Genomic DNA, 70,299 nt, shown 5'->3' with positions numbered 1-70,299 from the left:
ACACAGCACGCTTGGTGACGTTAAGGATTTTAAAACTGGACGACTTTATCTGTTCCATCTGTCTCGTAACTGTCAGTGTTTGTCAGTAGATCTGAAATGACTCGGTTAGCTACGTTAGCTAGCTAGCTTACAGCAGATCTGCAGTGACACCAGAAGGAGTCATGTGACCACTTTGTTCAAATAAGACCATCAAACATTTTAGGTAAGTTTCCAACAAGAGAGACAGTTGTTCAGCTTTATCATCCTGAACGTCACCAAGCGCTCCGTCCCAGCTGTGTGCGTCACTCTTTAGTGTCCCCTGGTCTCCCAGCTGTGTGCGTCACTCTTTAGTGTCCCCTGGTCTCCCAGCTGTGTGCGTCACTCTTTAGTGTCCCCTGGTCTCCCAGCTGTGTGCATCACTCTTTAGTGTCCCCTGGTCTCCCAGCTGTGTGCGTCACTCTTTAGTGTCCCCTGGTCTCCCAGCGTGCTGTGCGTCACTCTTTAGTGTCCCCTGGTCTCCCAGCTGTGTGCGTCACTCTTTAGTGTCTCCTAGCTGTGTGCGTCACTTTTTAGTGTCCCCTGGTCTCCCAGCTGTGTGCGTCACTTTTTAGTGTCCCCTGGTCTCCCAGCTGTGTGCGTCACTCTTTAGTGTCCCCTGGCCTCCCAGCTGTGTGCCTCACTCTTTAGTGTCCCCTGGCCTCCCAGCTGTGTGCGTCACTCTTTAGTGTCCCCTGGCCTCCCAGCTGTGTGCGTCACTCTTTAGTGTCCCCTGGCCTCCCAGCTGTGTGCGTCACTCTTTAGTGTCCCCTGGTCTCCCAGCTGTGTGCGTCACTCTTTAGTGTCTCCTAGCTGTGTGCGTCACTTTTTAGTGTCCCCTGGTCTCCCAGCTGTGTGCGTCACTTTTTAGTGTCCCCTGGTCTCCCAGCTGTGTGCGTCACTCTTTAGTGTCCCCTGGCCTCCCAGCTGTGTGCCTCACTCTTTAGTGTCCCCTGGCCTCCCAGCTGTGTGCCTCACTCTTTAGTGTCCCCTGGCCTCCCAGCTGTGTGCGTCACTCTTTAGTGTCCCCTGGCCTCCCAGCTGTGTGCGTCACTCTTTAGTGTCCCCTGGTCTCCCAGCTGTGTTTTGAGCTTCTTGCAGCGTTTCGTCAAGTTGGTGACATGTGCGTTTCTGTATTTGCATCGTTGCTGAAGCCGCAGCGCGTTTCTCCTGATGTTCAGGGCTGTGGTTAAATCATTTTCAACACGCTCGCCATTTAGTTATTTCTCATTCTGCAACTGGTGGATGTAATGAGTTCTTTAATTTCACGGTGATATTGTTGCATTAAAAAAGCAATCGCATGTTAATTATTTTTCAAAGGCGTTGACCTTTATGCGACTACAAACAGGTTGGATTTGCCGCTGCGGAAAAAACCCGCCAGGATTTTTTTTTTTAATATATTTTCAAACATATTTGTTTTGTGGAATTAATTTAAATTTCATAACCGTATCATAAAGCAAAGCTGTAGGAATAAGATAAAGCGTGTTGAAGATAAACACATTTGACCTTCCTTCTGACGACGCCATCAACACAAAGACAGATCTGTGCAGATATGAGCGGGACGTGTTTTTATCACGCCATCGACTCATTAGAGCGAGCGGCAGGTAGTGTTTGCCCTCCTGTCTTCGTATGAGATAAATGGCTCAGTGTGATTCTGCAGAAACAGCTCCTCGCTGAGCCGTTCAGCATCAGCGGGGAAATTAGACGAGACAATGCGAAACTTGCAGTGTGGCGCACGCTGAGGGAGCTCATTAAGCTCTGCACAGGATGCTCTGCTGTTGAGAGTGCTATTACGCAAACATCATTTCAGGTCTTGTGCACAATTACTTCATATTGAGAGCACGGCGAGAAAGAAGCGTTGGAGGGAAATCTATGATGCCGTTTTAAAGGGGCCACATTCTGCTGATGTTCAGGTGTATATCAGTATGTAGTGTCTCTACTTTAAAGAGTCCTCTCCTGCTGATGTTCAGGTGTATATCAGTATGTAGTGTCTCTACTTTAAAGAGTCCTCTCCTGCTGATGTTCAGGTGTATATCAGTATGTAGTGTCTCTACTTTAAAGAGTCCTCTCCTGCTGATGTTCAGGTGTATATCAGTATGTAGTGTCTCTACTTTAAAGAGTCCTCTCCTGCTGATGTTCAGGTGTATATCAGTATGTAGTGTCTCTACTTTAAAGAGTCCTCTCCTGCTGATGTTCAGGTGTATATCAGTATGTAGTGTCTCTACTTTAAAGAGTCCTCTCCTGCTGATGTTCAGGTGTATATCAGTATGTAGTGTCTCTACTTTAACACACTACAGAAGTCTTCAACAGGGGGTACTGCAGGGGGGGTCGCAAAATCTTTGGTTGATTAGACCATTTTTTATATTTCTTAAAAAAAAAGAAAATTCCAAAAAAAAAATCCCCACAAATTGAAATGTCTTTAAATGCACATTAGCATGAATCCGACATATTGTAGCGAACGAAATGGAGGCAGAAGACGTTATCTTTCAGTCAGCAATGCACGCATTCAGCTACACACAGAAGCTATATCAAGCTAGGCGCAGCTTCACTCACAGCAGGAGACTACCCCGGACCTGTCCCACCGGGCCACCTGTACACAAAGGGGAGGACACGCCCCTATCGCTGCTGTGCCAATCACGAGGCCGCATGACACACGCTGGCTCTGTCAGGTTCCCCGTGATTGGCCGAGAGCCTATTCAGTCCCCAGACACAAGGACGCACGCTGCCATATTTTTGAGAAGACCATACCTTTATATATATATGAAAATGGATCGTTTTGTAACTCGACCAAAAAAATCCACAAGCACAAGAGAGATACCATCCACCTCAGAACCCACCAGTGAACATGCAAGTGGCGAGGCGGGACCTGCTGCTGATGGAGCAGCTAATAAGCGCAAACGAGAGAAGACCCGAAAATATGCAGATAATTATCTGAAGTTTGGTTTTGCCTTTAAGACAGGTGGCATTGCATTTCCGATGTGTGTCATTTGCTCTACTGTTCTCTCAAATGAATCTATGAAGCCGTCAAAGCTGCAGCGTCACTTGGAGACAACACACAGCCACTTAAAAGACAAACCTGTTGAGTACTTCCAAGCTAGCCTCAAATCCCTCCAAGGTCAACAGATATTGATCAGAAAATCAGCCAAAGTTGGTGAGCTAGCTTTGAAACGCTCTCATCAAATTGCTCTTCGGATTGCCCAGAAGAAACAGCCGTACCCACCTGCAGAGGATTTGATATTGCCTTCAGCAACCGATATGTGTAAAGCAATGGGAATGATATTGACATTAACATTGCAGACGGTGCCGAAAATCGCCCAACGCATCATCGGTGTCCCACTCCCTGCCAACGAGGACATCCAGGGGATACGGTGTTTGCAGAGGGCGCACAACATCTTCAAAGACACCTCTCATCCTGCAAACTATCTGTTTGTCCTCCTACCCTCGGGGAGGCGCCTCGGGAGCCTCCGGGCCAAGACCAGCAGGTTCAGGGTCAGCTTCTTCCCCAGTTACCCTGCTGACCTCTGCCCGCTGATAGACTCAAGCCCATACCCACCACCCACCTGTTTATATATGTTACTGTCAATGCCGTTTACACTGTATATATTCATCTGTTTATGGCCTATTTATAATTATTCTATTTATAATAATTCCATGTATAATTATTCTCATTATGTAGACTCCTGCACTTCTGGTCAGATGCCTAAACTTACATTTCGTCACTAGTACATGTACTACGTAATGACAATAAAGTTGAATCTGAATCTGAATCTGAATCTGAAAACCATTCCAGTGTCGCACACAACTAGGGATGCCAGCGATTATTCGAATATTCGTTACAGTCTCCATAATAGAATATTATTTTTAATAATCGATTATTATTCGCCAGGGCTGCCGAATAATCGATTTTGATCATGGTCAGTTTCTGGAAACCCTAGACACAACCATAGCTCGCCGTATAGACGAGGTGGCATCTGATGTGAGATAGAGAGAGAGAAGCTGAGGCTGGCAGATGCAATTAGACGAGTCAACAGATGTGTCTCAGGACGCCCAGCTTCTGGCGTTCGTGCGCTTTGTCGATGATAAGGAAATGCAGGAGGACTTTTTGTTTTGTAAGTGCCTCCCTCAACCCACAACTTGCTCTGAAATCTTCAAAGTGATTGATATTCCGTGGACAAAATGTGTTGCGCTGTGCACCGACAAGGGCAAAAGCCATGGCTGGTTTAAAAAGTGGACTAATCGCGCTTGTAAGGGATGTGTCTCCGCGAGTGATTTGGACGCACTGCATGCTACACAGGGAGTCGCTTGTTGCCAAAGATATGAGCGCTGAATTGGCAGATGTCATGGACTCGGTAGTTAAAGTAGTCAATCGAGTCAAGAAGAGCGCATTGCAAACGCGTCTCTAATCTCTGAGGGAGAAGAACGCACTGCGCTACTTCCGAGGTTCGATGGCTTTCACGTGGAACAGTGTTGTCACTTGTGTTGGAATTGCACAAGTCTATTCGGGAGTTTTTACTTCTCCTGGCTGCACGTTTCAGTGACAATGTTTGGGTCACCAGACTTGCCTATCTTGCTGATGTTTTCGCCGAGCTGAACAAACTGAACAGTTCAATGCAAGGCCCCAATACACGTGCCATTCACCTGTATGACAAAAGGGAAGGCTTTCTAAAAAAAATCAAAAGATGGAGGGAGCGCATCGGGGGGAAATATCTTCCATGTTTCCATCAGTGGATGAGCTGGGAGATTCTGCTGGGCTCTCGCCCCCGTAACACACGCAGTTCAATTGGGCAATTTGGGCACTACTTTTCTGAGGCTGACTCCTGGCGCAGGGACAAGACATGGATACCGTTTCCAATCACAGACGACGCAGCAGACGGCACACGCCTGACAGTGACAGAGGAGGATCAGCTAATCGAACTATCCACGGACGGTACGTTCAGACACAAAACCACTCACCCAGCTCTGGATCTCGTGCCAGAAAGACTTTCCGCAATTGGCAGGAAAAGCTATGATGAGCCTTTTGCCCTTTGCAACGACCTATCTTTGCGAAAGTGGATTTCCCTCACTCACTCACTTGAAAAACAAATACAGGTCAAGGCTGAGGCTGATACGACCCTCTGCCTGACAACTTCCATCCGTCCAAGGTTAGATAAGCTGTGTGCTACTCACCAGGGTCAGACATCTCACCAATGTGGGAGCACGTGTGCCATCCACAGAGGATTGAGGATCCACCGTCCCTTCTACGTGTGTTTAAAGTTACAATCTGGGAATTATTGTAATAGTGTTGTATGCAAGATGTATGTTTATAAATGGCACCCTTGCACATGTTTAAAATAAAAACATAAATATATGAACCTGTGTATTATTTGAATAGCTTAGTATTGGATGTACAATAACAGAGTAGCTATGTGTATACACGGCACTCGGCCCCGTTTAATATAACACACAATTGTATGCCATACGTATAGTAGGGGGGTCCCTGCTCCAGCTCTCCATCAGTTTGGGGGTGGCCTGAGACCCCTGACAGTACAGGGCAATCCCCAAAAAGCAAAGCAGGGCCTCTTTAATATGTTAGAGACGATTAGACTGATGAGGAAAGCTGCTCAGAGTATCTCTCACCAGCATCAGTTTCCCTTCTTGCCATCCTCTTGACGCCAGGCGGGAGGAATTGAACAGCGAGCGGCACAGCTGACACTCGATCAGCATTCAGAGAGCAGCCCCCTGAGAACATTAACGACACGCGCATTACGGAAACGACTGCAACTGCTGAAATATATCAGAATCATTAACACACACATTCGCAAACGAGCTCCGTACAGCTCTGCACACGACAGTCATTAGTTTCAGAACACAACACGGAGAAACGGAGCGAGATGGGAAATAGCTGGGGTTGAATTGCGGTGTTTTTTCTTTATTACTGACAACGCGTGGATTGATTTGTGTCCCGGTGTTTCAGTCCGCAGAGAAACACATCTCTGCTTTGATCTCACACACAAAAGCTTCTGTATCAACACTCATTTATTATCTCTTTTAAATTGGAGACAAATTGAATTTGTCGGCTGGATGCATGAAGATAGACACACCGCCTTTTAACAGTGGGTCATGATAGCAGTCATTGGGTTATTCAAACATATTTGCCGTATTTGTTTCACTGTTTCTGTGTCTTTTTGTTTCACGTCTTCATGCCCCAGCACAGCTTTGGCCTTTACACACGTTTAAGCTGATGAAGCATTCCGTTTATTTATTTAGTTATTGTGACCGCAGCACTTCTCTCTAACTACTACACATTAAGATCCTTTAAACTGGACAGGAGGACCACAGGACAAATGTTTGGAGAAACCAGCTCGAGATCGCTAGAATTTGAAAATACACAGCCGGAACAAATCTGCGCCTTCCTTACAGAGCCCCTCCTCCAACACACACGAACGCGCACATGACCAATGAGGGCACGAGATCAGTTTGTGCCCAGATGGGAGGCTGACAGGCAGGTAGGCCATCCAATTACTTTAGCCGGGCCGAAGCAGATGATTGGTCGTACTTTTTGAAGTGCCACGGCTTCCACAAAGCACTTCAGATATTCATTGCTATCGGGATGTTCAGAGCATTCCATTGAATATAACAAGAAGCGTATCTCGAGCCGGTTTCTCAAACTTACCGACCCCACCTTTAATGTAGAAGCTGTGAACAATGTGATCAATTGTTGCTGGCATGTGACTTTTTTGTTATATTGTCGTATTGTATTTACATTTCAAATTTCATCTTGTACCCTTATTATCTTTCTCCCTCTGCTACTTCGCTGTAATATCTTCCACCGTGAAGTCTGCCTATTGTCTTCACTGCCTGTAATACCATGTCCTTGCCACAGGATGGCACTGTGGCTTCACGTGTGCACCACCTTTCCTCTGATCAGCAGTAAAAACTTTGAAGAAGTCTCAGATTGCCTGCAGGGAAAACCATGAAAGACAAAGTTGTGAGAGCTGCAGCCGAGGCGATTAGGCAAAAGAAAGACGGCGTGACGGTAAAAAGAGCTGCTGTTGTGATCTTGTTCCCTGTGATCCATATATATTGAGCAAAGGGAGAGTGATGGCACCTCGGCGGCCCTGCAGATGAATGAAGATGCAAATATAGGCAGGGAGAAGTTAAAGCCTTCAGTGATACTGAGCACACCCAGGAGGCCGCATCGCATCCCGGCCATCGACAGCTTCATCCAGACAAACACTTGACTCCTTTTTGCTGAGCTGAGCCAATGACGAGAGACAGATGTTCCCCTCCACAATGTTCCCCTCCACAGACAATCCAGTTTGATAAGCTGCCGCTCCACAAACCACCAGATAACCCAAAAAGAAAGAAACCACCGGGATAAAAGAAAGGACATTTTTACATGAGAATGCCTGCAAACCGTCTCCTCACACGTCGGCCTCGCCTCGCCTGTTAAATGTCAATTTCATGTCAGATTCTCTCTCTATTCATCCGTGACGCCAGTGATTGCTTCATCCCTTTGCATGAGAATGGCTCGAAATTCTCTGTGCCCAGTAAATGAAAAGCACCGTAAAGAGCCGGGCAGCAGACGATCACATGACCGCTCTGTGGAACATGGAATTGTGTGTTTCTAGAGTATGCAGTGTGCCAGCTGGAGGTGTTGATGCAGGTGGGGAGAAATACTTCGTTACTGTACTCAAGTACATTTTTCTGGTATCAGTACTTTACTCCACTACTTATTTTTCTGACGACTTTTTACTTTCTACTTCTTACATGTTGAACTCAAATTCCTGTAGGCCTACTTTCTACTTCTTACATGTTGAACTCAAATACCTGTACTTTCTACTTCTTACATGTTGAACTAAAATACCTGTACTTTCTACTTCTCACACGTTGAACACAAATACCTGTACTTTCTACTTATCACATGTTGAACTCAAATACCTGTACTTTCTACTTCTTACATGTTGAACTCAAATACCTGTACTTTCTACTTCTTACATGTTGAACTCAAATACCTGTACTTTCTACTTCTTACATGTTGAACACAAATACCTGTACTTTCTACTTCTTACATGTTGAACTCAAATACCTGTACTTTCTACTTCTTACATGTTGAACTCAAATACCTGTACTTTCTACTTCTTACATGTTGAACACAAATACCTGTACTTTCTACTTCTTACATGTTGAACTCAAATACCTGTACTTTCTACTTCTTACATGTTGAACTCAAATACCTGTACTTTCTACTTCTTACATGTTGAACTCAAATACCTGTACTTTCTACTTCTTACATGTTGAACTCAAATACCTAAACTTTCTACAACATTAACCTTTCTGTTGGTCGCTTAGACCCTTCACGCGATGGCAGAGCGAACAGGTACAGGCAGGGCCCATAATGATAGCCCTATAGTTTAAATCTTCTAACCACACATGAACATATGGAAATGGGTTACTATTTAAAAAAATAAATGTATTTAGGAACCTATCCATGTGATTTTTAGTGGGGGTCGACCTGAAATCCTCTATGGGGTCCAGGGGCATGCCCCCCCCGGTAAGATTTTATTTTGGAGTTAAATGCATCAATCTGGTGCATTTTGAGGGGGAAATAAAGAGACTAGATCTATGGAAACACCTATATTAAACAGAACTGTATACATATCAATAATCATAAAATCATGGCCATAACCAATAACATACCATTTCCAATATGAAAAAAACACTGAAACTTGTTTATTAATTTATGTTTGGTTCATTTATAGTTGCGAGTGTGTCTGTGCTCCTGAATCAGCCTCTCCTGTCTCCCTCCTCTCCCCCTGCTCCTCTTTGAGGCAGCAGCAAAGACTAGTTTTCTCTCAACAAGTTTTAAAAGTGTATCTTACCTTTTTTCACCCAGTTAACTTTTTATTTATTTATTCATGCATATTTTACTAATCACATTACATTTCATTTAGCTGATGCTTTTATCCAAAGCGACTTATAATGACCGATTACAGGGACATTCTCCCTGGAGTAACTAAGGGCTACGTGCCTTACTCAAGGGCACACTAGTGGTGGTGTTCCTGGCGGGATTTGAACTCACAGCCTTCCGATCTTCAGCCCACCTCACTATCCATTAGACCAATCACTACCCTCTCAAATGGAAATATGTGTTTACATAAATGGTGACCACACCGTTTGAGACCCACTGAGAACTTAGACTAAGTTAACTATCTAAACACTCAGAGTCCTTTACCTCACCTGAGCTGAGCTTATCCCGAGCTGGAATGACACACAGAGACCAATCAAGGGCTTTGATTCATGATCTGTATGACAGTGGCCATGTCGGCAGGCCACATCATGTGGACAGCCAGTCACCCTGTGTGAGGCAGGCCACTTAACAGGCCAGAAGGAGGCGAGATCAGTGCAAGGGAGCGAGGGATCATTGTCCACAAGTTAATCAATCGCAGATGGCGTCGTGGTCACGGACGAAAACAAAAAAATTATAAAAAAAAAAAAACCTAAATGGGTCGCGAAATATACTTGGGCGGCCCGCCCAAGTATAGTGTGGGAAACCCTGATTAATATAAAGGGAGGTCAGGTACTCTTTAAAACAGCTGCTAGTTATGGGTACTTTTTACTGAAGTACACTTCAAAGCCTCTTTACTTTGACTTGAGTAAAGAAGTTTAGTCAGTACTTCTACTTTCACCAGAGTATTTTTAAACACAAGTATCTGTACTTCTACTTGAGTAAAGGATGTGTGCACTTTGCCATCTCTGGTCTTATAGTTTTCCTTCTCCACTAAGAGCGGTCTCCCAGTGGGATCTTGGCGATGCTAAGGAGTTTCACAACCCATGATGCAGGCCCCGCGGTGCAGGTCCCACGGTGCAGGCCCCACAGTGCAGGTTGTTTCTGGGACTCACTCAGGCATGCAGTGCTTTCCTCTCCACTGCTTCCAGACACACAGGTGAGCCCACAGCAGGTGAACCTGTCATAGTCAGCAGCAGAGGGATGCTAACAGCCAGCGGAGGAAGTTGAGTTGGGAAGAGTTCTGCTGCACCGCTGGGGAGGAGGGTTCAAGCTTCAAGGTTTCATTTGCACATTAGCTACAGTGTGAATAACTTGAGTAACAGGGTCCTCCCACAGTGCAACATTTAGGACATAGACAAAGTGTCATCACTATCTTTCACGTTTATGATTATTTTAAGGCTTATATTGAAGAATATGTTACAATTTACAGTTTAAAGATTTGTACTCACAGGCTGCATATTCCCATCTAAAGAATGAAGGCTTTTCGCACCTGCTTTAATGTTCATAGCTCTCTCGGTTTACGGTTGTTAATTTATCTGTATAGTTTCATCCTCTTTAGTTGTCACTGTCTGAGAAAGTATTTGCACTTCTTTCAAGGTCGTTTGCACAGGCTGTACATAATAATCTACAGAAATAATAGCTCTTTGTTTTTGGTTGATCATCTGTACATGTTGTCCTCTTAGGTGGTTCATTATCTTAAGGTTGTACTTGGGGAAGTTGTGGTTGGGTTGTCTGACAGGCTGCATGCAGTATTTCCATCTACAGAAGTAACGCTTGTTGCACCTGCTGCAGTGTTCATATAGCTCTCGATAGATAATGTATCGGCCCTTTCTTAGTTGTGTCTTCTTTGGTGGTTACGTTTTTATGGCTGTACTCCGGAAATTAGTGGTTTATTTGATATTTATAAAGATCTGTACGAACAGGCTTCATATGTCCAACTGTAGAAGTAGTGCTTGTTGCACCTGCTGCAGTGTTCAGCTCTCTTTGTCTTCGTTTGACTATTTATCTGTAATTCCTTAATCTCCTCATTTTGTTTTGTACTGAGGACAGCTGTATTTCGTTTGGAATTTATAAAGAGTTGTCTGCACGATTTGGGGAACTATCGAATTGTGATTTTTCTGACAGATATTGCGATTCTGGATATCTGTGTTTAAGCGACCCAACGGAAGTTTATTGTAAAAGGCGGCCATATCTCCGGCTAGGAGGGTCGCATCAACGTGCTCCCGTCTCTAGCGCCCCGCAGCCCGAGCTACGAGTGAAAGAACTAAACTTACATGAATCTTCCGTTGGGTTGCTTTAAAGTCGAGCTTCAGTTTCAGATTCACCCTGTGATAGAAACATGTGATGGAGCATCACTAACCTGACTCAGACGGTTCACCAAACCATCTGAAGCTCCACTGGAAGCCATTTGGAACGGGCCGGCACTTTCAGAAGCACTTGGATCAATCTGTCCATCACCTTCTATCATGGGCCACTTCTGATTGGTTAACAATGGCTGGTACATGTGGAGCACAGCACTTCTGATTGGTGTGGATGACTGACACACAAGAAGAAAAAATTAAGTAAAAATAATTCGCAGGCTTTGCGATTTGATAATTGCATCATTTAAAATCGCGATTTCGATTTCAAATCGATGAATCGTTCAGCCCTAACGCACAGGCTGCATATTAACTATATAAATACTGCTTGTTGCACCCGTCATGGCTTTTGCTAAACGTGTGCAAAGTCAAATCAAGTAAGCATTAATTATAAGCACTTATATTATAATATTATAAAACAGTGTCAGATTAAGGATGTCACCGTAAAGAGGAAACCGAAACCCACGACGGCCTCTCGCAGCGCGGCTCACTCTGCTCTGCCTGGCACTATAATTTGTTTAAAAGTTGATTTATGAACTAATTGTCTGTAATTGCCGCTTAGTGCCACCGTTAATCCAAGCTGTCTGCCTCCTGAAGCACATTAGGCCAGAATTGTATAATGGAGTAATTAGATCATTGACGAAGAAGAAAGTAGGGTTAGAAACTGGAAAGAAATATCTAGAAAGCACCGAGAGTGTCCTCCGTCCTGCGACTGTGACACATGCTCAGCAGAGTATGAGGAGATAGCCTCGCTGTGAGCTAATGATTCCCTTAATTAAAGCTTCCACGAGTCCATTTGAATCTACTTATACGGACATTTCCATTCTGTTTTGTTCACGATGCCAGTTTTTGGAATCGACACAACGGCGGCATCTCGCGTATCACGTTATTCCAGCTTGCTAACAACCCTCAGCTGCTTGACGCTTTGGAAACTATATAGCTCTGTGTTTTTGTATTCGGCTTCTGTCCGCCGCCAGAAGCTGCCATCGCAACCAGGAGCGGCCCGTTGTCTTCTCGCATTGTCATTGTTATTAGTCTGTTGGATTGCCCGCGGGGAAGCGAGCGCCAGGCTGGGTAATTAGTTGTTCCTCGATGCCAGACGGGCACGCTGCCGTCACTCGGAGGGGAAATGGAAAGTGGCATCGCTATCACAGCAACACCGGAACAACCTTTGGTGTGAGGCTCCAGCGCATCTGTCACACCGCTAGCAATCGCCCATGGCAACACAACGGCGCTGACACCAGCCTACACAACGCAGCATGGATAATGACTTTATCTGAGACGGCATTACACTTGTCGTATTTGTCATGATTAGTTGCGGTGTGTGGGGGAATCGATACTCAGTATGTCTGTTGCCGCCGCTGCTGATCATCGTGGACAAATGGGTTTTGGCGTTTCTAATCTTCCATAAAAGAGACATCAGACGAGCAAATAGAAGCTTTTATTTATATACTGTGTTCTAGTTGTACGAAGCACATAGTGGACTCTTTAAAGCCACTATTTTTGCAGCGTCTGACCTCCTCGTGGCTGCATCTTTCAGCGTTAAATCTCCAACTCTGACCTTGCTGCTGGCGGGCCCGGTGGTTTTACGTGAGATGTTTAAGATGATGAGGAGTATGGTGAAACCCAGGAGGAAGGTGCCTCCGAAGCCCAGCAGGAGGCCGTATAAGAGGGGCAGAGCCGAGTCCAGAGGCCCCTTCTGGTACAGAGGGACCGGAGCCCGTTGCACAATCAGATCCAGGTCGCTCCATTTCAGATCCCTCACTAACACAAACACAAACGGGACAAATCAAGTCAGATTGCATAGAAGACAATTACCCTTATTCTCTTTGATATATTACCTCAGATTGTATCGAAGTCTACGAGAAAATAAGGCTTCTTCTCTCTTGAGTTAATACCTCAGATTGTATCGAAGTCTACGAGAAAATAAGACTGCTTCTCTCTTGAGTTAATACCTCAGATTGTATCGAAGTCTACGAGAAAATGTCCCTACTCCTCTCTTAATTGATCACCTCAGATTGTATAGACGTTTATGAAAAGTGAGGTTGCTTCCCCCTGATTTACTTCCTCAGATTGTATAGAAGTCTATGAGAAAATAAGGCTGCTTCTCTCTTGAGTTAATACCTCAGATTGTATCGAAGTCTACGAGAAAATAAGACTGCTTCTCTCTTGAGTTAATACCTCAGATTGTATCGAAGTCTACGAGAAAATGTCCCTACTCCTCTCTTAATTGATCACCTCAGATTGTATAGACGTTTATGAAAAGTGAGGTTGCTTCCCCCTGATTTACTTCCTCAGATTGTATAGAAGTCTATGAGAAAATAAGGCTGCTTCTCTCTTGAGTTAATACCTCAGATTGTATCGAAGTCTACGAGAAAATGTCCCTACTCCTCTCTTGATTGATCGCCTCAGATTGTATAGACGTTTATGAAAAGTGAGGTTGCTTCCCCCTGATTTACTTCCTCAGATTGTATAGAAGTCTATAAAAAAATGAGGCTGCTTCTCTCTTGATTTATTACCTCGGATTAAATAGAAGTCTATGAGAGAATTACCCTCTTAAAGTATTGCCTTATTGCCTCATATTGTATAGAAGTCTACGAGAAAATGCTTCTTGATATACTCCCTCAGATTGAATTATTCCCATTAAAAGGCTAAACCAACATTTAATTTTCTATCAAACAATTATTGCCCGTGTTTCCAAAGTCCGTCGCCTAAAAATGTGATTATTCCGTATTTAGTTGTCCTTTTCTACCGTTTTGTGTAAAAAAAGAAAAGAAAGAACGACGGCCAAAAACCCCAAAACTCAAGACCAGTAAACTATCGTCCCCTAAAAGTCTACGGGGCAGATCCACGATGGCCATCTCAGAGGACTGTGGGAGTGTTCACTTGACAATGAAGCACCCGGGAGAACAAACAATTAAAATAGACAGGTGATAATTACATTTTTGAATTTTGAGGAGTCCTGGGAAATACTCCTCCGCGTAGAGAGAGTGTTGGGAAGTAATGAGTTGGAATAATGCCCACGGCCACCACGGAATCTAATCGGGCATCTCATCTCAACACGTAATGGATTCAGGGTTCAGAGGAACAGTATATTGTTTATCATCCAGACATTATCTCCAGGTGGATAACCGCAAAACCTCCTCTTGACATCAACATATTTCGGTTAGGGGTTAGGACTCCATCTCCGTGTTGTAGAAGGTGGGAAGTAGTGGAGTACAAATACTTCGTTACTGTACTTAAGTACATTTTTCTGGTATCAGTACTTTACTCCACTACTTATTTTTCTGTCGACTTTTTCCTTCTACTTCTTACATGTTGAACTCAAATACCTGAACTTTCTACTTCTTACATGTTGAACTCAAATACCTGTACTTTCTACTTCTCACATGTTGAACACAAATACCTGTACTTTCTACTTCTTACATGTTGAACTCAAATACCTGTACTTTCTACTTCTCACATGTTGAACACAAATACCTGTACTTTCTACTTCTTACATGTTGAACTCAAATACCTGTACTTTCTACTTCTTACATGTTGAACTCAAATACCTGTACTTTCTACTTCTTACATGTTGAACTCAAATACCTGTACTTTCTACTTCTTACATGTTGAACTCAAATACCTGTACTTTCTACTTCTTACATGTTGAACTCAAATACCTGTACTTTCTACTTCTTACATGTTGAACTCAAATACCTGTACTTTCTACTTCTTACATGTTGAACCCAAATACCTGTACTTTCTACTTCTCACATGTTGAACACAAATACCTGTACTTTCTACTTCTTACATGTTTAATACAAATACCTGTACTTTCTACTTCTCACATGTTGAACTCAAATACCTGTACTTTCTTCTTCTTACATGTTGAACCCAAATACCTGTACTTTCTACTTCTCACATGTTGAACACAAATACCTGTACTTTCTACTTCTTACATGTTTAATACAAATACCTGTACTTTCTACTTCTTACATGTTGAACACAAATACCTGTACTTTCTACTTCTTAGATGTTTATTACAAATACCTGTACTTTCTACTTCTTACATGTTTAATACAAATACCTGTACTTTCTACTTCTTAGATGTTTATTACAAATACCTGTACTTTCTACTTCTTACATGTTTAATACAAATACCTGTACTTTCTACTTCTTAGATGTTTATTACAAATACCTGTACTTTCTACTTCTTACATGTTTAATACAAATACCTGTACTTTCTACTTCTTAGATGTTTAATACAAATACCTGTACTTTCTACTTCTTAGATGTTTAATACAAATACCTGTACTTTCTACTTCTTAGATGTTTAATACAAATACCTGTACTTTCTACTTCTTACATGTTGAACACAAATACCTGTACTTTCTACTTCTTACATGTTGAACACAAATACCTGTACTTTCTACTTCTCACATGTTGAACTCAAATACCTGTACTTTCTACTTCTTACATGTTGAACTCAAATACCTGTACTTTCTACTTCTTACATGTTGAACACAAATACTTGTACTTTCTACTTCTCTCATACTTTCACCAGAGTATGTTTAAACGCATATCTGTACTTCTACTTGAGTAAAGGATGTGTGTACTTTCACATCTCTGAGGATGAATACCTTTTCTCTTTCTGACCCTCTGGCCCGTCTTCAGCTTCTGGCCCTTTGTGTCAGATTGCCTCTCTGGGGGGTTGAGAGATTGCACATATATGTGATAGCCTTCGACGTAGCGCTTCAGGCTCAAGGCTTTGTCCTGGTTGATGTTCTTCCCAACTTCTGTGGAAACAAAAAAAACACAGGGCTAAGCATTTCTGTGGCTTCAAATGCTAACCCTGTATGCATTTCGTCCTTGAACATAATGGTTGTTTTCTCGCCATGGACATAACTAGTTCTGGCAGGAGAGCAACGCGCCGGTTCACTATCAAACACTCACGTTCCTACGTATGAGTACATCTCTTCAGAACTGCAATCAAGTGTATGATAACTGCCGCATCGACAGTCTTCCTCATCAAAGCCATGTCTTATAACTCCTCTAAAGCCGCTGATGAAAGGAGCAGATGGTTTGTTCCGCGCTTGGTGTCAGCTCCACTGAGTCCTCTGTCAGATCATTTACACCTCCTTCCCTCCAAACGCCACACTGCGGAGCACGCTGGTCTGCAACACATGCCACAGACTGGCAGCGTGCAGACATGTGCCACTTTCGAGGCTCCAATTAAAACAAACCTCAAAGTAATGAAGCAATTACGACCTGTTGTTCAAGTCCTGAGGGCCAAAAATAAACCAAAATTGAAAATGCTGCGTTCATGTGTTTCTGTCGAAGGCAGCTTTTCCTATAAATACAATACTTTTTTATCCTACAATACAAAAACTCGAAATCTTGCCAAGTGTATTCGTCTAATATCTCGTCAGAATATGTCTTTACACCTGCTATAAGACATAGAGCGGTGCAGTGACGAGTCCTAAAACCAGGAGGTGAGTCAGCATTTCTCCACTTCCTGTTCCCTCGTCTTGGAGCCAATGGGATCTCTCCGTAGGGTTTAGGAAAATATCTGGAATAAGGTCTGTGGTTGAGACGCATTGAAGAGACGGATCACGTTTTGTTCCACGACATTAAATCCATCCGCAGCAAAAGTAGGGCAGACACGTGGAGATGATCCGGCTGAACAAAACGTGCATTTATCAAACAGGTTCGTTTCCACAGATCTTATTTCGAGCTATTTTCCAAAATCCTCTGGAGAAATCCCGTTGCTTTTTTGTCGAGGGAACCAGCAGCTTCCTTCCGGGTAAATACGTCCTCCCTGCACCGCTCTATAACTTCAGAACTAATACTGCAGTGAGATATCGGGTCTTGCTTTTAGACAATCTTGTTCAGTCAAAAAATCTTATTTTGAGACGTATTTCAGATGAAATTGTTTGTTTTTTGCACATATTTATTAGAAAATCTCCAACTAACGTCAGAAAACAAACACTTTTGTGCATTCGCGGCTTATATTGTAACATTTCCTGATTCTGGTGAAATATAGTTCAAAATGTGTTCTCCCAGCTAATTACAAGTCCGGTTTATCTAAATATCCCTTAAAAAAAATGCACTTGTTCTATTGGCTGATTTTTATACGTAAGTGAAAACATCTTGTTGTTTTTGGAGCAGCATTTTTTCCAGTGTAAATATCTTGGTTTCTTCTTTCCGAAGGTGACATTGTTCTGTTGTCTGACTTATTGCACCTCAGTCAGTATCATTTCCTTTCATTTATTTATTTCCACCTCTCTTCCCTCGCTTACCAGTCAGTCTGACCTATGTCATACCTATGTGTATGCTTTCACTGTCTGTCCATAGCCTTTATGTGCCTTGTATTTATTCTTATGTGTGCTTTTTTTATGTATTCGTGTAATATTATATTTTATTATAATGTTATGTTCATTGTGAAGCACTTTGGCAAACCCTCTGTTTTTAAACTGTGCTATATAAATAAAGTGGATTTGCATTGAATTTGATATTGAGTGAATCCAAAAGTAACAGAAGGTAATCAGATTGCTTTCACAGTGTGATACTAAGATGACTGCTTGCCGGTAACTAGTCATTACTAAGCAGGATAATGTCTCGCCCTGAGATGAAGTGTGCAAAAGGTGCCACTTCTGAGGCTCCAATTAAAACAAATCTCAAAGTACTGACGCAATTACGGCCTGTTGTTCAAGCGGTGAGGTCCAAAAATGAATTTGAAAATGTATCCCGACACGTACCCACATGAGGCTTTGTTCCAATTTCCTGTTGTCAAGGGACGCGCTGAGAAAACACTGTTCCACTAACTCTTTTAATTTGCTGCACCACACAGGATTATTTTATTAAAACGTGATGTTATGCAAAACTAATGTATTTTATATCGAGGTTTTTCCAATGTAAAAAAAGTCAACTTTATTGTCAATCTCAAAATATGTTTTCGAAAGATCGAAATACTGTTTCCCACGGTCCCGAGGTATAAAAAACTCAACACAAAATAACAGTTTACTTGAGCAGGATATATATATATATATATATATATAAAAAAGATGATGTGCAAAAAGTGTCCATAGCAGCGTAAAAGTACGTTTGACTGTATATGTTTTGGGGAAAAACGAGTGACTGATTCTACTGGGACCATGATCTGTGAGAGGTGAATAACACAATTGCACTAAATATTGATTTCATTGATAGTAATAAAATGTACAAACTATAAAAATCAGGATTTGGGGGTTTCTGACCATTTTGGGATGATTACACACGCACTGGGTCACATCGTATATTACTGTAACTAAGTCATATACAATGTTTGTTTTTAATCTGTAAAGCCCACTGAGATGAACGTGTTTTGTGATATTGGGCTATACAAATAAAGTTTGATTTGATTGACCCAGGAATATTATTGCTGCAACATAAACACGAATATGACAGGAGGGTTAAATAAATGATCCAGGAGTCTCTGTTTCTGTTAAACAACTGAACTTTTGGAAGAACATCCATAACATGTATCTGTTTTTGGTGTGAAAATACTGAGTGTCCTCTTCCAACATGAGAGCAACATGCTACAAAGGTATCAACTGTAGCTGTGAACATGACAGGATGTGTGATGACCTGGAAGAGCATCAGGACTGTTTGAGGCAGACGATAGCTATGTGATTAACATGATGACTCAGCCTCTATGGAGAGAGACATCAAGCATGCTCATTTCTGACGTGGAGCAAATCTGAAGTAAACATTGAATACTGCTTTCTACTCCTCCATCTTGTGACTGTGTGACTCCCTCTCTTGGATATCAGCATGTGAAGGACACTGCTCAGGAACTAGCTGATGCTCTGTATGTGATGACTACTTCCATTCTGGAGAGGATCACAGACACATGGATCCTGAGGCTGAAGCTCAAGCCGGGGACGAGGGATTATTAAAAATGTTAAGTATTCAGAAAGTAATATTTTTGAGAAAAATTCATATTTTCTAGATTTTTGTGAAAAAGTCTGAATTTTTATTTATTTTTAGAAAAAAAGTCCGATTTTTGAGAAAGTCAGAATGTTTCCGATTTTTGAGAAAAAATCCGATTTGAGGAAAAGTCATATCTTTGTGAAAAAGTCCGAATTTTGAAATGTTTCGAGAAAGTCAGAATTTTGAGATTTGAGAAAAATGTCAGAATTTATTTTTAAATTCAGATTTGAGGAAAAGTCATAGTTTTGTAAAAACAGTCCGAATTTTGAAATGTTTTGAGAAAAAGTCCGAATTTCGAGAAAAAAAGTCAGATCTCTGAGGAAAAAGTCAGGATTTTGGGAAAAATACCAACAAATTCTCTTTTTGTTCTGACTACTTCCATTCTGGATCACAGACACATGGATCCTGAGACTGAAGCTCAAGACGTTGACCAGGGATATTTTCCAACAGTTTGCAACTTACAAATGATCTAATATATCATATTCCAATTACTTGTATATAGACTCTCCTTACACTAATTATATTCTATTTTATTTGTATTACTTGTACTATTTTAACTATTTTATCTGTTGTATTGTGTTGCATTGTTGGAGGAGGCTGTGACCTCAGATTTTCATTGACATATCTACACTGTAGCTATCTCTGCACACGTGACAAGAAAAGCCTTGAGTGTTGGTTGCTTCTCACCGATGGCGACGTCTGTCCTCCCGATGTGATGCAGGGCTCGAGTCAGCCTGTCTTGGTACGTCTGCTCTCCGTTCCTCAGCAGCCAGTCAGTCAGCGCCGCCCGGCACTCTGCCTCCAGATCTGAGAAACACAAAGCATCTGGCCGTCAGGCAGGAAGGGTTCTGACAGATAGACTGCTGCAAGAAGCTCCTGCAGCTGAGGAGGAGCAGAGAGAGAAGTACACACATCCTTTACTCAAGTAGAAGTACAGATACTCATGTTTAAAAATACTCTGGTGAAAGTAGAAGTACTGACTAAACTTCTTTACTCAAGTAGAAGTACAGATACTAACAATACTCTGGTAAAAGCAGAAGTAGCCTACTGACTAAACTTCTTAAGTAAAAGTAAAGAGGGCTTCTAAATGTACTTATAGGTAGGTAAGTTTCAGAAACCGGCTCGAGATACACTTGTTATATTCCATGGAATTCTCTTAACATCCCGATAGCAATGAATATCTGAAGTGCTTTGACAACAAATCCATGACAACATTTCATCTGTGGAAGCTGTGGCGCTGTAAAAAGCACGACCAATCATCTGAGCCGGCTAAAGTAACTGGATGGCCTACCTGCCTGTCAGCCTTCCATCTGGGCACAAACTTATCTCGTGCCCTCATTGGTCATGTGCGCGTTCCTGTGTGTTGGAGGAGGGGCTCTGTGAGGAAGTGGCAGATTTTTTCCGGCTGTGTATTTTCACATTCTAGCGATCTCGAGCCGGTTTCTCCAAAATTACCTACCCCACCTTTAAGTAAAAAGTACCCATAACTAGCAGCTGTTTTAAAGAGTACCTGACCTCCCTTTATATCAATAGAACAATAATGTCATTGTTAGCTAATGAATGTTTCCATGCTGAACAACGGCAACATGACAACGTTTCCATTGGTCCCTCTTCTTTAGAGAAGACCAGGAAGTGATGGATACACGGATCGTGTTCCAATCAATAGGCACGCAATGACTCTAAAGAATAATGATCACGCACCAAACACACATTCAGACTAAAGGAACCAGCTGTTTGGGAAATGAGAGAAGTAGAAAGTACAGGTATTTGTGTTCAACATGTAAGAAGTAGAAAGTACAGGTATTTGTGTTCAACATGTAAGAAGTAGAAAGTACAGGTATTTGTGTTCAACATGTTAGAAGTAGAAAGTACAGGTATTTGAGTTCAACATGTAAGAAGTAGAAAGTACAGGTATTTGAGTTCAACATGTAAGAAGTAGAAAGTACAGGTATTTGTGTTCAACATGTAAGAAGTAGAAAGTACAGGTATTTGTGTTCAACATGTAAGAAGTAGAAAGTGCAGGTATTTGTGTTCAACATGTAAGAAGTAGAAAGTACAGGTATTTGAGTTCAACATGTAAGAAGTAGAAAGTACAGGTATTTGTGTTCAACATGTAAGAAGTAGAAAGTACAGGTATTTGTGTTCAACATGTTAGAAGTAGAAAGTGCAGGTATTTGAGTTCAACATGTAAGAAGTAGAAAGTACAGGTATTTGAGTTCAACATGTTAGAAGTAGAAAGTACAGGTATTTGTGTTCAACATGAGAGAAGTAGAAAGTACAGGTATTTGAGTTCAACATGTAAGAAGTAGAAAGTGCAGGTATTTGAGTTCAACATGTAAGAAGTAGAAAGTACAGGTATTTGTGTTCAACATGTAAGAAGTAGAAAGTACAGGTATTTGTGTTCAACATGTTAGAAGTAGAAAGTGCAGGTATTTGAGTTCAACATGTAAGAAGTAGAAAGTACAGGTATTTGAGTTCAACATGTTAGAAGTAGAAAGTACAGGTATTTGTGTTCAACATGAGAGAAGTAGAAAGTACAGGTATTTGAGTTCAACATGTAAGAAGTAGAAAGTGCAGGTATTTGAGTTCAACATGTAAGAAGTAGAAAGTACAGGTATTTGAGTTCAACATGTTAGAAGTAGAAAGTGCAGGTATTTGAGTTCAACATGTAAGAAGTAGAAAGTACAGGTATTTGAGTTCAACATGTTAGAAGTAGAAAGTACAGGTATTTGTGTTCAACATGAGAGAAGTAGAAAGTACAGGTATTTGAGTTCAACATGTAAGAAGTAGAAAGTACATGTATTTGAGTTCAACATGTAAGAAGTAGAAAGTGCAGGTATTTGAGTTCAACATGTAAGAAGTAGAAAGTACAGGTATTTGAGTTCAACATGTAAGAAGTAGAAAGTACAGGTATTTGAGTTCAACATGTAAGAAGTAGAAAGTGCAGGTATTTGAGTTCAACATGTTAGAAGTAGAAAGTACAGGTATTTGAGTTCAACATGTAAGAAGTAGAAAGTACAGGTATTTGTGTTCAACATGTAAGAAGTAGAAAGTACAGGTATTTGTGTTCAACATGTAAGAAGTAGAAAGTGCAGGTATTTGAGTTCAACATGTAAGAAGTAGAAAGTACAGGTATTTGAGTTCAACATGTAAGAAGTAGAAAGTACAGGTATTTGTGTTCAACATGTAAGAAGTAGAAAGTACAGGTATTTGTGTTCAACATGTAAGAAGTAGAAAGTGCAGGTATTTGAGTTCAACATGTTAGAAGTAGAAAGTACAGGTATTTGTGTTCAACATGTGAGAAGTAGAAACTACAGGTATTTGTGTTCAACATGTAAGAAGTCAAAGTAAAAAGTCGTCAGAAAAATAAGTAGTGGAGTAAAGTACTGATACCAGACAAATGTACTTAAGTACATTAACAAAGTATTTATACTCAACGTTTTTTTAACCTGCTTTGTTGGCAACTTGGACTGGAGTTGGAGCCATGGATCTTTTGAAATTCCTAATGTCATGATTGTAACGTACATGAAATGAATTGTATTTGTTGAAGACCTTTTTGCGTGCTTAAAAGCCAGAGTTTGTTGGCAGAACATGTAATGTTTGTATGTAATGGATCACATGTGCAAAATGGTTCAAGAGCACCGCCTAAAACAAGGCCCCTATATTTGGAAATGTACCAGACATATGAAATTTGATGGGCATTTGTATCACATGGAGACGACCGAAAAAGTCTCTCAGAGCGAGACCGTGGGTGTTTCTCAATGTCGAGGACGCTTGTTTGGTAGGACATGTACCTCCGAGTCACTTGCTTCAGAAGCGAGGCAAGAATCTTCCCTAGCCTTGGAAAACAAAGAATTGTGGAACAGGCTAACAGGTGTGCGTCCTATGCGAGGCCCCGCCTTAAATGTAGCTCGATTTCCGCCAAAGATTTGGAAATTGGTCCGTGTGCAAAGCATTGTGGGGATTTTAAGACCGCAGAGTCTACACATGTGCAGCCTCGAAATGTCTCGCTACGAGGTACGCCGACCTCGGTAGAATTCCAAGTATGCTGGACATTGGAACAGTCCTTCGGCGGCACTTGATGACCTAGTATACTTGAAATAGTGGCTCTGGAGCAGCCTTCCTAGACAACCGGAAACACCCCCTAAACCCAACAGGAAGTCAGCCATTTTGAATTGTGTGTGTTATTTTTAATGTATTTGGGCTATTTTCAGGCCCCGTAACTCAACACAGACTCCTCCAACAGATTTAATTTAGATAGACTTCACATTTGGTCACTTTTACTATGTGATGAAGACTTTAATGCATCAACAATTATAATATAATAATGTTAAATATACTGTATGGTACTTAAACGTGCCATTTTGCATAATAAGTACTTTTACTTTTGGTTCTTAAAGTATATTTTGATACTCATACTTTGGTACTTTTGCTCACAATTTTGAATGCAGGACTTTTACTTATAACTGTGTATTTTTAGACTGTAGTTTTCCTACTTTATTTGGGCACTTCTTGCACCCCTGGTCAATCTCTATCTCCTCCAGTCAGTCTCTACAGTCACAGTATGGTTATATAGTGCTCTTTCCATTCCTTCCTATACTGCTTATTTAGTAGATGAGGAGGAGTACTGACCCTGAGATGAAGAGGCGTCTCTCTTGGCTCGAGGTTTCATATCAAGTTGATTATTTTCCGGTGCGAGGCGTTCAAGGTGCTGGAAGATGTTCTCCTCGGGGTGAGACATGGTCCTCAGAAGATCCTCACACTCTCTAGACGTCAACATCTCCACTAACCTCTGCAGCTGATGGACGCCGATGTCCTCTGCCACTGATAACACATTACAAACAAGTGATATCAGTTTAGCCCACAGGACAGAGGCTTGTGTGAACTGTCACAAGAAGGCATGACCATCAGTAAACTGTGAAATGCAGTTAATGGGGCTGACACTTCACAACACTCTGCAGCATGCTTTCAATTAGCAAGTGTGTGGCGTGAAGCTGTCATGTTCATCTGCTCAGAATAGAAACTGAAATATCACAAACAGAGGAATCAGCGTTTCTGTGTGCTGATGCAACAGGACAGGCTCGGGAAGTAATGGATTACATGCAAGGGGTAATAAAGGTAACCCCTTACGACCAGGATTACAGTGTCAGTAAAAACCTAAACATATATAGTGTTTGTTATACAAAGGATTAGATGTTATCTCTAGTTTTTCAGATTCCTGACTGGTTCATTGTTTTAACATATTTTTCAAAATTCTCCAAGATTTCACTTTTGGGAAATAATTCAGATTTAAAAAAAAAAATCTGACATTTTTAACCAAATTTCGATTTTGTTCATCAATCCAAATCCCCCCCCCCCCCATAAATCCCACATTTTCCCAAAAAATCTCACTTTTTTCTTATTCCTGACTTTTTTTTCCACATAATTCTCACTTTTCTTAATTTTTAAAAAAAATTTCATTCTTTTCTTTTCAAATTCCAATTTTTTTCTCTCAAATTCTCGCTTTTTCCCTAAAATCTCCCTTATCTCAAATTCCTGAGCTTCTACATAATTCTAATTTATTTTGCAAAATTCTCGCGATTACATGTAAAGTCAAAGTAGAGACGGATGCGAATTCTCTCCGACGGCACGCAGCGGTTGATGCGAATGCCGCGGCGCGATTGAAGGGGTCCGCGACTACCGCTCGAGTTCGCATGACGCGTAACCAATCAGCGGTGAGGATCTCCGCCTGCCGTCACTGACGTTGAAAAAGAAAACATCAGCCGTTAGCTGTTAGCACTCAGAGCTCACAGCTCCTCATATCTGTTCAGAAACTAGACAAAAGTTAAACAAGTACAAACCACAGACTGCCTGTGTCATGGAGAATACAGTCGCTGCTTTATTTATGTCTGTATAGGCCGTTGCTGTGAGTGTGGACGGTCGGAGCATATATAACGTTAGCTTAGCCAGGCTACATTTAGAAAACACACATTTTAAAAGGTGTTTCGCCTGCCGTCTGTCTGCAGACTTGTCAAAGCATTAATTCATGGTTTTTACTAACCGGTATCAGTATGTTGTTACTTCGGCATCATTTAGAAACGTGTATTACAATTAAATCACAGTCAAATATGTTCATTGTGTTGTAGTTGTAGCTCCCTAGCCAGCGCGTCTTGTTTGAATGATGCGAGTAAACACAGCTGACAGCCACGGTGAAAGTGGAGCGTTTAGAGCGATCACGTCCGGTGTGAACGCACCTTACATCTTACTTTTTATAAAAAGTTCATTTGTTCTGTTTTTAATTCAGCAGGTGAACCTATATGTTCCTAAAATAGTGTGTGTGAGCTTAACTGTGTGTATTACACTAAAACGGAGCATTGTCTGTCAGCTCAGATTTCTGCTTTTTTAAACTGCATGTGCTCATGATGTGTTTCAGTGTTGGTGGATATGATTAATTTCTGATCCTAAATATTGTTGGTTTCTTCTTTTCTAAGGTCACATTGTTCTGTTGTCTTACATTGAACACTTCAGTAAGAAACATCTTTTTGATATTTCCTTTTATTTATTTGCATTGGATTTGAGATTGAGGTCATCCAAAAGTAACAGAAAGTAATCAGGTTACTTTCACATTGTGATACTCAGATTACAGGTTGCATTATGTGTACAGGTACACGGATCATTTCTCTCACCTGTGTCCTCGCCCTGAGAAGAACTCAGTTTGAGAAGGACGAAGAAGAGCCAGAGGTCCCAGTCTTTCATTTCAGATGAAGTTTAAAATAAATCCACACTGAACGTAAACAATGAAAGATAATGATGGTGGAGTTTATTTTCAAATATGGATCTAGAATGCGTCTTTTTTTTAAACAGCCAATCACCACGTCCAGAACATAGTGACATCACTACAGAACACTCACGCTCCTATTGCTATCCAACACATTGCACGTGATAGGCTAAAGGGGCGGGACATCTCTAAGCGGTTGACCTGAACATCAGCAGGAGAGGACTCTTTAAAGTAGAGACACTACATACTGATATACACCTGAACATCAGCAGGAGAGGACTCTTTAAAGTGGAGACACTACATACTGATATACACCTGAATATCAGCAGGAGAGGACTCTTTAAAGTAGAGACACTACATACTGATATACACCTGAACATCAGCAGGAGGGGACTCTTTAAAGTAGAGACACTACATACTGATATACACCTGAACATCAGCAGGAGAGAACTCTTTAAAGTAGAGACACTACATACTGATATACACCTGAACATCAGCAGGAGAGGACTCTTTAAAGTAGAGACACTAGATACTGATATACACCTGAACATCAGCAGGAGGGGACTCTTTAAAGTAGAGACACAACATACTGATATACACCTGAATATCAGCAGGAGAGGACTCTTTAAAGTAGAGACACTACATACTAATATACACCTGAACATCAGCAGGAGAGGACTCTTTAAAGTAGAGACACTACATACTGATATACACCTGAACATCAGCAGGAGAGGACTCTTTAAAGACATGTCAGTAGCATTTATTATTATAATTTAGATGTATTTTTGCAATAGGTTACTTTACTCCTAAGACTTATACTCAAGTACAATTCTTTATGCAGTATTTGTAGTGGAGTATTTGTACATTGCAGTATTAGCTCTTATTAGTAGGATCTGATAGCTTTTATCAGGAAATGAAGTTTATTTTTTTCTGAGAATCACCAGACTTTCTGTTAAATGTTTTTTTTATTCATAAAGTATTTCTAGTCTTTAAAAGTTCCATACATTATAACAAAATCACATTAAAACCCAACAACTGCTTATTTAGGCTATATACATGTTAAAATGTTCATTCAATGTTAATTAAATCTCCACATGCAACGCTCTGTTTTTATTTTATTTAAACGACAAAGCCTTTATTTAGAATCTGTATCATTGCAATGCAAAGTGTAAAACAGAAAACACTTGTCTTCCTCTCTGATGTGCACTTGCTTGAGATGCAGAGAGAAAACATCGCTGGGCTACAGCGAGGACATGTTTTCAATTGTTATTAAGCTCCATTTGCCAAACAGTAAAGGTTGTGTGTGTGGGCTGAGGCTCAAATTCTCAGTGTTTGCTAATGAAAAAATAATAATAATCAAGCTCTGGGGCCGAGCGGCGCAGCAAGTTGAGTGTGGGCGGAGGAATGGGTGCCGGTGGTGAAGAAAAAAGAAACCGGGCACGAGGTCAGGGATATTTATTCATATTGGACAGATGCTCAGTACAGTATTGATGAGAATACATAATGCAGCAGATATACGAGCAGTTTCCAACATGCACAACGTAACTTCGAAATGCCTCCTGGTTGTGTGAGGGTTGTTTGTGCAGCAGTGTCCCCCATGTCTCTTACACTTCACACCACTGAAATCTGGTTGGATGCAGATACAGACTCCGGTGGAATGAAGGATAGAACACATGGGATAGTCTTGCAGAAAAAAGTGTCTGGACATACAAACATCCATCCCCGACAAAGTGAAGATTCTGCTTTCTTTATTGACTTTTTCAAAACTGGAGAAAATAGAGTCGACGTGGAGAATATGTAAAGAAAACACGGTTAATATGAACACATCATCTTATTAAGTCAGTTCCAGCCTCCCATACCTGCAGACATGGCCTCGATTTGGCCATAACATCAGAAACAAAGAGACACGATTATGCAAAAGTGTAAATCAGACATATGTTGTGTGTAAGCATTCATCGGAAACACGTAGGAGGAACACCTGTGAGTGAGTTCTTGCTGGAGTTGGATGTCGGCCTCTCCCTTTTTTCTCGCCTGCAAGTCTAAACGAGACCAAGGCCACATGGGATCGTCTTGCAGAAAAGTCTCTGGGAATGAAGGACACAAACAACATTATTTATTGACTTTTTCTCGAACAAAACGTGGAGATAATCTAGTGGACACACGTATATTATCAGTCCCACCCTCTCATACCTGCACACATGGCCTCGATTTAGAATCAGAAACAAAGAGACATTAAGTTGCACGCGGTTATGCAAACGAGTGAATCAGATGTTGTGCCCAGTGAGTTGGATTTCGGCCTCTCCCTTTTTCTTGACTTCAAGTCTTAACGTGCTCTGTGGCTTCAGGCTGGAATCCTGGCGCGTTATCACAGGCCTGAGCTGAGAAAATGCATCCCCCCCCCCCCCAAACCCCCCCGCCACCAGACACCTACTATCTCCCCACCTCAGAGTCCTGCTCCTGGGGAACACAACACACACCTGAAGCTCTCAGATAGTCACACTTCTCCCTCTTTTATGCACACTTTCTCACTACCTTCTACGCCCCAAAAGTCTGCTGAATCCTGACACAGACGCTGCCTAAAAGCATGCAATTCCTCCAGGTCATTTTTTATAAATTAACTCCAGGTAAAGTAGACACATCTGCTCTGTCTCACCACGCTTTTAAATGCATTACTCACCGAAGTTTCTGCTTTAGTTCCCCTGTGAATAAAAAGCGAATCTAAAGACAAAAAGCTTGCAGGCGTCTTCAGAGGACTGACGCCTCGGTGTCCTGTCTCCTCTCTGGCTTTTTTCTCTACCTGATTCAGGTACTAGTGTTTTAGAAGCCTGCGTCGACCAATCAGATTCGAGCACCTGAGTTAAGCCCCACCCTCTTTTTTACAGCCGTAAAAAAAAAAAAAACGCCACACCCTGCCATGTGGGATAGAGAAAAGAAGAAGCAATAAACACAGAAATCAAAGTAAAGGTTTAATAAAGTCATCGGTAACACTTTATATTAAGGTGCACATCAACTAGTTCATTAACATGCATATTAGCAGGCTCTTTATTAGCCAGAATAAAACACGCCTTATTCTACATGACCATAAACTACAAGTACTAGGCCATTAGTTAAGAGTTTGTCCTCAATAACCCTCTAATTAGTGCTTATTTATTGTAAGTAAGGACGTTGTTGTGCATGAGCTTTGGTTTTAAAGGGGACCTATCATGCAAAATGCACTTTGTGATGTCTTGTATACATCAACATGTGTCCCCGGTGAGTCAGGGAACTCACGCAGCGTCAGAAAATAAAACCCTCTCTCTTTTCCCCCGTACCCAAATCTCTAAAAACGGGGAACAACGGAGCTGATCCAGATTTGCGTCCGATATGACGTCATATCTGAAATGTGGACCCACGGGCCAATCAGAAACGTTGCTATCAGAAACAATGCCCGACTGTTTGGGACGTAATGTGGTCGGTGTTTACATTAGCATCGCTAGCACTCAGAGCTAACCTGTACTGGAGAGCATGTGTGTGAAGAAGCAGGAAGTAGAAAGGAACTCACCTTGTGGTATAACCGGAAAGAGAGAAAGCCTTTGAGCTCCAGACTGTTTCAGAGCCTTGATAATCCATGATATGGCGTTTCATCACGGCAGCATTTAGTTTAGACGGTAGCTGCCGGGTCCCGCATGAGCTCAGACCCCTCCCCTTTTATTTTGTATCTAACTAAAAGTGTTAATTGTGTCAAAATAACTCAAGATGAGGTTTTTCTAACTCAGAATAAGTTCCCTATTTTAAAGTGAAATCTTGTTCAAAACCAATAAGCTAGTAGTTTGACTCTAATGTGTAAATGAATGACCAGATGACGGTGAGTATGTGTAGCCTAATCTAAAGTGTTACCAAATCTTCTTTTATCTTTTATTATCATAACACGCATCTTGCATCCATCAAGGCTTTAATTTGCTCGTTGCTGTCTTCCTCTCCAGAGTGAAGCACACTCTTTATCAGACTCTCTGAAGCCCTTCAAACCTCTTCATCAACATATTTAAATGATCTTCTTCAAGTGCGAGAAGAAATACAATGAAGATTAGTTTTGCTGTTAAAGAGCTGACTGTTCGAGCTGCGGAGCATCCTTCAATCCACACTGAAATATATCCAGATTACTTTGTTCATTATCAATCAAACTTTATTTATGTAGCATTTTACATACAAAGGAAGGTGACTCAAAGTTCTTCACACACCAGAAACAATAACAATAACAACATTACATTAAAGAACAAACTGAAAATAAACAAAAATAACATCAAAATAAAATAAAAATGGAACTAAATTAAGATCAAAATAAAACAATGTTAAAAAATAAGAATGCTATCTTCTACACAAAATGAAAATATTAATCTGTGATTCAATTAGATGAGAAACCAGTCCAACTGAATATTGTAGTTTTCAGGCAGGAAACGTAAACATATTTGATTAAGGAGACACTTGTCTCCTCTGTCCTCGTGCTGCAAACACGTCTCCTCCTTCAGCTTTGAGGGAGAAAAGGGGCGACACCCGACATCCCTCAGTGTGAAAGGCCCCACTTTCTGAAAGGCATTCCTCCCTCTCACAATGGCAGGCTGAGGATTTGGGGGGGGGGGGGGGGGGGGGGGGGTGCATTCCTGAGCTGCAGCGAGCCTCACCTGACGAGATATTTCTCTGCAGAGCCCCACTGGACTTAAACTCACACTGTACACTTTTCATTTATATTCAGATAGCTAACGTAGCTAACCGAGTCATTTCAGATATCCTGACAAACACTTTCAGTTATGAAGCAGACTGACTCTGACACTGTGTGCGTCACTCTTTAGTGTCCCCTGGTCTCCCAGCTGTGTGCGTCACTCTTTAGTGTCCCCTGGTCTCCCAGCTGTGTGCGTCAACTTTTTAGTGTCCCCTGGTTTCCCAGCTGTGTGCGTCACTTTTTAGTGTCCCCTGGTCTCCCAGCTGTGTGTGTCACTCTTTAGTGTCCCCTGGTCTCCCAGCTGTGTGCGTCACTCTTTAGTGTCCCCTGGTTTCCCAGCTGTGTGCGTCACTTTTTAGTGTCCCCTGGTCTCCCAGCTGTGTGTGTCACTCTTTAGTGTCCCCTGGTATCCCAGCTGTGTGCGTCACTCTTTAGTGTCCCCTGGTTTCCCAGCTGTGTGCGTCACTCTTTAGTGTCCCCTGGTTTCCCAGCTGTGTGCGTCACTCTTTAGTGTCCCCTGGTCTCCCAGCTGTGTGCGTCACTCTTTAGTGTTCCCTGTGTGCGTCACTTTTTATAAATAGGACACGTCTGCCACTACTGCATTAAGAGCCCCCTCAAACAATACATACATATACCCATATTCATGCTTATAATATTTATTTTCTCAAAGTGTACACTTCTTAGTATGCGCTATTTTCAGAACATATTAACAAATTATCCTGATGCAAAGTAGTGGGGACAGTGGCGGTTCTAGACCAGTGTTACGGGGGCACGGGCCCCTGTTGGCCCCCCCTAGAACCGCCCCTGGGGACATGTCCCTATCGTCCCAAGGATAAATGACGCCTATTAGTGATGGGAATGGCGGCTCTTTGAAGGCAGCCGGATCTTATGGCTCCGTTCCTTTCCGAGAGCCGTTCAAAAGAACCGGTTTTTGTAAGGGGGCGGGGTTAGTAGGTTTATCTGCGAAATAATCACCCGGATAACGATTGACTGTATTGCCAGAAATCTACTTTTACTCACAGAAACATTTAGAACTTGCTACATCTCTCAGCCAGCCAAACTACTACTCAAGCAACATGCGTTATGCCATCATCTACGGAACATTTGCATTCAGGAAAGCAAGTTCCCGTAAAGGCGAGTGGATCTATGGCAGGCAGTGAACCAACCATAAAAAGAATCCGTTCAAAAGAATCGGATCGTTTGCGAACGTAACATCACTAACGCCTATGCAAACAAGAATGCGGTTTAACCAACTCAAAAAATGCTTATTTCAGCAAAGTAACAGAATAATAAATGGCAGACATAATGACCGACACTTGAGAATCTATACGGTTACTTTGCTCAAACCTAGAAAAATTAGGCATCAGTTTCCAAAGCCCTTTTTAAAAGATGGTTGAACTTCTGCTTATTTCAAAGTGTGTTAAACGTCTTTGGTTCCCTTGTTTAGCTTTAAACTGATGTTCTTCAGAGCTGAAACATATGTCCGTCCCAGTGGGGGAAGTTGAAGGTCGGTCACCTTGCATCCAGTTTCTAAAATAACGTCATGTGTCTTGGTGTTTAGTGACGGAGGGGTTTGTTGAATGAGGCGGTGCTGTGTTTCAGCACCACGTTCCCTGAAGGCAGCATGGAGAGAGCGCTGCGTTCAAACACGTCACACATGGGAGGAATGTGGGCCTCCAGACATTACTCACATTTGTAGATTCACACCCATGTTGTTGTTGGTGTGAATTACAGATCGCTCTGCTCCACAGATGGATGAAGCACTGAGCTACTGTTTTTTTTATTTTATCATAGATCTGTGATCGGTACATTCTCTAGAAATAGAGGCATAAAAGTGCATTGCATGTTTTTCCCCAAAAAATAATGAATACCTGAAAAATAACCATCGAGAACAGCTTTGTGGTTCCCTCCCAAGTCACATTTCAAAATAAAAGCGCTATACACGATATATAAGATAGTTGAAAGGCGTTAATTTCCCGCAAAATGATTTATAAAATACTTTAATCCAGGATAAAAATACTAGATGCCTTTTTTATTTTTATTAAATTCACCGTAGCTTAATTCCAAAAAAAAATTCAAATCAACTCATTGTCACGAACTTGGAAACACAAGGTGCAAGACTCAAATGCACGACCTGGGAGACAAAGGTAAAGTATGCGAATAGTACTTTATTCCAAAAGTAGGATGTACAAATAAGGATTGACATTCTTGACGAGGTGAACAAGGTTTTCAAAAAAGGCAAAAGTGAGGAACAAAATACTTCTGGAGCATAAATTAGGCTTGCGACAAAATAACTAGTCGCTGGTACGCGGACTACTGGCATGGAGACAGGGCAAGACGAACTGACACAGGACAAGGGGAGACAGGGGAATATAAGCAAGAGGTAACTGGGCCCAGGTGGAAACAGTCAGGGGCGGGGCTGACGCTGAGGAGAGCAGAAACATGAAACATGACGAGACTCAACATTTTTGACGGGACACAACATTCATAGGGCGTTTCTCAATCTCGAGTAAAGCTGCTCCAGAGCCACTATTTCAAGTATACTACGTCATCGAGTGCCGCCGAAGGACTGTTCCAATGTCCAGCATGCATGGAATTCTACCGAGGCCGGCGTACTTCGTTTGGAGAAATTTCGAGGCTGCACATGCGGTATTAAAATCCCCACAATGCTTTGCACACGGACCAATTTCCCCAAATCTGTGGTGGAAAATGTAAGGCGGGGCTTCTCATGTGACCACTCTTCGTTTTCCGAATGCCAGGGAGTATTCTTGCCTCGCTGCCAAGCAAGCGTACTCGAGATTGAGAAACACCCACAGTCTGTACTACTTGTGCAATTAATAAAAGTAAAACTTAAACGACCAAAAAAAGTTATTTCATAATAAAAGCATCTGCAAAATATTTCAAGGTTGCTAGCTCTACTCCTTGTGCCTTTAATACAAAAATAAATAATTTAGTAAGCCTTAATCTGAAATATTCATAGTTTAATAACAAGGTAAATTTCAAAAATAAAATAGTTGCAACTACTGTTCTACTTGTGCCGTTAAAAAGGTGACTTTAACTCACAAAACAGATCGTTATAATGTAGATTTAATAACATATACATCAAGCGGCATTCAAATGCAAACCTCAGCATGTCAGGCTGGAACTCTAATCCAGAACCTTGCTCACTAAGGACACACGTGCACATCCCAGCTGCTTATGGTTTATTCATGCACGGCAGGAAACATTATCATATCATTGCTTAATATTGATGTTGTGCATCTTGTCCACGCTCCGATGCAGAGAACAAACTCTCCCCTTCATCTGAATAATGAAACAAGCTTTCTGTTAGAGAAACATCCCTGGTCCCCGGCTTGAGCTTCAGTCTCAGGATCCATGTGTTTCTGATCCTCTCCAGAAAGGAAGGAGTCATCACATCAGCATCAGCTAGTCCCTGAGCAGTGTCCTTCACATGCTGACATCCAAGAGAGGGAGTCACACAGTCACAAGATGGAGGAATGCCGGTTCTTCTAGGAAATCATACATCCTGTTATGAAGAAAATACAGATTTCTTTTCTCAAAATGTTGGGTTTTTTCTGAAAATCTGAAAATTATGACTTTCTCTCAAAATTATGACTTTTTTCTCAAAAATCATGACTTTTTCCTGAAAATCTGAAAATTATTACTTTTTTTCTGAAAATTATGACTTTTTTTCCTCAAAATTATGACTTTTTTCTCAAAATCACGACTTTTTCCTGAAAATCTGAAAATCACTCTCAAAATCTCAAAATTCAGATTTTCTCTCAAAATCTCAAAATGTTGACTTTCTCCAAAATTCTGACTTATTCTCAAAATTCTGAATTTCTCAAAAAATTCTGACTTTTTCTAAAAATCTTAAAAATATGATTTTTTTCTCAAACATCAAAACATTCTGACTTTCTCTCACAGGCTGATATCCAAGAGAGGGAGTCACACAGTCACAAGATGGAGGAATAGAAAGCAGTACTCAATGTTTACTTCAGATTAGCTCCACGTCAGAAATGAGCATGCTTGTCATATTTTCCCAACACATTTTTTAAATCTCGTTGTTTGCTTCTTGTGATGTGTGTGTGAGAGGTTGCCGGGTGTCGGCTTGTCTTTAGAGCCCGGGGTCCTCTTTCCTCCCCCATCCCCCTGTGTCTGACGCCTGCCTCTGTCCTGACTCGCCCCTGCAGGAATGCACCTTCCCTCCCTCTTTAATGCACTTCTGTCTCGGAGCAAAGTGACAATGAGTAGTAGCGTAATTTTTGCAGCATAAATATTTCATTCTCTATTTGGAGGCGGATTGCAGAGCGACACCCAGAATACAGATGTGCGTCCCTCCGTCCCTCTCTCTGGGATTTGAGAGAGCGCTACATCTGCTGCAATGTGATTATTGAGAATCACTGTCATTGTAGAAAAAACCCCAAATGATATTACAGCCTTAGTCCTAATCACATCTGCAGATATTGGCAGCAGCGAGGAGATGCAATTACCGGACGGGCCAATATTTCTGTTTTCTGAAATCACTTTTCAGACGTCGGTTTCTCTTCAGCGTTCTTCAGAGGAGACGAAACGCTGAGTGATGAGAGCGAGACGTTTGAGGAAGTTTCAGGGAACTCTTTATTAGAGAGCTCCTCTGCAGGTCTTTGCTTCTACTCCTCTACAGGTCAGAGGTACATGGTGTACTTCTACTGCACTACAGTTCAGAGGTACATGGTGTACTTCTACTCCACTGCAGTTCAGAGGTACATGGTGTACTTCTACTCCTCTACAGGTCAGAGGTACATGGTGTACTTCTCCTCCTCTACAGGTCAGAGGTACATGGTGTACTTCTACTGCACTACAGTTCAGAGGTACATGGTGTACTTCTACTCCACTGCAGTTCAGAGGTACATGGTGTACTTCTACTGCACTACAGGTCAGAGGTACATGGTGTACTTCTACTCCACTACAGTTCAGAGGTACATGGTGTACTTCTACTCCACTACAGTTCAGAGGTACATGGTGTACTTCTACTGCACTACAGTTCAGAGGTACATGGTGTACTTCTACTCCTCTACAGGTCAGAGGTACATGGTGTACTTCTACTCCTCTACAGGTCAGAGGTACATGGTCTACTTCTACTCCACTACAGGTCAGAGGTACATGGTGTACTTCTACTCCACTACAGGTCAGAGGTACATGTGTACTTCTACTCCACTACAGTTCAGAGGTACATGGTGTACTTCTACTTTTACTCAAGTACAAGACCTGAGTACTTCTACTTTTACTCAAGAACAAGATCTGAGTACTTCTACTTTTACTCAAGAACAAGATCTGAGTACTTCTACTTTTACTCAAGTACAAGATCTGAGTACTTCTACTCAAGTACAAGATCTGAGTACTGCTACTTTTACTCAAGTACAATATCTGAGTACTTCTACTTTTACTCAAGTACAATACCTGAGTACTTCTACTTGTACTAAAGTACAAGACCTGAGTACTTCTACTTTTACTCAAGAACAAGATCTGAGTACTTCTACTTGTACTCAAGGACAAGATCTGAGTACTTCTACTTTTACTCAAGAACAAGATCTGAGTACTTCTACATTTACTCAAGCACAAGATCTGAGTACTTCTACTTTTACTCAAGTACAACATCTGAGTACTTCTACTTTTACTGAAGTACAAGATCTGAGTACTTCTACTTTTACTCAAGTACAAGATCTGAGTACTTCTACTTTTACTCAAGTACAAGACCTGAGTACTTCTACTTTTACTCAAGTACAAGATCTGAGTACTTCTACTTTTACTCGAGTACGAGATCTGAGTACTTCTGCTTTTACTCAAGAACAAGATCTGAGTACTTCTACTTTAACTCAAGCACAAGATCTGAATACTTCTACTTTTACTCAAGTACAAGATCTGAGTACTTCTCCCCCCCCTGGTACTTATAATGTAAATGAATATGCATTTTTTTATAGTACAGCTTACTTTGTGTGTACTATGTGAATCCACAACTATAAAGTACAAAGTACAACTTCACTCAAGGACTTTACTTCTAGTTTTTCTAGACTTGTTGTTGTTGTTGTTGTTGTTGTTGTTGTTGTTGTTGTTGTTCTTCTTCTTCTTCTTCTTCTTCTTCTTCTTCTTCTTCTTCTTCTTCTTCTTCTTCTTCTTCTTCTTCTTCTTCTTCTTCTTCTTCTTCTTCTTCTTCGTAACTTTCACTAGATCTGTGTATACTTCTTCCACACTTGATTCAAATTACAGAGTTCTCTGGGTTTTGTTGAAAACATTTATGCTCGTGTCAGTGCTCAACAGAATACACATCGGTCTTCATGCTGTACGTATTGTGAACTAGTACCCCATTACTTTTTCAATAATAACTATAAACTGTATTTTGGGCGTCTTTCACAACACCCAAGGACTCCCTTTAAATCATAAACTATTCAAAGAAAGGGTTAACGCAGAGGCAGAGTAGGCAGACCCAGACCTCTCCGACACCTCCTTCTTCGACCTCACCACATGTCAGAGGAACATCTTGTACAGTTGACTCCATGCTTTGATAAAACCCTCCCATGTTCTCCAGAGGTTTCCGTAGCAACAGAGATGAGCCTGGACTTGTCGGCATGCCTTTCTGTTTCTCTGTAATCCAGCACCTCTTTAGACACGGGACATTCCCTTTCATTATACCTGGTTTGTTGTGAATTCGAGTGTAGGGGCTTCTGTTGGGCGGGGGGGGTATAGTTGAGAGGTCACTATTGACACAAGGTGAGATGAGCAGCAGCGTTTGATTAGCAGGTGTGTGTGTGTGTGTGTGTGTGTGTGTGTGTAGACTAGCATTACTATACTTGTGGGGACCTACATCTGTTTACATATTCACGTGTGGGGACTGGCCTCCCTTATGGGGACAAAATGGAGGTGTGAAGACTTGGTTAGGGTTAGGCATGTGTTGGTTATGGTTAAGGTTAGGATAAGTCTCCAGGAAATGCATGTAAGTCAATGTAATGTCCCCTGAAGTGACGTATACATGGTGTGTGTGTGTGTGTGTGTGTGTGTGTGTGTGTGTGTGTGTGTGTGTGTGTGTGTGTGTGTGTGTGTGTGTGTGTGTGTGTGTGTGTGTGTGTGTGTGTGTGTTGAGGAAAACATTGGACAATTGGGTTTTTGGACAGTTACTCCATTTGAATTAAAATAGAAGAATATTAATATATATATAACAAATTATCTGAATATAAACATAAGGGGGAAAAGTTAAAATGTGCAACAAAGGTTAAAATATGAGTGTATTTAAAATAAGACATCAAACTAAAAATGGGGAAAATGTTTTTTTTTTTTGTTTTTTTACAGTTGCTCCAATTCAAAAAAAAGAAAAAACCATAAAAGATTAAATTGAACAAAAAAAAACAACATAAAAACATAAGCTGGTTAATTGAAGTGTGCGATAAAAGATTAAATAAAACCAAATATAATAAAAAAAATCATATAAACAGTAAAAATGTCCAATTAATGATGAAAAACGAGACATTTAGAGTTAAATTGGGCAAAGGTCAAAAACATACAATACATACTTTCTGTAACATTTTCAATTCAGGCTTTTTGAAGTATTTCAACACCATAGTATTTCTACTTTTGCTAAAGTAAAGGCCCAAAGTACTTCTTCTTCTCCCACCTCTGCGTGCTGTCTTTAACTCGGCTGCAGCTTGTTTTCAGGAAGCACAGATTCACAGCTGGATTGATTTTGCCGCTCACCTCGGAGCGCAGAAAGTCGATACTGAAGTCTACGGGGACTGAGAGGGGTCAGTTGGATGCTTCAGCTGGACAGTCAGACATTAATCCAGAGACAACACAAGCTGCAGACACACCGAGGGAGGTGTGACCGTGTCTCTTTGTTAAAGGGTAGCGGTTCAAGACCTGCAGGGGGAAGGGAGAGAGAACTCACAGAGAAAGTGCCCGTGGTGTTTCTGCTGAAAGGAGGATTATAAACTGGGTTCCAACCAATCAGAGAGCTACATTAGAGTTAAAAAACAATCTTTAAAGAGGCCTTATTCTGCTTGTTGCGGTGTTCCCTTTTCTGTAGTGTGTTATATTGATTTTTGTGCATGTCAATGGTCTGCAGAGGCTAAAATCCCAAAGTTCTGCTCCTATTGGTTAGCGCTCAAACACATTGTACGTGATAGGCTAAGGGGGCGGGACATCTCTAAGCGACTGACCAATCACGGCTCTGTTGTGATGTTGACGTACCACAAAAACATATTTTTAATGAATGTAAGGGTGAGTTAGTCATGGGATAAACTAAACAGGACTTCCATTAGATGTTCATGTAAATAGTTGTACTTATGTCCCTTAATTATGTATTTAAAGCCAAACAATTAAAGTCGTTTTGTTGCATTTTTTTCCTTTTAATTCACATTGTTAACCTGCAATCCAAGAGAAATCTTAATTTGTCTTTGAAACATAGCTGCAGGTTGGTCGTGTGGTGATGCATGTTTGGAGGAGGCAGAGTCGCGGGGTGTATTTCCATATCTAAAAATTGTAAAAATTAAAAAGATGGGATTTAACTTCTACGTCACAAAAACTGCAAAACTACTTGCAGCATGTTGATGAAATACTCCCTCTTGATGTACACAAGGAGTTAAATATACTTATATGCAGTGATGGATACTCCTTTCTTAATTGAATCAACACGCAGCGCTGGTGTGAAGTGTGTAGGAGGTGTGATTCAGCTTCCTCATGAAGCCGCGGGGAAATGTCGCGTGAGAAGGTGTGATGGTGGGCGGGCTATGGGTGTAAAAACAACAATTACAATAACTAATGTGGGTACTCTGCACAGCTCCACAATATGCTTCATTACAATCCTCCGCAGCAACAACAGGCTTCTGGTTTTATATTCTCAAACAAAATAAACCAGTGCAAAGGTTTTAAATATTCATGTGAGGACAGTAAAGACGTGCTGCGATGCTAAATGATGCAGGGGGAAGCTTCCTGTACAACACAGCAACGTAACGCTGTCAGACATGATTGATTCATTAGACATCTGGTCCGCCTTTAAAGGATGTCAGCAGATCAAATGGCCGACATCCATTTCCATAGTTTAAAGGAGGTGTGACCAAGTGCCCAGGAAGTGCGCCGGAGTCTGGTGAGAATATTCGTGGTGGCCAAACGGCGGTACTACACTTCCGTTCGGTCGCTGGGCCCGGAAACACTTTTTCCCATTGACTTACATGGGGAAAGAGACGTCTGTAACTCGTTGGATAATTTTTTTTAAACTAAATAAACTACCCTGTATGAACACTTGTATAGCCCTTATTAAAAACATCCGTTCCTCAAGTTGTAAAAATGTGCTAATAACGTTATTCTCAGAGTTATTTCCCTCGGCATTATGAACGCGCATCTAACCCACGGGACAGCGCTGCCCTGCACGTTCATGTTACGTGTTCAGCACTACATGCGTTTACCTTTACCCATGGATGCACAATAACAACGGACCCATATCGCCTTACTGCCCACGGAGCTGTAATAATGGATATATTGCACATGTTTGCTGTAATTCATCATTTGTAAAATATTATACTACATGGGCTGTATGATGTAAATCTTGTACCGTAAATGTTGTATTAAATAAAGTTAATATTACCGACGTTAGATTAACGTTCCTGTAGCTTCTTATTGCACTTGCAATTGTTTTAGTTACTTGTGGGCTACTTAACATGAATAATCACAGTTACTATCCTTTTACTCCATCACATTTCAAAAAGAAATAGGCTATTGTTATTTTACCTCCACCACAGTAATCCATCATCAGCTTTACTTTTTAGATAAAGTTTTAACTCACAATTGATCATAACAGGCTTCAACATATACATTTGTATATATTACCAAGTGTTTCAAGTATCATGCTAAATGAAGCTCTGTTGCTTGGATATCACTAGATCCTGATGTCAGCGTAATATAAAAGTACATAACGATTGATGTGTAATTTAGCATAATCTACTAGCTAGCCGCTAGCTGCTAACTGCCGCCTCGTTCATATCAATCCAGTGCCATGCTGTCATGAACGCGCGGTGCTGTTACGTGTACGCAGATTCACGTGCTTAATGTGAACAAGCCTTTTGGGCGGCGTGGTTAAAGTTGCGCATGCTCTATGAGCGCACATACGGGTACTTCTCAGGCATGCCGGGTAATCTGTGACGTTTCGCTCTCTCAAAAGTTGGGCCATTTTGTCATCATGCGCTAATGAGCAACTCTCATAGGAATGAATGAGGCCCCGCCTCCCACGCTGTGTCCAGTTCTTATTATACATCCATGGGTGTGACCAGACTCTACCTACCATGCAGGTTGTTATCTTCTACAACATGTTTAAGCAGCGCCCTCTAGTGGCAGTAGTAGTTATGACGGGAATGTTTTTTTTATTTAATCAGGAGAATTCCCATTCTAACGCTAACGTTAGCTAGCTAGCTTGCAGAAGATCTGCAGTGACATCAGAAGGAGTCATGTGACCACATTGTTCAAATAAGACCATCAAACATTTTAGGTAAGTTTCAGCTTTATCATCCTGAACGTCACCAAGCGCTCCGTCCCAGCTGTGTGCGTCACTCTTTAGTGTCCCCTGGTCTCCCAGCTGTGTGCGTCACTCTTTAGTGTCCCATTGTCTCCCAGCTGTGTACGTCACTCTTTACTGTCCCCTGGTCTCCCAGCTGTGTGCGTCACTCTTTAGTGTCCCCTGGTCTCCCAGCTGTGTGCGTGACTATTTAGTGTCCCATTGTCTCCCAGCTGTGTACGTCACTCTTTACTGTCCCCTGGTCTCCCAGCTGTGTGCGTCACTCTTTACTGTCCCCTGGTCTCCCAGCTGTGTGCGTCACTCTTTAGTGTCCCCTTGTCTCCCAGCTGTGTGCGTCACTCTTTAGTGTCCCCTGGTCTCCCAGCTGTGTGCATCACTCTTTAGTGTCCCCTGGTCTCCCAGCTGTGTGCGTCACTCTTTAGTGTCCCCTGGTCTCCCAGCTGTGTGCCTCACTCTTTAGTGTCCCCTGGTCTCCCAGCTGTGTGCGTCACTTTTTAGTGTCCCCTGGTCTCCCAGCTGTGTATGTCACTCTTTAGTGTCCCCTGATCTCCCAGCTGTGTGCGTCACTCTTTAGTGTCCCCTGGTCTCCCAGCTGTGTGCCTCACTCTTTAGTGTCCCCTGGTCTCCCAGCTGTGTGCGTCACTTTTTAGTGTCCCCTGGTCTCCCAGCTGTGTATGTCACTCTTTAGTGTCCCCTGATCTCCCAGCTGTGTGCGTCACTCTTTAGTGTCCCCTGGTCTCCCAGCTGTGTATGTCACTGTTTCCCCTGGTCTCCCAGCTGTGTGCATCACTCTTTAGTGTCCCCTGATCTCCCAGCTGTGTGCATCACTCTTTAGTGTCCCCTGGTCTCCCAGCTGTGTGCCTCACTCTTTAGTGTCCCCTGGTCTCCCAGCTGTGTTTTGAGCTTCTTGCATCGTTTGGTTTCTGCAGCTTTTAGTAAACGCTGCGCATGTTTCCTCAAGTTGGTGAAGATGTTTCTTCCTCTTCATATGTTTTGGCACATTTGTTTTTGTATATTTGCGTCACGTTTCTTCTTATGGAAATGTTTGCACCGGTCGACCACCGTACTTTGTAAGGAAATGTAATCTTTTGCAGTGGCGAGCTGTGACTTGTATACCTAGGCCCTCTGACCCCCACCCCTTCCCTCGAGTTATTATGTCACAGCGTATACTTCAGCGGAAGATCAAAACAACGGCCCGGGGTGCAAAACGCATCAATGAAAGCGACCCTCTACCACACAAAACAACACCTGTAGATAACCCAATTTGTGTTCTTTGAAATTGAAAAGGATATTGCATTGTTTTTGTTACTTTCGTTGCAGTTGTATGTCTTAAGTGTAATTTGGCATGTTTTTATTTTGAAGGCGAGTTAACGCTGTTGACAGGAAGTTGTTGTTGTTATGGAAACAAGAACAGTTTCACAGCGGGCGGAAGTTGTCATGAAGTCCGCGATAATAACACCCACCCATTGAGAGGGAAGATATGATTGGTCAATTGTACTGTCATTTGACATTACTCTGTCGTTCAGTTACTATAGCCCCTCTGTGAATTCACAGCTGGACCGCCTGCACTTCAAACAGCTCCTCTCTTCACAGACTCGCAGAGACGAGCTTCTTTCATTTAACCCTTCACATTCCAATAGAAACTGAATAGGCAGATTCGAAGGATTTATTTCTTTGGAAATGTTATTTTAAATGCAATAAAATCAAGTTATTTTGAGAAAACTAATGAAAAATATAACTAAAAAAATATATAAAAAAATAAAATATATTATTTTTTTTAATGTTTTTAAATATTATTTTGTTGAATATCTTAGGCCCTCACAGACGGCCTAGAGGGTCCTGACGGCTCGCCACTGATCATTTGAAATGAACAGAGTGAGGATATGTTGATTTTGATCCCACAAACCACTCCTACTTCCCTTCATGTCTTGGCACCATATAGCGAGTTAGTGATCTCTCATTGGTTATCTTCTCTCTTTTTTAGCAGAGCACGAGAAGCAGAACGAGTTTATGACTTTTCGGAAATAATAGCTGCAGCTGCCGCCGGCTTTGCATATTTATTTGGCAGCAAAGGTTGAATGGGAAACTAAATTATGTATCAACATCTTATAGTGGCTTCTCTTCAGAGGCCACACTGTGGAGAGGAGAGGCTTCCTGCTTCACATTGGAAGGAGAAGTGTTATCTAATGTGTGATAAATATTCATCCCATGGCCTTTTTCTATTCAGTTGTTGTGCAGAATACATCGCTGCAGATGCTTTGTGAGGAGACGACGGTTTGCATCTGATTCCAGCCGGTTCTCTCCGTATGAAGCTGAAGAACCTACCCATCGATGAGAGGTGTTATCCTCACTTAGTCAAACATGTGAAGGATGTTCCTCCCTGTTCTCCCCCTCCATATCTCCCACCTTCTCTCCGGTAGGAAATTTCCAGAAGAGTTAGTGCAGAGTCAGGAATGCCGACAGGGTGGAGCATGTCTCTGCGTCTTCACAACAAAGTCTGTGCGAACGTGCTCAGACAGAACCCCTGTGGCTTCTCTTCAAACCGAGTGCACACTTTGAGGGACACAGGGATTTGGAGGCTCCTTATGTCGTGTTCAAGCACCTGTACTTATTTATTTGGATGCCTGAAGAAGGGACAGTGCACGTTATTCAACAAGAGCACGGATGAAAATCCTCAGAAAAGTCAAAATAGACCAATCAGTAACGAGTATTCAATTTAGCCGTGTAATAAGCACATAAGAGCTGATAGGAACAGTCTATTAGGGATGTAACTATACTGTGATGACAGCATGTTGAATTTACATGTAATGCAACAAATAGGCAAATGCAGCAAAATGTAATAAAGATACAGAGAAAGGGAACTGAATGCAAGATGAATAAATTGCAGACTGAGGTTTTACTAAAGAAATCAGATAAAGCTCCACATGCTTTAGGCCAAGATCTTCTTTGAAATGGAAAGCTACAGTCTCATGTGAAGCAGCGTCAGACTGCGGTGAAACATCTCCGTGAACGTAATGGTATCTGTGACTCCATTAGAAGAGTGTTTGAGCTTCAACACACCGACAGCACGCACCTACCCCGATCAGCCTGTCGGGTGTTCTTTCCCCCATAACGACCGCCTCGCTGCACACCACCCCGCGTACTACACGGCCATACACTAAACAAACTACAGCCCATTCCGTGTCCTGTTAGTGTTCACTTCCTCTCTGCCTTCTTCTGGTGATTTATCTGGCGTCCAGCGCTCCGTCTTTAACCTCTTTTCCTTTCTCTTTCTTGATCCTCCTTAGCAACCTTCATCATAGTCCTTGACAGCGGTCTGTACTGTATTAACAACGTGTCACATGTTAAGAATTTACAATCAGAATCGAGTATTCAACTAAGTGTAATACAAGTTGTTAGTAGCCTTAAAGGTGGGGTAGGTAAGTTTCAGAAACACTTGTTGTTATATTCCATGGAATGCTCTTAACATCCCGATAGCAATGAGTATCTGAAGTGCTTTGACAACAAATACATAAAGAAATATCATCTGTGGAAGCCGTGGCGCTGTAAAAAGCACGACCAATCATCTGAGCCAGCCCGGATAAAGTAACTGGATGGCCTACCTGCCTGTCAGCCTTCTCAAACTTATCTCGTGCCCTCATTGGTCATGTGCGCGTTCGTGTGCGTTGGGGGAGGGGCTCTGTGAGGAGGTCTGAAGGAAGGGGCAGATTTTTTTCGGCTGCGTACTTTCAAGTTCTAGCGCACTGGAGCTGGTTTCTCCATTCTTACCTACCCCACATTTAAAGGCCTACACAGTTGTTGTGCTACACCACATCGCCCCCCACTGGATGCATAATGAACTGCACTAAACTACATTTTAGCATTTAAAATACCTGGCCATCCTTTTGCGGTTATTTAGGTAAAGTAGCTCAAAACTCATTACATTTCAGACACAGTAATATTGTAATCTAACTTATTACTTAAAAAATGAGTAATAAGTACGTACTGTATTACATTTTGGAAGTAACTTGCCCAACACTGCTGAAGACACACTCTTTCTGACTCTTTTTTGTTCTCATGTTATTGTGCTTTTATTACATGTACAGCACTTTGGCTCGACAAAAATACTTTTGAAATGTGCTTTATGAATACAACTTGATTTGATTTGATGCGCTTCACCACTATCTGCCTCCATGGAGATCAACATCAGGAGAGAGGACTCAAGCAAGCAATCATGAACAAGAGGAATATTTAGAGGAGGTAACCCCAGCGTTATTCTCAGTGGTGAGAGAAGTATTCAGATGCTTCTTTACGAGTCAAGTCCTGTATTCAAAGTCTTACTAAAGTACAAGTATTATTAGCAACATGTAAACACATTCAAAGTAATAATTGTGCAGAAAAATAGTGTGTATGACATTTCTAGATTAATATTGTGGCATCAAAAAGCATTTTACTGTTTGATTTTTAGAGCTAAAGCTGTTACATAAATGTAGTGGATGAGAAGTTTAAAGTAGCATAATGGAAATACTCAAGTTAAGTACAAGCACTTCATACATGTACTTATACTTCCCACCTCTGGTTATCTTCTGAATGAGAGACTGAAATGCTCGTGTGCGCCATCTACTGATCAGCTGGGAGGGCTACTTTGAAAATGTACTTAATGCAATGTTGAGGTACTTGTACTTCACTTGAGTATTTCCATGTTATGCTACTTTTGTACTTCTACTCCACTACAGTTCAGAGGTACATGGTTGTACTTTCACTCCACTACATGATATTTAATACCTTTAGTTAACTTACCGATGTGGATGAATGATGTGAAATATAATCAAGTGTTGAAATCAGATAAATGATTTATACATAAAAAAATTAATCAAAGTTAAATCATAACACATATCATATGTATTATTCTGAAATGGACCAATCTGCACAACGACTACTTTTACTGTCTTTCACTAATTTAGATGATAATACTTTCTACTTTCACTTGAGGAACATTTTGATGCAGGACTTTTACTTAACAGAGTATTCCTACACTCTGGACTTCTACTTTTAGTCAAGATCTGAGTACTTCTACTTTTACTCAAGTACAAGATTGAGTTACTTCTACTTTTACTCAAGTACAAGATCGGAGTAACTTCTACTTTTACTCAAGTACAAGATCTGAGTAATTCTACTTTACTAAAGTACAAGATCTGAGTACTTCTACTTTTACTCAAGTACCAGACCTGAGTACTTCTACTTTTACTCAAGGACAAGATCTGAGTACTTCTACTTTTTACTCAAGGACAAGATCTGAGTACTTTCCACACTGATTCAAATTACAGAGTTCTCTGGGTTTTGTTGAAAACATTTATGCTCGTGTCAGTGCTCAACAGAATACACATCGGTCTTCATGCTGTACGTATTGTGAACTAGTACCCCATTACTTTTCAATAATAACTATAAACTGTATTTTGGGCGTCTTTCACAACACCCAAGGACTCCCTTTAAATCATAAACTATTCAAAAAAGGGTTAACGCAGAGGCAGAGTAGGCAGACCCAGACCTCTCCGACACCTCCTTCTTCGACCTCACCACATGTCAGAGGAACATCTTGTACAGTTGACTCCATGCTTTGATAAAACCCTCCCATGTTCTCCAGAGGTTTCCGTAGCAACAGAGATGAGCCTGGACTTGTCGGCATGCCTTTCTGTTTCTCTGTAATCCAGCACCTCTTTAGACACGGGACATTCCCTTTCATTATACCTGGTTTGTTGTGAATTCGAGTGTAGGGGCTTCTGTTGGGGGGGGGGGTATAGTTGAGAGGTCACTATTGACACAAGGTGAGATGAGCAGCAGCGTTTGATTAGCAGGTGTGTGTGTGTGTGTGTGTGTGTGTGTGTAGACTAGCATTACTATATGTGGGGACCTACATCTGTTTACATATTCACGTGTGGGGACTGGCCTCCCTTATGGGGACAAAATGGAGGTGTGAAGACTTGGTTAGGGTTAGGCATGTGTTGGTTATGGTTAAGGTTAGGATAAGTCTCCAGGAAATGCATGTAAGTCAATGTAATGTCCCCTGAAGTGACGTATACATGGTGTGGTGTGTGTGTGTGTGTGTGTGTGGGTGTGTGTGTGTGTGTGGTGTGTGGGTGTGTGTGTGTGTGTGTGTGTGTGTGTGTGTGTGTGTGTGTGTTGAGGAAAACATTGGACAATTGGGTTTTTGGACAGTTACTCCATTTGAATTAAAATAGAAGAATATTAATATATATATAACAAATTATCTGAATATAAACATAAGGGGGAAAAGTTAAAATGTGCAACAAAGGTTAAAATATGAGTGTATTTAAAATAAGACATCAAACTAAAAATGGGGAAAATGTTTTTTTTTTTTTTTTTTTACAGTTTCTCCAATTAAAAAAAAAAAAAAAACCATAAAAGATTAAATTGAAAAAAAAAACAACATAAAAACATAAGCTGGTTAATTGAAGTGTGCGATAAAAGATTAAATAAAACCAAATATAATAAAAAAATCATATAAACAGTAAAAATGTCCAATTAATGATGAAAACGAGACATTTAGAGTTAAATTGGGCAAAGGTCAAAAACATACAATACATACTTTCTGTAACATTTTCAATTCAGGCTTTTTGAAGTATTTCAACACCATAGTATTTCTACTTTTGCTAAAGTAAAGGCCCAAAGTACTTCTTCTTCTCCCACCTCTGCGTGCTGTCTTTAACTCGGCTGCAGCTTGTTTTCAGGAAGCACAGATTCACAGCTGGATTGATTGTTGCCGGCTCACCTCGGAGCGCAGAAAGTCGGATACTGAAGTCTACGGGACTGAGAGGGGTCAGTTGGATGCTTCAGCTGGACAGTCAGACATTAATTCCAGAGACAACACAAGCTGCAGACAACCGAGGGAGGTGTGACCGTGTCTCTCTTGTTAAAGGGTAGCGGTTCAAGACCTGCAGGGGGAAGGGAGAGAGAACTCACAGAGAAAGTGCCCGTGGTGTTTCTGCTGAAAGGAGGATTATAAACTGGGTTCCAACCAATCAGAGAGCTACATTAGAGTTAAAAAACAATCTTTTAAAGAGGCCTTATTCTGCTTGTTGCGGTGTTCCCTTTTCTGTTAGTGTGTATATTGATTTTTGTGCATGTCAATGGTCTGCAGAGGCTAAAATCCCAAAGTTTCTGCTCCTATTGGTTAGCGCTCAAACACATTGTACGTGATAGGCTAAGGGGGGGCGGGACAATCTCTAAGCGACTGACCAATCACGGCTCTTGTTGTGATGTTGACGTACCACAAAAACATATTTTTAAATGAATGTAAGGGTGAGTTAGTCATGGGATAAACTAAACAGACTTCCATTAGATGTTCATGTAAATAGTTGTACTTATGTCCCTTAATTATGTATTTAAAGCCAAACAATTAAAGTCGTTTTGTTGCATTTTTTTCCTTTTAATTCACATTGTTAACCTGCAATCCAAGAGAAATCTTAATTTGTCTTTGAAACATAGCTGCAGGGTTGGTCGTGTGGTGATGCATGTTTGGAGGAGGCAGAGTCGCGGGGTGTATTTCCATATCTAAAAATTGTAAAAATTAAAAAGATGGGATTTAACTTCTACGTCACAAAAACTGCAAAACTACTTGCAGCATGTTGATGAAATACTCCCTCTTGATGTACACAAGGAGTTAAATATACTTATATGCAGTGATGGATACTCCTTTCTTAATTGAATCAACACGCAGCGCTGGTGTGAAGTGTGTAGGAGGTGTGATTCAGCTTTCCTCATGAAGCCGCGGGGAAATGTCGCGTGAGAAGGTGTGATGGTGGGCGGGCTATGGGTGTAAAAAACAACAATTACAATAACTAATGTGGGTACTCTGCACAGCTCCACAATATGCTTCATTACAATCCTCCGCAGCAACACAGGCTTCTGGTTTTATATTCTCAAAACAAAAATAAACCAGTGCAAAGGTTTTAAATATTCATGTGAGGACAGTAAAGACGTGCTGCGATGCTAAATGATGCAGGGGGAAGCTTCCTGTACAACACAGCAACGTAACGCTGTCAGACATGATTGATTCATTAGACATCTGGTCCGCCTTTAAAGGATGTCAGCAGATCAAATGGCCGACAATCCATTTCCATAGTTTTAAAGGAGGTGTGACCAAGTGCCCAGGAAGTGCGCCGGAGTCTGGTGAGAATATTCGTGGTGGCCAAACGGCGGTACTACACTTCCGTTCGGTCGCTGGGCCGGAAACACTTTTTCCCATTGACTTACATGGGGAAAGAGACGTCTGTAACTCGTTGGATAATTTTTTTAAACTAAATAAACTACCCTGTATGAACACTTGTATAGCCCTTATTAAAAACATCCGTTCCTCAAGTTGTAAAAATGTGCTAATAACGTTATTCTCAGAGTTATTTCCCTCGGCATTATGAACGCGCATCTAACCCACGGGACAGCGCTGCCCTGCACGTTCATGTTACGTGTTCAGCACTACATGCGTTTACCTTTACCCATGGATGCACAATAACAACGGACCCATATCGCCTTACTGCCCACGGAGCTGTAATAATGGATATATTGCACATGTTTGCTGTAATTCATCATTTGTAAAATATTATACTACATGGGCTGTATGATGTAAATCTTGTACCGTAAATGTTGTATTAAATAAAGTTAATATTACCGACGTTAGATTAACGTTCCTGTAGCTTCTTATTGCACTTGCAATTGTTTTAGTTACTTGTGGGCTACTTAACATGAATAATCACAGTTACTATCCTTTTACTCCATCACATTTCAAAAAGAAATAGGCTATTGTTATTTTACCTCCACCACAGTAATCCATCATCAGCTTTACTTTTTAGATAAAGTTTTAACTCACAATTGATCATAACAGGCTTCAACATATACATTTGTATATATTACCAAGTGTTTCAAGTATCATGCTAATGAAGCTCTGTTGCTTGGATATCACTAGATCCTGATGTCAGCGTAATATAAAGTACATAACGATTGATGTGTAATTTAGCATAATCTACTAGCTAGCCGCTAGCTGCTAACTGCCGCCTCGTTCATATCAATCCAGTGCCATGCTGTCATGAACGCGGCGGTGCTGTTACGTGTACGCAGATTCACGTGCTTAATGTGAACAAGCCTTTGGGCGGCGTGGTTAAAGTTGCGCATGCTCTATGAGCGCACATACGGGTACTTCTCAGGCATGCCGGGTAATCTGTGACGTTTCGCTCTCTCAAAAGTTGGGCCATTTTGTCATCATGCGCTAATGAGCAACTCTCATAGGAATGAATGAGGCCCCGCCTCCCACGCTGTGTCCAGTTCTTATTATACATCCATGGGTGTGACCAGACTCTACCTACCATGCAGGTTGTTATCTTCTACAACATGTTTAAGCAGCGCCCTCTAGTGGCAGTAGTAGTTATGACGGGAATGTTTTTTTTATTTAATCAGGAGAATTCCCATTCTAACGCTAACGTTAGCTAGCTAGCTTGCAGAAGATCTGCAGTGACATCAGAAGGAGTCATGTGACCACATTGTTCAAATAAGACCATCAAACATTTTAGGTAAGTTTCAGCTTTATCATCCTGAACGTCACCAAGCGCTCCGTCCCAGCTGTGTGCGTCACTCTTTAGTGTCCCCTGGTCTCCCAGCTGTGTGCGTCACTCTTTAGTGTCCCATTGTCTCCCAGCTGTGTACGTCACTCTTTACTGTCCCCTGGTCTCCCAGCTGTGTGCGTCACTCTTTAGTGTCCCTGGTCTCCCAGCTGTGTGCGTGACTATTTAGTGTCCCATTGTCTCCCAGCTGTGTACGTCACTCTTTACTGTCCCCTGGTCTCCCAGCTGTGTGCGTCACTCTTTACTGTCCCCTGGTCTCCCAGCTGTGTGCGTCACTCTTTAGTGTCCCCTTGTCTCCCAGCTGTGTGCGTCACTCTTTAGTGTCCCCTGGTCTCCCAGCTGTGTGCATCACTCTTTAGTGTCCCCTGGTCTCCCAGCTGTGTGCGTCACTCTTTAGTGTCCCTGGTCTCCCAGCTGTGTGCCTCACTCTTTAGTGTCCCCTGGTCTCCCAGCTGTGTGCGTCACTTTTTAGTGTCCCCTGGTCTCCCAGCTGTGTATGTCACTCTTTAGTGTCCCCTGATCTCCCAGCTGTGTGCGTCACTCTTTAGTGTCCCCTGGTCTCCCAGCTGTGTGCCTCACTCTTTAGTGTCCCCTGGTCTCCCAGCTGTGTGCGTCACTTTTTAGTGTCCCCTGGTCTCCCAGCTGTGTATGTCACTCTTTAGTGTCCCCTGATCTCCCAGCTGTGTGCGTCACTCTTTAGTGTCCCCTGGTCTCCCAGCTGTGTATGTCACTGTTTCCCCTGGTCTCCCAGCTGTGTGCATCACTCTTTAGTGTCCCCTGATCTCCCAGCTGTGTGCATCACTCTTTAGTGTCCCCTGGTCTCCCAGCTGTGTGCCTCACTCTTTAGTGTCCCCTGGTCTCCCAGCTGTGTTTTGAGCTTCTTGCATCGTTTGGTTTCTGCAGCTTTTAGTAAACGCTGCGCATGTTCCTCAAGTTGGTGAAGATGTTTTCTTCCTCTTCATATGTTTTGGCACATTTGTTTTTGTATATTTGCGTCACGTTTCTTCTTATGGAAATGTTTTGCACCGGTCGACCACCGTACTTTGTAAGGAATGTAATCTTTTGCAGTGGCGAGCCGTGACTTGTATACCTAGGCCCTCTGACCCCCACCCCTTCCCTCGAGTTATTATGTCACAGCGTATACTTCAGCGGAAGATCAAAACAACGGCCCGGGGTGCAAAACGCATCAATGAAAGCGACCCTCTACCACACAAAACAACACCTGTAGATAACCCAATTTGTGTTCTTTGAAATTGAAAAGGATATTGCATTGTTTTTGTTACTTTCGTTGCAGTTGTATGTCTTAAGTGTAATTTGGCATGTTTTTATTTTGAAGGCGAGTTAACGCTGTTGACAGGAAGTTGTTGTTGTTATGGAAACAAGAACAGTTTCACAGCGGGCGGAAGTTGTCATGAAGTCCGCGATAATAACACCCACCCATTGAGAGGGAAGATATGATTGGTCAATTGTACTGTCATTTGACATTACTCTGTCGTTCAGTTACTATAGCCCCTCTGTGAATTCACAGCTGGACCGCCTGCACTTCAAACAGCTCCTCTCTTCACAGACTCGCAGAGACGAGCTTCTTTCATTTAACCCTTCACATTCCAATAGAAACTGAATAGGCAGATTCGAAGGATTTATTTCTTTGGAAATGTTATTTTAAATGCAATAAAATCAAGTTATTTTGAGAAAACTAATGAAAAATATAACTAAAAAAATATATAAAAAAATAAAATATATTATTTTTTTAATGTTTTTAAATATTATTTTGTTGAATATCTTAGGCCCTCACAGACGGCCTAGAGGGTCCTGACGGCTCGCCACTGATCATTTGAAATGAACAGAGTGAGGATATGTTGATTTTGATCCCACAAACCACTCCTACTTCCCTTCATGTCTTGGCACCATATAGCGAGTTAGTGATCTCTCATTGGTTATCTTCTCTCTTTTTTTAGCAGAGCACGAGAAGCAGAACGAGTTTATGACTTTTCGGAAATAATAGCTGCAGCTGCCGCCGGCTTTGCATATTTATTTGGCAGCAAAGGTTGAATGGGAAACTAAATTATGTATCAACATCTTATAGTGGCTTCTCTTCAGAGGCCACACTGTGGAGAGGAGAGGCTTCCTGCTTCACATTGGAAGGAGAAGTGTTATCTAATGTGTGATAAATATTCATCCCATGGCCTTTTTCTATTCAGTTGTTGTGCAGAATACATCGCTGCAGATGCTTTGTGAGGAGACGACGGTTTGCATCTGATTCCAGCCGGTTCTCTCCGTATGAAGCTGAAGAACCTACCCATCGATGAGAGGTGTTATCCTCACTTAGTCAAACATGTGAAGGATGTTCCTCCCTGTTCTCCCCCTCCATATCTCCCACCTTCTCTCCGGTAGGAAATTTCCAGAAGAGTTAGTGCAGAGTCAGGAATGCCGACAGGGTGGAGCATGTCTCTGCGTCTTCACAACAAAGTCTGTGCGAACGTGCTCAGACAGAACCCCTGTGGCTTCTCTTCAAACCGAGTGCACACTTTGAGGGACACAGGGATTTTGGAGGCTCCTTATGTCGTGTTCAAGCACCTGTACTTATTTATTTGGATGCCTGAAGAAGGGACAGTGCACGTTATTCAACAAGAGCACGGATGAAAATCCTCAGAAAAGTCAAAATAGACCAATCAGTAACGAGTATTCAATTTAGCCGTGTAATAAGCACATAAGAGCTGATAGGAACAGTCTATTAGGGATGTAACTATACTGTGATGACAGCATGTTGAATTTACATGTAATGCAACAAATAGGCAAATGCAGCAAAATGTAATAAAGATACAGAGAAAGGGAACTGAATGCAAGATGAATAAATTGCAGACTGAGGTTTTACTAAAGAAATCAGATAAAGCTCCACATGCTTTAGGCCAAGATCTTCTTTGAAATGGAAAGCTACAGTCTCATGTGAAGCAGCGTCAGACTGCGGTGAAACATCTCCGTGAACGTAATGGTATCTGTGACTCCATTAGAAGAGTGTTTGAGCTTCAACACACCGACAGCACGCACCTACCCCGATCAGCCTGTCGGGTGTTCTTTCCCCCATAACGACCGCCTCGCTGCACACCACCCCGCGTACTACACGGCCATACACTAAACAAACTACAGCCCATTCCGTGTCCTGTTAGTGTTCACTTCCTCTCTGCCTTCTTCTGGTGATTTATCTGGCGTCCAGCGCTCCGTCTTTTAACCTCTTTTCCTTTCTCTTTCTTGATCCTCCTTAGCAACCTTCATCATAGTCCTTGACAGCGGTCTGTACTGTATTAACAACGTGTCACATGTTAAGAATTTACAATCAGAATCGAGTATTCAACTAAGTGTAATACAAGTTGTTAGTAGCCTTAAAGGTGGGGTAGGTAAGTTTCAGAAACACTTGTTGTTATATTCCATGGAATGCTCTTAACATCCCGATAGCAATGAGTATCTGAAGTGCTTTGACAACAAATACATAAAGAAATATCATCTGTGGAAGCCGTGGCGCTGTAAAAAGCACGACCAATCATCTGAGCCAGCCCGGATAAAGTAACTGGATGGCCTACCTGCCTGTCAGCCTTCTCAAACTTATCTCGTGCCCTCATTGGTCATGTGCGCGTTCGTGTGCGTTGGGGGAGGGGCTCTGTGAGGAGGTCTGAAGGAAGGGGCAGATTTTTTTCGGCTGCGTACTTTCAAGTTCTAGCGCACTGGAGCTGGTTTCTCCATTCTTACCTACCCCACATTTAAAGGCCTACACAGTTGTTGTGCTACACCACATCGCCCCCCACTGGATGCATAATGAACTGCACTAAACTACATTTTAGCATTTAAAATACCTGGCCATCCTTTTGCGGTTATTTAGGTAAAGTAGCTCAAAACTCATTACATTTCAGACACAGTAATATTGTAATCTAACTTATTACTTAAAAAATGAGTAATAAGTACGTACTGTATTACATTTTGGAAGTAACTTGCCCAACACTGCTGAAGACACACTCTTTCTGACTCTTTTTTGTTCTCATGTTATTGTGCTTTTATTACATGTACAGCACTTTGGCTCGACAAAAAATACTTTTGAAATGTGCTTTATGAATACAACTTGATTTGATTTGATGCGCTTCACCACTATCTGCCTCCATGGAGATCAACATCAGGAGAGAGGACTCAAGCAAGCAATCATGAACAAGAGGAATATTTAGAGGAGGTAACCCCAGCGTTATTCTCAGTGGTGAGAGAAGTATTCAGATGCTTCTTTACGAGTCAAGTCCTGTATTCAAAGTCTTACTAAAGTACAAGTATTATTAGCAACATGTAAACACATTCAAAGTAATAATTGTGCAGAAAAATAGTGTGTATGACATTTCTAGATTAATATTGTGGCATCAAAAAGCATTTTACTGTTTGATTTTTAGAGCTAAAGCTGTTACATAAATGTAGTGGATGAGAAGTTTAAAGTAGCATAATGGAAATACTCAAGTTAAGTACAAGCACTTCATACATGTACTTATACTTCCCACCTCTGGTTATCTTCTGAATGAGAGACTGAAATGCTCGTGTGCGCCATCTACTGATCAGCTGGGAGGGCTACTTTGAAAATGTACTTAATGCAATGTTGAGGTACTTGTACTTCACTTGAGTATTTCCATGTTATGCTACTTTGTACTTCTACTCCACTACAGTTCAGAGGTACATGGTGTACTTTCACTCCACTACATGTATTTAATACCTTTAGTTACTTTACAGATGTGGATGAATGATGTGAAATATAATCAAGTGTTGAATCAGATAAATGATTTATACATAAAAAAATTAATCAAAAGTTAAATCATAACACATATCATATGTATTATTCTGAAATGGACCAATCTGCACAACGACTACTTTTACTGTCTTTCACTATATTTAGATGATAATACTTTTCTACTTTCACTTGAGGAACATTTTGAATGCAGGACTTTTACTGTAACAGAGTATTCCTACACTCTGGTACTTCTACTTTTAGTCAAGATCTGAGTACTTCTACTTTTACTCAAGTACAAGATCTGAGTACTTCTACTTTTACTCAAGTACAAGATCGGAGTACTTCTACTTTTACTAAAGTACAAGATCTGAGTACTTCTACTTTTACTAAAGTACAAGATCTGAGTACTTCTACTTTTACTCAAGTACCAGACCTGAGTACTTCTACTTTTACTCAAGGACAAGATCTGAGTACTTCTACTTTTACTCAAGGACAAGATCTGAGTACTTCTACTTTTACTCAAGTACAAGATCTGAGTACTTCTACTTTTGCTCAAGTACAAGATCTGAGTACTTCTACTTTTACTCAAGCACAAGATCTGAGTACTTCTACTTTTACTGAAGTACCAGACCTGAGTACTTCTACTTTTACTCAAGTACAAGATCTGAGTACTTCTACTTTTACTCAAGTACCAGACCTGAGTACTTCTACTTTTACTCAAGTACCATATCTGAGTACTTCTACTTTTACTCAAGTACCAGACCTGAGTACTTCTACTTTTGTCACTATTACTTGTCAGTAAACCCCGATATTTGCTCCATTCCTTTGACCTCTCTTATCTTTGCTCGTGAGTTGTTGCGATGTCCTGTAACCTCTCATCTCTTCAAAGGCATCTGAGAAGTTTGCAGAGGAAATGACTCTTTCCTGAGAGTTGAAAAGGATACATCAGGATGGAGCTTAAATACCGCGCTTGAATATGATCTCCGTCACTTGAACATCTTATTTTAAACTTGACTTTCCGTGGAGTTCGCGTCTCTGATTCAAAGTGAGAAACTCTCCGTCGCGTCCTCCCCGGACTGTCTGCGGCCTCTCGTCGACCTCAGTTAGATAGCGTACGTATTCCCAGTGCGCCCACAGTGTGGAGGAAAGTTAAAGAGCTTCATAACTATTGCTTCCTTTTTCTTTACGGCTAATTTAAATGTGCTCTTTAATCAACGTTACACCCACTTGACACAGAGGGTGACCCGGCCGGCGCCGTGACGTCCCACCGGAGCAGGAGAGATCACAGCTTCTCCATTCAGAGAAAAGGTCTTGAATTAACACACTTAATATACATGTATCTAAATCAGGGGTGTCAAACTCAAGGCCCGGGGGCCAAATCCGGTCCGTGACTTCATTTATGCGGCCCACAACAGCTCTGAAAGAATATAATACGTTTATTATACGGTTACATGCCGATTTACAGAAGCACGTTGCCCATAAACTACATGTCCCACAATGCATCTCAAATTTGACTTTTTTCTCAGAATTTGACTTTTTTTTCAAAATGTCACTTTTTTTCTTTGACTTTCTTTCTTCATGATTTAGCTTTTCTCTTTAAATCATTTCGTGACATTCTCACTGAAGAGACTTGCAATTATTTACCCTAGACTTCTGCTTTCAGACGTAATTAATGATGACGTTATTACCCTATCCGATAATAATCCAATGCAGAGGCAATAACATTATTTTATATATATTAAATATTGATATATGTTTTTTTATATAGTATTAAAGTTACAACCGGCCCTTTGAGTGCAACCATAATGCTGATGTGGCCGTGATGAAATTGAGTTTGACACCCCTGATCTAAATGCTACATATTCTATTGCAGGGAAACGTGAAAACTGTTTATAAGCCATCGAAACGACAGCTTCTCCATTCAAAGAAATTGTCTTCATTAAAGGATGACCACACTTAAGATGCTCGATCTAAAGGCTATATATTTGATTGTAAAACTGACTTATTTTAGGGACTATAATGCTGCGTAAAAGGCCCTTTATAGTGGCATCAAATGCATGTTTGCAGTATTCATTTAAAGGCAGGGAAATGTGAAAACTCTAGTTGCCAAGCCATCGAAACGACAGCTTCTCCATCAGAGAAAATGTTTTGAATAAACAATAAACACACAATGTACACGTATTAAATGCTGTATATTTTATTGTGAACCCTTCTTCTTTAAGAGACTATAATGCTGCACAGAAGTTGCTTATAAAATGCAGGTTTGCAGTATTAATGTCCTCCTCTGTGTCTGTCTCTCAGCCTGTTTCACTCCGATATGGATTCTAGAGAAACAGAAACGAGATTCCTGCAACTGTTGAAAGTTCACAAATGGTTTCTGCAATCTCTTCTCTCCCTGAGTGAGAGTGGGAGATCCGGCCGACAGAGGAGAAGGAAAACGCTGGCAATAATATTTCTGAAAGCGAGTTATTGCAGTTTTATGTGTCATGGGAAATCATTGTGTCCTGGGCTGCAGCAAATGATTATTGAGAGCTAATAGTGTGTGATGTTTAATATAAGAGAGAGGAGACAAAATCACTCATAGTGTAGCACCTCGGGGATACATTAAGGGGTGAGGGAGAGGGGGGGCATCTGGGAGGAAGACGCTGTTTATTTATTACTGTCCACACACACACACACACACACACACACACACACACACACACACACACACACACACACACACACACACACACACACACACAACACACACACACAACACACACACACACACACACACACCCACACACACACACACACACACACACACACACGCGCGCGCGCACACACACACATACGCACACACACACACACCATGTATACATCACTTCAGGGGACATTACATTGACTTACATGCAGTGTGTGTGTGGGTGTGTGTGTGTGTGTGTGTGTGTGTGCTGCATCGCTCACTGAGGCCAATACATCTAGCAAATATTGACCGGTGGAATAGTGGGAGGCCTTGGAGCTCCTGAGGCAATCTGCAGCTATACTTCAATCTGTGCTGCCATATGTTTGACTTAACAAGTCTCCGTTCATAATACACCTCGAGTGCATGAAGACAAACAAGGATGGATCTGCCGTCTGCAGACCAGATCGTGTATAATTTAGTTCCTGAGCTGGTTGGCCTGCAGGTCGTAGAACCGCCTCTACATCCTGGTCCCCAGACAGAAACACATCTATCTCTCTCTCTCTCTCTCTCTCTCTCTCTCTCTCTCTCTCTCTCTCTCTCTCTGTGACCTTCTGCAGGCTCTGAGGCTGGAGGAGGAAGAAGTCTCCGGAGGTTCAGCTTATCAGCAGGCAGAGAGAAGCTATATTTCCTGCCATCCTTCAATGAAGGGCACCTGGAGAGGCTCAGGTAGGACTCAGTGTAATGTCGCCGCGAGGAATAAACAAATGATACAGAAATAAACCATGCATACTATTTAGTTTCAACAAAATGAACACTGACCCACAGTATGTTGAGGATTTTGTAATTTTTCTCATGTAATTTCCAACCTAAAATGTGTGTGTATGTAAGGTACGTTTATTTCTATAGCACATGTTCAGACAGAGAAAGACAAGAAGACAACAGAAAGGAACACAATAAATAAACACAATGGAACAACAGATTCTAACAGACATACAGAATAGTTTTAAAACAACAAATATCGGTTGGGAAAACATCTTGAAAAAAATATATACACTCATTTTCCGTTACCGTACGTAAACATACCTTGAAGCGGAGATAATTAACAACAAGGACTACTTCTCTCTTTTACATCTCTTTAGGGATGTCCCGATCACCTTTTTTTGCTCCCGATCCGATTCCGATAATTTGATTTTGACAATCTGCCGATACCGATTTTTCCCGATCCGATCTTTATGCAATGCATTAAGAGAAAAAAAAGGTAACAGATAACGGCTGGTCATCCAACGCGATGAATTCAGCTATCTTGTTATTTGTTTGGCCTTTTCTCTGTTCTGGGGCAGTTTCTCTTTCCTTTTGAAAGTCTCTGAAAGTGTCGGTTGCTTCAGTGCCGTTACCCGAGTGGCCGCTGTGTACTCGTCGTGTTGTTGTTGGTGTTTGTTTCTCAGGTAGCGTGTTAGATTGGTCGTGTTGAACGTAGCTCTGTTCTTTCCACCACGCGGAACCTCTGCCTTGCAAACATTGCATCTGGCTGTTACACTGCCTTCGCTTTCAATTTTATAATACTTCCAAACTCCTGACATTTTCTCTGTCCCGACTCCCGACTAGCCTCTCATTAGCTTCCTGCTACTATTAGACACTGCGCCCACTCTGTTGCCAGATTTGAGAGAAATAAGCAACCAGGTCTGAAAACAAGCCCAAAGAAAGCAACACATACATGATGTTGTGTAATTTTAAACCAAAACTAAGTCCTCAGGATGACTTTAAGACGTGAACATGGTCATTTTAGTTTTGTAACATTAAATAAAATAATAAAAATATTTTATAAATTTTTTTTTTTAAAAATCCCCGATTTTTTTATCCCGATTCCGATCTTTTGAAAATCACGTGATCGGCTCCGATCCCAGATCACGTGATCGGATCGGGACATCTCTACATCTATTACTTACTCAGTCTTCAAAACTTCAATCTACAGCTGGTGATGTTGAACAGCGGCGAGACACGTGATGAATTTCGTCTTTCGTTCGTCAAAGGTGTTTGTTACGATACGATGGTAAATGGACTGTACTTATGTAGCGCTTTATCCAGTCTTTAAGACCCCTCAAAACGTACATGTCGTTCACCCATTCATACAGAGCAGTGTACGTTACTCTAGGAACTAACATTCACACACCGTTGGCCATCGGGAGCAACTCAGGGTTGAGTGTCTTGCCCAAGGACACATCGCCATGTTGACTGCACGCGCTGGGATCGAACCCGCAACCTTCTGGTTGAAGGACGACCGCACCCCCTCGCAGCCACGGTCGCACTAGATAAGACTTTATTTATCTCGAAGGACATTTTTGTAAGGTGCAAACACTGTTTTGTCGATACAAAAGTTGTCCGAATGCCTTTGGATTGTATTTATTTTATATTTACTTCCAAGCATGTCCAAAAGAGCTCCAAAGGGTCCTTAGAGAGCCAGATTCAGTGGCGCCTTCTCCTCCGAAGGGCGGACTGGATCAGCAGCACATGCCAGGTATGCTGTTGTCGTCCCCCGCTGCTCACAGAATGGTTTGACCCGACCTTCACCTCTGTGCCGTCTCACCTCTGCTGATCTGATGCCCGATGAACACCACGATGTGACGACTCTCTCTCCTGCGCTTATGATCCTTGTTGGAATCGAGTTGATCGTCTTCCCCTCGTAGCATCCTGGCTTCCAAGTGGCAATTTGTTTTTGGAGCGTAGTAGGATTATTTTGGAGATGCTTATTGTCATATGTTCCTTCATCCCCCCGGGGTTTATCTGCTCCGTGCCCCCACCCCCCCACGCTTAGAGGTCACACAGAGGTCAGACACGGCGAGCTCTGCAGAAGTTGCCTTAATTGAACTCAATTACTTCATGATACGGCACGCAGTAACCCGCCATGATCTCTGCTAATGATTCATTAGTGTGTTCATCACACACTTCGCTAAAGGGAATCACACGCTCTGTTTGGAGGACTCTTTCAAGTAGAGACACTACATACTGATATACATCTGAACATCAGCAGGAGAGGACTCTTTAAAGTAGAGACACTACATACTGATATACACCTGAACATCAGCAGGAGAGGACTCTTTAAAGTAGAGACACTACATACTGATATACACCTGAACATCAGCAGGAGAGGACTCTTTAAAGTAGAGACACTACATACTGATATACACCTGAACATCAGCAGGAGAGGACTCTTTAAAGTAGAGACACTACATACTAATATACACCTGAACATCAACAGGAGAGGACTCTTTAAAGTAGAGACACTACATACTGATATACACCTGAACATCAGCAGGAGAGAACTCTTTAAAGTAGAGACACTACATACTGATATACACCTGAACATCAGCAGGAGAGGACTCTTTAAAGTAGAGACACTACATACTGATATACAGTATAAGTCTTTATCACAGATTTTAATGTTATTTTGGGGGGTTTTAGTAATTCGAGTGAGTTATTTTTTACATGCTATGATTGTGACTTTAAGACTAGCAACATTACATTTATTGTTTTGTATAATTTTTTGCTATTTTTGACTTTTCCAAAAAATTTATTTTGTACTTTTGTTTCTTTCCTTTTTTAAAAACTGTTTAGCCTGTCATGCAAATAGTTTGCCCAGCATTGAGACCACCTCACAACCTTTCGACATCTGGATCACCATCTCGTAGCCTCAGCCTCTATTTGAGATGGAGCGGCATACTTGTTGATCAAGTTGTCACACAAACAGTTCCTTCTATTATTACTTTAATGTGAAGCTGGCGGTCTGTGTGGTTTCTTACGGGGGAAGCAGAGGCAGCCGTTGTTTATTTCCTGTCACGAAGACAATATCTGACAACTGGTTCTGTTGTCTTTAAGCTTCATCAGGCGCTGACAGCGGCAGTAATTGAGGGCCGAGCTTCTCGGTTTGAGGCAGCTGAACGACAGGAAGCTGACAGCAAAAAAAAAACGTCACTGTCAGTTATCGAACCAGCGGCATTGTCTTATTCGCCTCATCTCATTCGGAGACACCTGTGGCGAACAAAAGCGCAAAAATAAATAAGCGTTTTTATTCGTGGTTACTTCAAAGATGTCTTCATCAGCACGGATTATGAAACAATGCAATGTTTAATTTAGAAGATAAAGCCGTTTCAAAAGCCTTACGAGGCCCAGGTCCATGCAGAGACTGTGTGTGTGTGTGTGTGTGTGTGTGTGTGTGTTCATTAGTTATTTGTCGTTCGTCAGTTTTGAGTGTTATCAGCAGATTAAATGGGAGTTATCGCAGGTTATCAGCCTCTCCATTGACACCCTTGATGGTGTCTCCTTTGAGTTTGTCGATACCTACAAATATCTGGGCTTTTGGTTGGACAGTAATCTGAACTTCAAACACCACATTAAAGTTCCCTCTTGGCTTCCTTTTCAGACTTAAATGTTGTTTTTCAACTTCATCCCGTAAAAGGCTGGTCTGGCTCATTCCTGTCCCAGCTGGACTACGGTGACACCATCTATAGATGTGCCTGTCCCACTGCTTTGGCCAAACTTGACCCACTCTCCCACGCTGCACTGCGTTATATATCAAATGCACCCGATAGGACTCATCACTGCAAACTGTATAACTGGATGGTCCTCGCTTACTATGCGTAGGATGCAGCACTGGTTTTTATTAATGTGTAAAGCCATTTTAGGTAAGCTTCCACTGTACATAATGTGCCAGATTTGCTCCAGTTTGTGACCTCAGATCCAGAGCCTGGATACGGGTCCAGGTTCCTGCTGAGGCTGGGAAAAGGAGCCTTTTTTATTATGGTCCTTGGTCTTGGAATGACCTTCAATCACGCCTCAAACTGAGGGCACTTGTCTCAATAGCATGTTTTAAATTGAAGTTGTCTGAAGTCCTTACCACCAACTGCTCTTGCAGTAATAAGTAGTGCCTTTCTTACTGTCCCAATGTGCTCAATGTAGTGACTGCTTTTCGTCTTTTTGTTTACTTAGTTATGTTCTCTGTATTTTATATGTTTGTGTTATGTGTCACCTGAACATCAGCAGGAGAGGACTCTTTAAATTAGAGACACTACATACTGATATACACCTGAACATCAGCAGGAGAGGACTCTTTAAATTAGAGACACTACATACTGATATACACCTGAACATCAGCAGGAGAGGACTCTTTAAAGTAGAGACACTACATACTGATATACACCTGAACATCAGCAGGAGAGGACTCTTTAAAGTAGAGACACTACATACTGATATACACCTGAACATCAGCAAGAGAGGACTCTTTAAAGTAGAGACACTACATACTGATATACACCTGAACATCAGCAGGAGAGGACTCTTTAAAGTAGAGACACTACATACTGATATACACCTGCACAGGAGAGGACTCTTTAAAGTAGAGACACTACATACTGATATACACCTGAACATCAGCAGGAGAGGACTCTTTAAAGTAGAGACACTACATACTGATATACACCTGAACATCAGCAGGAGAGGACTCTTTAAAGTAGAGCCACTACATACTGATATACACCTGAACATCAGCAGGAGAGGACTCTTTAAAGTAGAGACACTACATACTGATATACACCTGAACATCAGCAGGAGAGGACTCTTTAAAGTAGAGACACTACATACTGATATACACCTGGACATCAGCAGGAGAGGACTCTTTAAAGTAGAGACACTACATACTGATTACACCTAAACATCAGCAGCAGAGGACTCTTTAAAGTAGAGACACTACATACTGATATACACCTGGACATCAGCAGGAGAGGACTCTTTAAAGTAGAGACACTACATACTGATATACAGCTGAACATCAGCAGGAGAGGACTCTTTAAAGTAGAGACACTACATACTGATATACACCTGAACATCAGCAGGAGAGGACTCTTTAAAGTAGAGACACTACATACTGATATACACCTGAACATCAGCAGGAGAGGACTCTTTAAAGTAGAGACACTACATACTGATATACACCTGAACATCAGCAGGAGAGGACTCTTTAAAGTAGAGACACTACATACTGATATACACCTGAACATCAGCAGGAGAAGACTCTTTAAAGTAGAGACACTACATTCTCATTTGATATGTTTGTGTAACGTTGCTGCCTTCTTGGCCAGGTCAGCATTGCAAATGAGATTCTATCTCAGTGCTTTTATCTGGTTAAATAAAAAATAAAATAAATAAAACATGTGTGGGTCAGTAGGGGCCTGATGCTAGGTTTGATTTATTGTTTACACGGTTGATCCCCAGGAAGAAGGAATGCAAGAAGATGACTCCTTTAGGGACAGTAGTGATAATGACAGAAGCAGCAAGGTTTTTTTGTCGTGAAGTTCACAACTTTCAAACATAAGTTAAAATATAACTGTAACGGGACTTTGACATGTGATGTTGGACATTCACCGAAGAAAACACCAAGATTAAGGACTATGTTTTTGTAGATTGAAGGTTTAATCCGGTTTTTCAATCTGGTGCAACATTTATTTGTTTCCCTGGAGAAAGCTGATTTGTGGGCAAAGTGTAGCTGGTAATATGTTGGTTGAATATCTGCCTTGTATCTCAGAAACGCACGATATCATGTCGTTTACAGAGTCAGATTATCTTTTAGGGTTCTGCAACAAAAGTACTTGGTGAAGTTCAGAAAACAGACTATGGTTTGGGTCGAGACAAAGCTATGGACATTAGCAGAAAACATGCTATTAGGTGTGTATAGAGAAATAAGTTAAACGATCTATATCGGCATGGAAGATTTTTGCCATATCGCCCAGAAGTAAGTCTGCAGGAAATGAACATGTCTATGAAAAGTCCCCAAAGTGACTTTCAACTGGCACTTTTTCCTACTTACTTTGTCCCAATTCCTCCTTTCTCTCCCTAAAGATTGCTGTTTTATTTATTTATCAGCCCCCCTCCCCACACGCGCGCGCACACACACACACACACACACACACACACACACACACACACACACACACACACACACACACACACACAACACACACACACACACACACACACACACACACACACACACACACACACACACACACACACACACACACACACACACACACACACACACACACACACACACACACACACACACACATACACACACACACACACACACACACACAGTATGGAGGCACTCTGGATGTGAAGGACGTTAGCTGCTGCTGCTGCTGCTGCTAAACGCCTCTCCACATTTCCCAGAGGAGACGCTACACTCTGCCTCACCTCACGTCGGCACATTCGTGGGATAGAGAGAGGATTTGTGGGTCTTTGGTGGACCTTTGGCAGAGACAAACATGAAATCATGACGCAGGTAGCAACTGCTAGGAATAGTAATGCTATTATAATGATTTAGAGGGGAATGTGTTCTTAAATGTCTGCTCTCAGCAGGAGACGGCCTCTTTGAAACACAGTTTAAGTGGATTCGACTTAAGCATTGCCATTTGTTTTTTTAATCTTTAAGTCTTTATCATTGATTTTAATATTATCTTTTTGGTTTTAGTAATTGTAGTTTTTGTTTACATGCTATTATTGTAACTTTTAGACTAGCAAAATTACATATATTGTTTTTATCAATATTTTTCCAAACATTTTATTGTTCTTTTTACTTTTGTTTGTACTTGTTTAGCCTGTCATGAAAATAGTTTGCCCAGCATTGAGACCACCTCACAACCTTTCAATATCTGGATCACCATCTAGTACCTCCATTTGAGATGTCAAGTTGTCACGCAAACCGTTCCTTCTATTATTATTTTATTGTGAAGCTGGCAGAGGTGGGAAGTAGTGGAGTACAAATACTTTGTTTCTGTACTTAAGTACATTTTTCTGGTATCAGTACTTTACTCCACTACTTATTTTTCTGACGACGTTTTACTTTGACTTCTTACATGTTGAACTCAAATACCTGTACTTTCTACTTCTCACATGTTGAACACAAATACCTGTATACTTTCTACTTCTTACATGTTGAACACAAATACCTGTACTTTCTACTTCTCACATGTTGAACACAAATACCTGTATACTTTCTACTTCTTACATGTTGAACACAAATACCTGTACTTCCTACTTCTTACATTTTGAACCCAAATACCTGTACTTTCTACTTCTTACATGTTGAACTCAAATACCTGTACTTTCTACTTCTTACATGTTGAACACAAATACCTGTATACTTTCTACTTCTTACATGTTGAACACAAATACCTGTACTTCCTACTTCTTACATTTTGAACCCAAATACCTGTACTTTCTACTTCTTACAGTTTGAACTCAAATACCTGTACTTCCTACTTCTTACATTTTGAACCCAAATACCTGTACTTTCTACTTCTTACATGTTGAACTCAAATACCTGTACTTTCTACTTCTCACATGTTGAACCCAAATACCTGTACTTTCTACTTCTTACATGTTGAACTCAAATACCTGTACTTTCTACTTCTTACATGTTGAACTCAAATACCTGTACTTTCTACTTCTTACATGTTGAACACAAATACCTGTACTTCCTACTTCTTACATTTTGAACCCAAATACCTGTACTTTCTACTTCTTACATGTTGAACTCAAATACCTGTACTTTCTACTTCTTACATGTTGAACACAAATACCTGTACTTCCTACTTCTTACATTTTGAACCCAAATACCTGTACTTTCTACTTCTTACATGTTGAACTCAAATACCTGTACTTTCTACTTCTCACATGTTGAACACAAATACCTGTATACTTTCTACTTCTTACATGTTGAACACAAATACCTGTACTTCCTACTTCTTACATTTTGAACCCAAATACCTGTACTTTCTACTTCTTACATGTTGAACTCAAATACCTGTACTTTCTACTTCTCACATGTTGAACACAAATACCTGTATACTTTCTACTTCTTACATGTTGAACACAAATACCTGTACTTTCTACTTCTCACATGTTGAACACAAATACCTGTATACTTTCTACTTCTTACATGTTGAACACAAATACCTGTACTTCCTACTTCTTTCATTTTGAACCCAAATACCTGTACTTTCTACTTCTTACATGTTGAACTCAAATACCTGTACTTTCTACTTCTTACATGTTGAACACAAATACCTGTATACTTTCTACTTCTTACATGTTGAACACAAATACCTGTACTTCCTACTTCTTACATTTTGAACCCAAATACCTGTACTTTCTACTTCTTACATGTTGAACTCAAATACCTGTACTTTCTACTTCTTACATTTTGAACTCAAATACCTGTACTTCCTACTTCTTACATTTTGAACCCAAATACCTGTACTTTCTACTTCTTACATGTTGAACTCAAATACCTGTACTTTCTACTTCTCACATGTTGAACCCAAATACCTGTACTTTCTACTTCTTACATGTTGAACTCAAATACCTGTACTTTCTACTTCTTACATGTTGAACTCAAATACCTGTACTTTCTACTTCTTACATGTTGAACACAAATACCTGTACTTCCTACTTCTTACATTTTGAACCCAAATACCTGTACTTTCTACTTCTTACATGTTGAACTCAAATACCTGTACTTTCTACTTCTCACATGTTGAACACAAATACCTGTATACTTTCTACTTCTTACATGTTGAACACAAATACCTGTACTTTCTACTTCTCACATGTTGAACACAAATACCTGTATACTTTCTACTTCTTACATGTTGAACACAAATACCTGTACTTCCTACTTCTTACATTTTGAACCCAAATACCTGTACTTTCTACTTCTTACATGTTGAACTCAAATACCTGTACTTTCTACTTCTTACATGTTGAACTCAAATACCTGTACTTTCTACTTCTCACATGTTGAACCCAAATACCTGTACTTTCTACTTCTTACATGTTGAACTCAAATACCTGTACTTTCTACTTCTTACATGTTGAACTCAAATACCTGTACTTTCTACTTCTTACATGTTGAACACAAATACCTGTACTTCCTACTTCTTACATTTTGAACCCAAATACCTGTACTTTCTACTTCTTACATGTTGAACTCAAATACCTGTACTTTCTACTTCTTACATGTTGAACACAAATACCTGTACTTCCTACTTCTTACATTTTGAACCCAAATACCTGTACTTTCTACTTCTTACATGTTGAACTCAAATACCTGTACTTTCTACTTCTTACATGTTGAACTCAAATACCTGTACTTTCTACTTCTCACATGTTGAACCCAAATACCTGTACTTTCTACTTCTTACATGTTGAACTCAAATACGTGTACTTTCTACTTCTTACATGTTGAACTCAAATACCTGTACTTTCTACTTCTTACATGTTGAACTCAAATACCTGTACTTTCTACTTCTTACATTTTGAACCCAAATACCTGTACTTTCTACTTCTTACATGTTGAACCCAAATACCTGTACTTTCTACTTCTTACATGTTGAACACAAATACCTGTACTTTCTACTTCTTACATGTTGAACCCAAATAACTGTACTTTCTACTTCTTACACGTTGAACCCAAATACCTGTACTTTCTACTTCTTACATGTTGAACCCAAATACCTGTACTTTCTACTTCTTACATGTTGAACACAAATACCTGTACTTTCTACTTCTCACATGTTGAACTCAAATACCTGTACTTTCTACTTATCACATGTTGAACTCAAATACCTGTACTTTCTACTTCTTACATGTTGAACTCAAATACCTGTACTTTCTACTTCTCTCATTTCCCAAACAGCTGGTTCCTTTAGTCTGAATGTGTGTTGGTGCGTGATCATTATTCTTTAGAGTCATTGCGTGCCTATTGATTGGAACACGATCCGTGTATCCATCACTTCCTGGTCTTCTCTAAAGAAGAGGGACCAATGGAAACGTTGTCATGTTGCCGTTGGTCACCATGGAAACATTCATTAGCTAACAATGACATTATTGTTCTATTGATATAAAGGGAGGTCAGGTACTCTTTAAAGCAGCTGCTAGCTATGGGTACTTTTTACTGAAGTACACTTCAAAGCCTCTTTACTTTTACTTGAGTAAAGAAGTTTAGTCAGTACTTCTACTTTCACCAGAGTATTTTAAAACACGAGTATCTGTACTTCTACTTGAGTAAAGGATGTGTACTTGTGCCCTCTCTGGAAGCTGGTGGTCTGTGTGGCTTCGTGTATATTGTGGTGGACGGTTGGCAGAGTAACAATAATGACGCAGGTAGAGGCCGCTAGGAATGGTAATGCTATTATAATGATTTTGAGGGAATGTCTTCATAAATGTCTGCTCTCCGGGGAGTCGCCTTTTACGCGGACGATGAATATATTCATGTCCACTCCTCGCTTTCTGTTTGCTCGTCTCGAATGCAGCTGCTTCTGCAGGCCCGTCCCGAGAGACGAAACTTTGTAAACATGAATAATAATCAGGTTCAGGTAATCAGCATGAGGCTGCAGCCGGGTGGCCAGCATTAGCATTTTGTTTGCAGCTAACGTTTGATCTCTTATCACGGCAAACAGGATGGATGTTATTTTCTGTAATTGCTTTTAGAGGAGATTAGACCTTATATATAAAGAGGCAAATGTATTCTATGACTCCGGGGCATCGTTGGTTTTTGACTAGACTTTGTTAAACATTTATAACGTGTACAATACACACCGATTGAAATAGCAGACAAACAGCGAGTCAGGTTATCAGCGTGTTGCATACACAGTTTATATTGTGCAGTATCTCTTTTTACCGAACCACACTCTGTTCCATTTGATTATGATTTTAAAATGTTTTCTTAATGCATTGTTGAAAATGTGTGAATTATGTTCCTTAAGCGCTAATATTAAGACAAGATGCTACTGATTAGCTCTCGATACAGACCTCCTGTGAGTCATCAAATCTGCCTACTTCCTGACATACTGTATAACATCACTCTGTATCACTCGCACTCCTATTGGCTACACATTGCACGTGATAGGCTAACCCCTAGATTCCACCGGGTCCGTCTGCGGCGCGTTACGGCCGTGTTACGGCTGCACCGCATTATGGCTGCGTTACGGCCGGGTTACGGCTGCACCGCATTATGGCCGCGTTACGGCTGCCCCGCGGCGTTCACAGCAATCCCAGAAGGAAGCGTCCCAGAAGGAAGCGTCCCAGAAGGAAGCTTGGAAGCGTCCCAGAAGGAAGCGTCCCAG

General features: G+C 41.3%; 1 protein-coding gene across 1 annotated transcript; it reads right to left on the bottom strand.

Moving 5' to 3' along the window:
- Positions 1-12,568: 12,568 nt before the first annotated feature.
- Positions 12,569-25,890, bottom strand: tmdd1 (transmembrane and death domain 1). Its single transcript, XM_034086439.1, has 5 exons — positions 25,764-25,890; positions 23,731-23,922; positions 19,786-19,905; positions 15,768-15,923; positions 12,569-12,906 (listed from the first exon to the last, which is right to left on the bottom strand). The coding sequence occupies exons 1-5, from the start codon at positions 25,831-25,833 to the stop codon at positions 12,602-12,604; spliced, it is 843 nt and encodes a 280-aa protein (XP_033942330.1). The 5' UTR covers positions 25,834-25,890; the 3' UTR covers positions 12,569-12,601.
- Between the last annotated feature and the right edge of the window lie 44,409 nt (positions 25,891-70,299).

The sequence above is a fragment of the Pseudochaenichthys georgianus genome, chromosome 7, assembly GCF_902827115.2.
Source record: "Pseudochaenichthys georgianus chromosome 7, fPseGeo1.2, whole genome shotgun sequence".
NCBI classification, from domain to species: domain Eukaryota; kingdom Metazoa; phylum Chordata; class Actinopteri; order Perciformes; family Channichthyidae; genus Pseudochaenichthys; species Pseudochaenichthys georgianus.
The sequence above is the reverse complement of the archived record's forward strand: the minus strand, read 5'-3'. Positions and strand labels throughout refer to the sequence as shown.

Bases quoted from the DNA above. Each gene is read 5' to 3' on its own strand.
- tmdd1 (XM_034086439.1), bottom strand. From the start codon at position 25,833: ATGAAAGACTGGGACCTCTGGCTCTTCTTCGTCCTTCTCAAACTGAGT. The intron at 15,924-19,785 runs GTGAGAAGCAAC...TTGTTTCCACAG, and splicing joins GAGGACAGACGTCGCCATCG to AAGTTGGGAAGAACATCAAC. The intron at 12,907-15,767 runs GTATTCATCCTC...TGTTTGTGTTAG, and splicing joins GAGGGTCAGAAAGAGAAAAG to TGAGGGATCTGAAATGGAGC.